At 37.9% G+C, this 72,089-nt stretch overlaps 4 protein-coding genes and 1 pseudogene across 6 annotated transcripts in view; 3 read left to right on the forward strand and 2 right to left on the reverse strand.

Annotated features, from left to right (window-relative positions):
• Positions 1–6: 6 nt before the first annotated feature.
• LOC134204266 (thioredoxin domain-containing protein 11-like) lies at positions 7–14,611 on the reverse strand (the record flags this gene model as incomplete). The annotated part of the gene is made up of 5 exons (XM_062679091.1): positions 13,720–14,611; positions 1,420–1,861; positions 1,158–1,352; positions 172–1,092; positions 7–108 (listed from the first exon to the last, which is right to left on the reverse strand). Coding segments are annotated over exons 1-5 (2,136 nt in total), but the record flags the coding sequence as incomplete, so codon positions are not given.
• Positions 14,612–14,724: 113 nt separating this feature from the next.
• LOC134204269 (INO80 complex subunit C-like) lies at positions 14,725–15,380 on the forward strand. The gene is made up of 3 exons (XM_062679093.1): positions 14,725–14,779; positions 14,828–15,024; positions 15,095–15,380. Exons 2-3 carry the CDS (start codon positions 14,877–14,879, stop codon positions 15,289–15,291), a joined length of 345 nt encoding a protein of 114 aa, XP_062535077.1. The 5' UTR covers positions 14,725–14,779; positions 14,828–14,876; the 3' UTR covers positions 15,292–15,380.
• Positions 15,381–16,055: 675 nt separating this feature from the next.
• Positions 16,056–16,825, reverse strand: LOC134204268 (DNA-directed RNA polymerase II subunit RPB9). The gene is made up of 3 exons (XM_062679092.1): positions 16,662–16,825; positions 16,469–16,597; positions 16,056–16,404 (listed from the first exon to the last, which is right to left on the reverse strand). Exons 1-3 carry the CDS (start codon positions 16,727–16,729, stop codon positions 16,215–16,217), a joined length of 387 nt encoding a protein of 128 aa, XP_062535076.1. The 5' UTR covers positions 16,730–16,825; the 3' UTR covers positions 16,056–16,214.
• Positions 16,826–32,813: 15,988 nt separating this feature from the next.
• On the forward strand, positions 32,814–34,608 carry LOC134204258 (hsp70-binding protein 1-like; annotated as a pseudogene).
• A 15,818-nt stretch (positions 34,609–50,426) lies between these two features.
• The window catches only part of LOC134204263 (ankyrin repeat, PH and SEC7 domain containing protein secG-like), a 29,108-nt gene continuing 7,445 nt past the window's right edge, over positions 50,427–72,089 (forward strand). The window contains exon 1 of one of the 3 annotated variants that reach the window (XM_062679089.1): positions 50,427–50,785. Coding sequence is in view for 2 of the 3 variants with exons in the window: in XM_062679087.1 (XP_062535071.1) it covers positions 66,738–66,753 (16 nt within the window). In the remaining variant the exon portion in view is untranslated. Of the gene's footprint in view, positions 50,786–66,410; positions 66,754–72,089 lie in introns of those variants that run through there. The other 2 variants (XM_062679087.1, XM_062679088.1) reach the window with 2 other exon arrangements.

Raw genomic sequence — 72,089 nt, forward strand, 5'->3', positions numbered from 1 at the left:
ATTATTTGATCGGAAAAACCGTGGATATGTTCGATTGTAGAAGTCATGCACCAGCTTTGCCAAATTTGGAAGATTTACTTCATTCTTTAAAAGATACGTCGATTCATCCTGAGATAAAAAAAAAACTATATGTGTCATTTATATGAATATCAAAAATGAAAAGATTCTTACCTCAGGGTCTACAATAACAGCAATTGACTTATTAGGCATATGCAGGACGTCTACTCCTAATCGCTCAGCAAAAGCGTGGTACAACTCACTGTCCATGCTCAGGAACGTCAATGTTTTGTTAAACGTACAGGACATACCTTTTATCATATCTACATAACCGCTCCCAGGGCCACCTGTCTCAGGAAAAAACACTTCACCTCCATCGAATTCGCTCAATCGTAGGAACTCACACTGTCTTCTCATACTTAGTCTTTTCAGTAACTTAGGCCCTCGATAGTCCTGATCGGCATCAAGCATGGAAGTCACCGGCTTCCCTTCACGAACATCGTGTTTCAATGATCCGTACAATTGGCTTCGTTTTCGCTTAACGCAACTGGCTTCAATATTTCCACACTCATAAAATCTTTCATCACATTTGGCCTGATCTATATCGCAATAACCCATCCCGTCTTTCGGCGCATCTCCAAACTTCGACGAGTTCAACACATTCACAAACGATACGGCGATTGCTGATTTACTGGGAGCTCTACTGCATCCATCCTCTTCCGATTCCTCTTGTTCCTGCGCCGGATGGCGCTTTAACAGAAGTTCACACTCCTGTCTCAACTGACTATATATTTCCGCGCTAACACGTCTCTGCTCGGCTATATATTTTTTCGCCATCTCCTGCACCCAGATGTCACTTTTGCAGTTATAGTACTGCATGCCGAGTTGGCGTAGCATCATATAAGCATCGGAGGACAGCCCGTATAGCGAACGGGGCGTGAAAAAGAACAGCACTGGACCTTGATTGAAGTAAGGCGCAAGGGAAGCAGATTTGGTGGCCCCAGGAGGGGCGATCCACATCGAGACCACCTGAATTTGCTTGTTGATCCAGGTGGTCAGCTCCGGGAGAGTCCACGAATCGTTGCCGTGAAATTCCTACGAAAACAGTTTGAATAAAATCAAAGTAAGGTGGTGTCATGACGCCAACGTTGTTTACTCACTATCGTCTCGTTCCATAAATAAAGTCGAATAGCAGGTACTTCTTCAACCCCAAAAGTACTGGAAGACTCGCCCGTAACAACGCCGAAAGCCACCTCTTGGAAGGGATCTTTCTCCAGCCACTTGAGCGATGTTTGGTAAAACCGATTATATTGCTTTCGATTGCTGTTCACGTCAAGAAATGCGACAACTACCGCCTAGAAGTAACGAAATATTAAAAAAAAATAAGAATTGGAGATGTGGCATTAACATTCTCGCACTTACATCCTTCCCCGTCATGAAACTCATCAGGTCCCCGGGTCCTACCATCCTCTGGATGGGATTGATCAACGATTGCACAAACCGAGAAAGGGCTGCATTGGTCCAAACCTGATGAAACTGTACTGCCATCCCGTTCGGTTGATATGCCATCAGCACCGGCCAGGATTGCACCTTCGAGTACTGCAATCGGCACTCGCCACCTGGCTGCCAACAGTTGATGGCCGCGAAGTGAGCCTCCCGGAAGTAAAGCCTAGCCACGTGCTCGTACACCGACCGCGCATGTTGGCTTTCGGCACACCAAGGTGCATAGTAAAACACGAAGGAGAGCTCCGATTGAGATACACGGGTTTGGGTAGGCCCTAGCGCTCCCGATGGCCAGTCGTTTACGAGGGATCCTTTCGAGAAGAATGGTGCGGGTGGTGGTGCTTTCGATATTCTAGGTGGACTGGAAAAAAAAGTTTTAAACAAAACATGCTCGTGTATAGTGCATAATATTTATTAAATACTAGTCGACGCGTCGGACGTTGTCCTGCATAGTAGACGAAAATGCGCGTTGTTAACTGCTCATGCGAAATTTCCATATGAATCTTAATTTTAGTTTTTCATGATTTACTCAACTTGCATAAGAAAACTCAATTTGCATAAGAAAAATAATAATTTTCGTAGGAAAATATTAGGAGGAATGACGGCTTTGGCAGGTTTTGTTCCATTATTGTCAGGGGGCATATCAAAGAATATTGTGGCCAAATTTCATAAAATTCGGTAGACAAAAACCCCCCTGACAATAATAAAACAAAACCTGCCAAAGCCGTCTTTTCCCCTATATAAACCCGTCGGAAACGGCACGGAAAACTCCGTCGGAACTTCCGGATCGGAAGCGAACACCATCTTTGCAGGGTTGCTGTCGGGCATTCTTGCAACATGCCCTTCCCATCGTACCCTTCCGGCTTACTGGATACTGGGTTCGGCGTAGAGCTGGGTGAGCTCGTGGTTCATTCTTCGTCGCCACACACCGTCTTCTTTGCACACCACCAAAGATGGTCGTAATCACCCATCTCTCGAATACATACGTTATATAATATGTTACGTGAAAAGTATGATGGAAAAAAGGCACATATGTTTTCACGTAGCATTGACGTGTAGATTATTTTGAGTGTAGTTCTTTATTTCTCGTCCTGTAAGGAATCCCACATTAGGTGACCCCGACGCGGACGACGTAATCGTATTCGTAGAAGGGGCTACAACCCATGATTAATTTCTTTTAATAAGCTCCAATTGCGGGGGGCACCGGTTTTGATGATGTATTTACACTTGCTCTACACAGCTGTGCGAAAATAATATGGTCCCCAACATAAAATGAGCGAGAAAAACGTGTTTTATCAAACCCCCTCGGTGGGGGGCGCCTATCCGAATCAGTTTTTTTTTACGTAAACTACGTCTAAGGGGAAGACTCGGATACAGGATGACTGTCAAATTGTTGTTCGAACAACTTCACACACGTTAAAACAAAGCAGCAACCGAAGCGTTTTCTTGGGGGTGGAGTCAATGTTCGTCGAACTGCTTGACTGGTGTGTACGTTGCATAATGTAGTGCATGGTGTATAAAAAGTGATGCAGATAGGGGCATGTTTGTGCAGGCATGAGACGATCAATTGTTATCAATGCCAATGCCCTTGCTAGTAATGCAATCATCACAATGTAATTGCACAAACATATTTATATTAGAAAACGACTTTGGAAAAATGTTGAGCATTTTTTTTTGCAAACTGAAAACTAATAAGGCCGTTACACATATTTATTAAAAATTATGGTCAACGCAAGGTCAAGGTCTACTGGTCTCCGCAAAGTCAAGGGGGAGGGGGTAATCTTATTCTTCTACTGAATTGAGCGGCGTGAAAATTTGAATGCAGAGGTTTTTGGGCCGGGAAGGTTCTTAAGATGGTTCGAGACCCTCTCCTCTTTGAAACCTGGCTCCTATACAAATGAAACAGAAATTTCATCATCACTCGAGATCAAGCAAATGGAATCAAATCTGGCGTGTGGAGGTTTTGGAAGGAAAGATATGTTTCTGTGATGGTTTGCAACGCCCCCCCATTCTGGAAGGGAGGGCTCCCATACAAATGAACCAAAAATTGCTGCATAACTCGAGAACTAATCAGAGAATAAATCAATTTTAGACGAAGCAAAGTTCGTCGGGTTTGCTAGTAAAAAATAAATAATAAAATGGAAAAAAAATAAATAAAAAAAAAACTCGGATTTGTTTAAGAATGTTTTGAAAGTTCTCAAAATTTACCGGAAAATTTTTGTGTTGCCCCTCAAATTTTTATTTTTGAGCAAAACAATCCGAAGGGGGGGGGGAGAAATATTTGAAAAAAATATTTATATCGGCCTAATAATATTTTGCCCAATTAAATGCGCGCCTGAATCAGAAGGATTTAACTTTGATTCAGGAAGTGTGACTGCACTTAAGATATTTTTATAATACGTGGGTGCAATCATGCGGTACTTATTGTACACGACAAAAGCTCGAAGAACGCATACGTTCTTGAAGGGGGCTATATGAGTTACAATAGAGCTATCACCTTCTTGCTCCCTGATTCAAAAGTCTTGCAATGATGTTAATAAAATGGTTGCACGAATATTTTATCTATTTTATCCATAGTGACACTCAGTGTTGGTAGAATCATACTCAAATCTGAATCATCGAGGTTTCATGCACGAGCTAACTCGCCTGCGATTCTGTAGGGGGAGCATCGCATCGCTTCGCTCACTCACCACAAAATGATTTCTCGCGTCAAAACGCAATCGAGGCGTATGTTTTGTTTATATATTCAATTATTAGCCATTGTTTTAGACGAAAAACAGTTAATTCAATGCATTCAACAATGAAGAACACATAAATATCATGCAATGATGCAAATTGCGATTCGAATCATGAGCAAATCTCTGGGCCATGATTCTGGTGGGATTTGACTCACGCATGGTTTGAATCGCCGATGAGATTTGAGATTTTGAGATTTTACCAACACTGGTGACACTGCTAGACAGTTTTCATAGTAAATTTTTTAAACAATTGTCGTATCTAACAATTTTCATATCTTAAGATACGCTAGTTTTGTTCGATACCAGTAACAAAAGTAATCAAATGAATTTTCTAAAAATATTCATGCATGATGGCACTATAATCCTCAATGAACAAAACTGCCTTACGTAGTTTACGTTGGGCGGTTGTGTCTTGTACATAACCCTTCTGATTTTTATTTCATCTTTTCAGAAATCAAGAAGCCTTTTTTTCGATCTTTGAACTAGAATGAAGCATATTCCCCGATTCAAACCAGGCAATTTTTTGATGAACTATTGCCTTTCCATCTCTGAAGACAACATAAACTAACTAGCTGGTGTTGAAAAAAGGACATGGGAATTGAAACTTGGTGAGACAATTCCATTATATACCTGTTTGACAAATTATATTGAAACTATATGACTATATACCATAAAAAAAACCATCAGGGCACCCGATTGAAGCGATTTGGATAGGAAGAGTGGAATTGCCAACTTTCTATTGTTAACATCTCGTGGATAAAGGGCGGGCTCTTCTCCCCATATATTGGGTCAATCTGGGAAACGAGGGCTAGATTATAATATTGTATGTACGAACTTTCTTCTGGAAGGAGATTCTCTATTTATCCCGTGGATTTGCATAAGTGTCTCTGCTTATGGAACCACCCCACCCATTTTTGGCCCTTCATACAGGAGTTTGATGAAATACAAACAATAGTATAATCATGATCAAATCGTTTATCAGATATGGCCAGTGCTATCGGCAGGTGCCTTGCTACAATAGATGGTAGTATCATCATCATCATTATCATACAGCAGGGCATTGATAGCAGAATGGTAATTAAATTCGACTGTACTACGCCTTTGCTCGCAAGGCTCACTGGAGACTGTACATTTTGAATGCACTCCTTAAAATGTTCGAAAAACTTCTTTTGGAAATAAAGAAGAATTTCTGGTGAAGATTCGGAAGAACTTGTCGAAGAAATTCTTTACACAGAAAAAACGAAAATTGGCGTAATTGAATGTTATGCACTTTACTACTGAAAAGTTGTGCATATTCTTGGGAATAAAAGTTGAAAAACTTTCTATGAAAGTGTTGTGCTTGGTTTGAAAGTATTTCACGTCTGTTCTGAATATGAAATTAAAAGTTCTTCCTTTCAGCTTCAAAACTTTAGAACTGTCGAATCGATCGAAGAGATTGAACAAAAATCTTTGCTTAGATCAGATGTCAAAACAAAAATAATAACATTCATCAGTGCTAACACAGTGCCAAAACATCGGGAACAATCGGGAAACGCAATTATAAGGTAAGTCGTCATTTATTTTGAACTGTTTAAAGATTATGTCTAGAAATGCCGTACAAGAGCAGCAGTGACTAATTTCTTTTTCGTCTCGGACAGACAATCTTGCTCCATTCTGTGATTGGGATAACGAAATCAAGCGCCAAACTATTCTGCACCGGACGCCTTACCTGCAGTATATTTTATCAACATATTTGCGGAGTAAATGATGGACAACTGGAACTAAACTCCTAAACATTCATTATTATTAAAGTTTAAATATAAAATAATGTAAAATAAAGGCAAACAATTTAAAGAATCCATAAAGTTTTTATTTTCTTTCTATCATGGTTTGACAATATTAAAAACTTGTAAATGAAACTTACTATTTTTCAATTTAGAAGTATGTGTACTTTCATTTTTCGTAGTTTCGGTTTGACAGTTCTACAATCTATTTTTAAAAGTTCAAACTTTAAATTTCAGATATGGCAGCCCGTTTAGGAATCAAAAGTTAATAAACTTTTATTTTGATAATGCGCGACTCTTTAAGAAAAAGAACAAACGCAACTTTTTCTTTTAAACAAAGGTTTTTTAAATTGATTAGCGTTATTTTTTGTGTGTAGAATGTAAAAAAATATGAAAATATGAACATTTTTTCCACCGAAAATTATATGTATTTCCCACGGGACTGTTTTGAATTTTCAGACAGAATTCACATAGAATTTTTCAGGGAATTTACACTGGAGATTTTTTTTTTCATTAATAATTTGTAGCAAAATTCTCAAGCAAAACTTTTCAGAGAGAATTGTTCAAAAATCATTCTGAATGTCAGCACTTTATCAGGATTGTTTGAAGTAATGTCTAAGTTTTTACAGGAAATTTCTTTACTTGATTTTTCCTGAATATCCACAAGAAATTCTTTTGAAGTTTTTTTCTTAAGATTTTTTCTTGGATTATTGTAAAAACCTGAACTTTTTTTTTTAATTGTAGATGCAGTCCACTGATGCAAAAGTGTCGGCGGCATGATGCTAAAAACCACAAGCGACGGATTTTTTTTTTTAATATTATCTTTCCATTTTTCCTTTCAATTTTTTTTGTGGAAATTGAGACTGAATCGTAACCTGTTTTTTCTTTTATTTTTTTTATGGAAATAGGATCCAAGACTAAAATGGTCAAATAACGCAGATATGCATCGGCGTTGTGAGCGACGCTGCGTTACCGGTTTTTCTCGATGCACACCTTTGTCTCTCCGTAACGCTGGGTAGACACCTTTGCGTGGTGCGTTACGGTGTAAGATTTACCACGGTCACATTGTCAGCTATAAGCAAATCCTGACCCAATGAATACCTTCCCCAATATCAAACTCCGTGGTACTTATGAGGGTGTCGCTGAGTCGGGGGCCTCTCGTTAAGTAAGTACTACATCAACACTTTCTTCCCCTCCCAAGTTACGGTGAAGATGGGCGTGGCCAGGAGTAGTAATCCTCATGCTTTTGTGATTTTTATACTAGATTGAAATCAAGGACCACACCAACCTTGATTTTTGATAGCAATCTAAGTAAGGATTTCAAAAGAAAAACATGAGTATCAGGTATCCAGTCTACGAAGTACACCATAACTATGCTATGCTATGCTTTCTCGATGCACACCTTTGTCTTTTTAACGCTGAGTTGAAAAGACGCTACGTGGGCATCAGGCCTAACATGCGCTTTGCGTTTAATGATTAAATCATGAAATTTTTATGATTTGTAATTTTTACATCGTTACTGTTATTTACCAAAAGTTTTTCGTGTAAAAAAAACCACGTGATTCGAGAGCAACAACCCCCCCCCCCCCCCTATATATGCACACGGGGTTTCTGGACGACCCCTAACTACATACATAGGAATTCCGCAATGCCTCGTTCTACTACCGGCCCTTCCAGCATTCTTTTCGCAATGTTACTTTCACTATCAGTTCGCGGACGCGGGGCTATCAGAATTTAAATTTGGATGACACCATTGGCCGCATAAAAAATCCATCGTCCGGATTGTGAAATTGCAAATCAAATTACAATTGGAACGAATGTCACTTGCGAGCAAAATTTTAAAGCAACCATCCGTGCACACTGCCTTCTCCGTTTCTGTGTTTGCAGTATTTCATCATCGAAAAAAAGATCATTAGAAAATCACTAATATTTCGGGACCCTTAGTACAGACGGCCGGTAATTAAATAAATGTATGCCACAAATAACACAGCTAGCATAGATGGAGGTACAGTTATCGGATAACAGAGAAGCATGGAATTCAACATCTCTGGGACAAGGAATCAATCATCATCCCTCTACGCAGTTGATTCAAAAGTATAAGATTGCTAATATCGCTCTAAATCGCGTGACCAACATCTAGTTTGCCGCACCCTGGCAGTCAAAGTACCGGTACTTAAAGTATCAAACTAATGTGGTGGACAAAACAAAACATTGTCTATAGCATGACACACAATTAACGGTCATTTAAGATATTGATATTAAGATATTAAGATATTGAAGCCAGTATTGGGAAAACATGTTTAATGTTAACAGCGCCATTACTCATTAGCACTCTAGTACTTAGGCTTCTATTATTCTCTGCGCGGAATTACTTTACTAACCATAATTATATCTAATAAGGTGGTTCAAAAAGACGATTTTGTTCCACAACGCTCATCTGATTCTGTATCATGTTCTGAGTGATATCCAAAATATTGAGCTGATTTGGATAAAAACTGAATAAGCACAAACCGTTTCAAGTTTGCATGCAAATTAGTATGGGGATAATTTTTTTTTTTTCATTATACATACTGATTATGGCGCTTCCTCATTAGGCGCAGGTTAAAAGAAAACCTACATAGCTGAAAGAGCCTTCATTCAGTGAAAACCGTATCTTAATTAATCGTTCCAATACTTAGTAATCGACTTTGATCTATACCGAAGTTTTCTGGAGCTAAATGCGTAACTACTCAACAGGCAACAATGCTGCACCTGGCGCGAAATATAGCAGAGACAAATTCAGGCAACTATGTTGCACTGGGGCCCTCCTTCTTCTTCTTCTTCTTCTTCTTCTTATTGGCATTACATCCCCACACTGGGACAGAGCCGCCTCGCAGCTTAGTGTTCATTAAGCACTTCCACAGTTATTAACTGCGAGGTTTCTAAGCCATGTTACCATTTTTGCATTCGTATATCATGAGGCTAACACGATGATACTTTTATGCCCAGGGAAGTCGAGACAATTTCCAATCCGAAAATTGCCTAGACAGGCACCGGGAATCGAACCCAGCCACCCTCAGCATGGTCTTGCTTTGTAGCTGCGCGTCTTACGCACGGCTAAGGAGGGCCCTCCTTAGCTTAGCGGTAAGACGCGCGGCTACAAAGCAAGACCATGCTGAGGTTGGGTTCTGGTTGGGTTCGATTCCCGGTACCGGTGTAGACAATTTTCAGATTGGAAACGGTCTCGACTTCCCTGCACTCTGAAAAATCTTCACGTCATATTTACCTGAAAACAAATGTGGTTCTCATCCACCCTACTTTTCACGTAAGAGTGACCTGAATGACAAGTAACCTGAACAAAATTTAGTTTCCTTGAGTTACGTGATTTATCCGGTGACTCTGACTGGATCTTCCAGTACTTATGACGTGAAGCATGAAAGTAGTTACGTGTTTTATCAGGTGAACCTGACGTGATTTGTACGTACTGGTTACGTGAAATTTTAGTGAAATCTACAAGACAGCAGGTAACCACTACATGTTTTAAAATGTATTGCAATATATAGTGAAATGAACTGAACAGGGACTGCCCATAAAAGGGAAGCTTTTTCGCGTTATTGACAGGGAATGCCGTCATTTTGTCATTGCGCGTTGGAGTTATCACAGAAATACTGTTGAAGAAAAACGATGTAATCGGCGGATGTTGAATTAAATTTATCAGATTTGTTGAGAAATTATGTCAATGAGAATCGCTGAAAATTTGAAACTAGTTGCTTGCTCGAAAATTGCTAATATTGCCGCTGTTAATTAACCAAAAAGTAGTGGAAAAAAAAGTTATGGCCTAGGTCATAAACTTTATATTTACGCGACCGGAAAACTGTAGCTCTAGACTTCCATGCAGCTTCCTTTTCTTTTTCACATAATTTTTCAACGAATCTAATAAATTTTATCCAACCTCCGTTGCTTTTTGTTCAAAGAGGAGAAATGCAGGCACGGAAAATATCCGCCTAGATGCACCTGAAATATCACTTACCTCCGCCCGCGAAGTATCATCATGTTTAGGTTATGTATTATTAATGTTTGAGGTTTTGGCTTTCAGTCTTTTGGGATCAAAAACGGGGTTTTATGTTTTCATCCGACGTTTCGGACACATGTATTGTGCCTTTTTCAAGGAGTTAACTATGATCCGTTTTATTGTCACATTAGCCCTCAGCATAGGACCTATTTGTCACCACAATTCGTTTGCCCTGTCTTGTGTGAGGTAGGGCGGAAAATTTGAATTGACCCGGCTCGCAGAAACTTTTTGGTGCACTTTTCTGTTTGGCGCCACGAGTAAAAGTGACATTTTTGAGTATATTTTTGGCATTTTTTGCATAGTATTTATAACAGCGCTTGTAGTTCGGATCTCGAACTATCAATCCAGCAGTAAACATTCTTGAAAATATTCCTGGAACACCGCTAAATATTCCAAAAGGTCGTTTTGCCCCGGGGGTGCATATTACCCCAGTTACCCCTATGGGGAAATTTATTTTTTCATTATACTGTTAATGATGTTTCCCCATTAAGCGCAGGTTAAAAGAAACCCTACATAGCTAAAAGGAATACTCAACAGTAATTAGTAAAAACCGCGTCTCAATTAATCGTTCCAATAATTAGTAATCGAATTTAATCTATACCGTGGTTTCCTAATTGCATAACTCATCAACAGGCAACATTGCTGCTCGTGGCGCGAAAGATAGCACACACAAATTCAGGCTACTATGTTGCACTGCACATTTCAGTGATGCCCTCAAAGAAGTTTAACGATCATGACTAAAGATTCGCAACTTGTCTTAAAATCGATTACTAATTATTGGGACGATTAATCAACATGCGGTTTTCGTTGGGTGAAAGCTCTTGAGTATCCCTTTTAGCTATGTAGGTTTTCTTTTAACCTGCGCTTAATGGGGAAACGTCGTTAACAGTATAATGAAAAAATAAATTTCCCCATACTAATTTGCATGTAAACTTGCAACGGCTGGTGCTAAACCAGTTTTAATCCAAATGAGCTCAAATTTTCAGAGGACACTCAGAATATGGTAAAGAATCAGATGAGCACTGTGGAGCAAAATCGATTTTTTGAACCACCCTAGTATCCATACGTAAACATACGTGTTTACGTGTGCACGTTTCTGTGATGCGCTCGAAATAGTTCAACGATTATGACTAAAGATTTACAACCTGTAATGAAATCGATTACTAATTATTGGGGCGCCTAATCAAGGTATATTTTCGTTGAGTATTGCTTTTAGCTATATAGGTTTTTTTTATCTGGGCTTAATGGAGAAGCGACATAATGAGTAAAATGAAAAAAATAAATTTCCCCATACTAATTTGCATGCAAACTTAAAACGGCTTGTGCTAGGAACAGTGAATCAATATTCGAGCAACACCTAACAATATAGGGTATGATGGGGCAAGATGGGTCGCCTAAGGCGAACCTTGAATATCACAAAGCAGAAACATTTTAATTCAACTTTTCAACATGGATCTATAAAAATAGGTCATAATCTGTAATCCAAGGGTATGAAATAACAAAAACTCCACTGTTTATTCCAGTAGAAGTCTATTTTGTTGTCAATCAAAATATGGCGGGGTAAGATGGGTCAAACAGCGAGGCAAGATGGGTCACCTTTAAATACTGCGATTAATATTGTTTTTATTCCCAATATTGAATTACACACAGATAGATAGCTTTATTGCCAATGATTATATTGAATAAAAAATAATTTTTAAGCCATGGATGAAGAAATGGCTCTACATTTAAAAATGTCTGCAAATTCTTATGAAAACAAACCGTCTATGTATTGCTTTCTTAAAACAAAAAATAGACATTTTCAATAAACAAATTAACATCATTATGTCAAAAGTAACCTTCAAATGATTAAACCAGCAATGGAAAATATGTTTTGAATACGAACTATGCCCTTCAGTATGTGCTGACCCATCTTGCCCCATTTGTAATGTTAGAATGTCTAATTTTCGATCAAATTTATTTATGTCAACGCAGTTAGTATAACATCACCTACATTACTCATAATACGTTTACTAAGTTACTAAAAATGTTTAAATTTTACATTGCTCGACGAGATTACATGTTTTATAGAAAGTGTGTTTCGCATAAGAAACAATGCTGCAAAATATTTTACCTTACCATACCCTACCAAAATAAAATTTTATCATCAAATCGAGTGATAATAAAGTAGAACCAAATTATTCCTCCTACAAAGTCATAATCACAGAGAAACAGACGTCTCACTTAGAACTAAATGCAATCAAAATCATCGTCACGAAAACATTGTCGCCCAATGCTAAACTCCCGATGTGTGGCCAAGCGGCAACCAGATGGCGGTAGTGTGCAAACGTCAAACACAAGCAAAATCGATGAAAGCGCCATCGGTGGCCGATTGACCACCTATAAAAAGTTAACGGTTTATAAAAAGGTGTACGATGAAAGATATGTTGAGTGAGACGTCTGTTTCTCTGTGTCATAATCTCCACATTAAAATGTACCCGATGCTCAAAAACGGCCCTGACCCAACTTACCCCGTGACCCATCTTGCCCCGTCTAACCCTACTCTTTATCATCAACAGAGTTTGTCAGAACCCGAACATAATATGACAAGAATGATTTGCCTTGCATGCTCTGATAGTTCCGAGAATACGACGCTAATTTTGTAATCATTGTTCGATTCTCGAATATTTCCGTATAAGCAGAAACTATGATAGCATGAAACCAAAATTTGCTCTGGAAATAATGCAAAATAACGGGATGAAAAGTTAGCAACAAGATTGTCTTCAGAAAAATATATTAAGCTCTTTTAGTGGAATGTATTAAACCGCCTAAGACGAATTAAGTACTGTCCATTTAATTCCACCAGTTAATTTTCGTTATCTTTGCAGATACGTATTTCGACCACACAGTTGTGGTCGAAATACGTATCTGCAAAGATAACGAAAATTAACTGGTGGAATTAAATGGACAGTACTTAATTCGTCTTAGAAGATTGTCTTCTTTTTTGTTGCTGACAAAAAATTCGGATCTTTGTCAATATTTTCTCAGACAAAAACAAATCTTTGTCGTTGGTTCTCTTTTGTCGCTTGTTTCGTATGCGCATTCCAGAAAAAATGATTCCCTGGCTAGGAATATTAGTTTAAATCCAAATGAGCTCAAATTTTCCAAGGATACCTACTCACAATGTATATCAGATTTAGATAAGCGTTGTGGAGAAAAAATGATTTTATGAACCACTCTAAATCTAATTATAATATAAAATACATAAATATATCCTAGAATTGTATCATTTGACTCGTTTCAGCAAATTCAATTTATTTCCACTAATATTTCCTTTCTTGTCAACTCTATCCGACACTTGTGGTACTGCATAAGCCCAGCGCCTGCATGTGGTTGAAAGCCATGTTAACGGTGAAGACTAGCTAGGTCTTCACCTAACTTAAGTGTAGATGGGAGGACGGTGTCGGCCCGGGTGAAGACTGATAAATTACAATTACAATTAAACCCTAGAGAAACGTTTTTAATAATGGATAGATGAACCTCTAAAAGTACGGCAATCATTTGCTAAGCTAACTTGATCAATACTGCAGCCTGCAGCGCAGTTAAAGAATGGTGCTCGAAAATTAATCGTATTGTGAAAAAGAATGTCAGGAAGAAAAATATATATAAAACCTGGGTCAAAACTCACCTGTTCTGAATGGACGCATATGTGGTCAGTATCAAGGCCAGGATGCACAACGCCTCCCGTCCGTAGATTATTATCATGCTGATCCGACTATACCTCCTTGTGTGATTATTGCTGCTGCCGTTCTGAGGATCCTCACTGGTTTCCTGTCCCGTATAGTGATAATTTAGTGCCAGTTCGCTCGCAGATTCTGGCTCGTGTTCCACGTCGTCGTTTGCATTGTTTTGCTTCTTGCTTTCGTCATCAACACCAATAGCACCAAGTCTGGTCAACAACGGCGTTCCGCTTGACTGCTCTTCAGCTCCCAATGCATGGCTCGGGGATGATTCTGAGGTAACCGGTTTTTCCCACGGTGCAAGACTGGAACTGATCCGACGACGGGAAGCGCGCTGTACTTCGTCTGCTTTCTTCAAGGAGCCGTGGCTGCTGCTGGTATCTTCGGCTGTTTGCTGCTCCCAGGCTGGTGTTAGTGCAGTCATAAGGAACCGCTATTTTCATTCGTCGTCTTTGGCTCTGTTTTTGCTGTCGCTGCTTACGAGGGTGCTCAACCGAGAAACAACACGTCATTACCATCAGCCCGTCCCGACGTCGTCTTGGTCGTCGTCGTCGTCTTTCAAAACACGGCCAGCAGAAGCCAGTGAAAAGGAAGGGAAACCAATCAAAACAGCATATTTTTGGGGATTTTTCGTTCCGCGTATCGCTCGACCTGGTTATCACGGAATGCTTATCACTTTCGTTTTATTCGACATTCAAAGCTCTCGCTATTAATGCACACAATCACTTCTCAATTACGGCTTTAATTCAATTAATAATCTCCGAAAAAACTATGAAAATGAAGAACGGATAAAAATTTTGACGTTTCATTTACTCCATCGTTTCACGGCACGCAGATGTGTTCGTTCTTCGTTCAGCAGTTGTGTCAGAGGGAGTTATTTGACAATCAGCTGATCGAACCGGTTCACATAAAATCAAATTGGATTTTTCATACTTTGTGACAGCCCTGATCAATAAAAGCATAAACAATATTCTGCGTTTACGAAAAGTACCGTTGTTCATTGAATTTTTCATATATTACGGTGTATTTAACGTATTTATAAGACTTACTGTTTTATTCATATAATTTTTGCACTTAAAAGTTACAGTTTTGTTAAGTAGTAATTATGAGTGAAGTAAAAATGCCAATTTTCAAACGAATGAATCTGGCTCAAACGAATCCTATCGCGGGGAACAAGAAGCGAACCTGGAAGTCCCTGAAGCAGATCACAGCCTACGAGAGGACGCTCCCGTGGAAAGAAACTGATGTGACATGTGCGTATTGTTAAAAGAAATAATATTGGGCATAATTGTCTAATTCCTATCATTTTGTTTTATAATGAAGATTCCTCCATCAACGCGCCACCATCGTTCGTCCCTGCCAAAAAGTATTCAGACATTTCCGGTTTGATTGCGCCCTACACCGACCCGCAAACCAAACTACACTACAACAACGCGGAAGAGTTTCAGACTGTTCGGAGTCTGCCAATGGATTTGACCGCGGGATATCTGGCACTGCGGGGTGCGAGCAGTATTGTTTGAAGATGCTTTGCTGGATTTAAACCCATCATTAAAAACTACTTACATACCTAATTTATACTAATGCAATAAAAAATAAGTTCAACTAAAAACAGATGTCTTTTTATTACTTGACCTGATACATAGTGTTTGCATTAACAAGCATTTGTGTTCAATTAAAAAAACAAGCCTATAATTACTTTTTCAATTTAACAGAAATAATAATTGTAAACCACAATAAACAGCGTATCTCAAATACATGGACATGAAATTAATACCCGAGCATCTAACAACTATGTTAATTACAGTTGTTTTTTTTATTTGAATTTGATCAAATCATACGGTTGCAGTACAAAGTTTTGTCTCTAAATTTCGCAGTTTTATGATACGCTAGGGTCGTTTTTTACGCGGTTGGATTTTATCAATTTCTCGCTATATCTTAATTTCCAGAGCTTTTTAAATATCTCCTCTTTCAATAAAACTAAAGGCCAGGAATAATCAAAAACAAACCACGTAAATCGCGAACTCAGTGTGGCGTCTCTACAGGCGACTCTTTTTGCTTTTTGTATTCATACAGCGGTGTATTGAACTCAAATTGCAAATACCATTATAGCTGTTGAGTGAAACTATTTCCGACTCTTAATCGTCGAACCCTTACGCGCGAGTTTACTACTTTGCGATTTCAATGAAAAGAAAACGAAAATTAACTATCATATGCGATCAGGACCTTTCTTAAACTGATCTATTGTTGACAAGGCTTTCTCATAAACAACATGAAATCATACGAATTTGGAAGTGCCCATCAGCTCATCGTAACCATGTTATTACATTTTTGTATCATGATACAAAATCAAATATTAATATTAAGTGAAGTCATTATCAAATCTCGTTCACCAAATGGAATCACCCTTCGTCCAAAACTCTTTCGTTCGTCAATTTCGCCCAGTTTACTCGGTCCAGCGGTGGCAACATCCCGGATTGGTACACACATAATACAATCTCATTTCCTCTTCGGCTCGCCGTGTCTGTGCCTGGAAAAATACCGCTTCCCGGTGGGTGCACTTGGGACAGGCATGTTCTTCCGTTCGGGGCAGCGTCGGGTCCGATATCACGTCCGGCACGATGTGGGTCAGCTCGCTGGAAAGAAAGCGTTCCACGGTTGAGGTTATGATTCTTTACGGGAAGCAGCATTTACACTTACTCGATCTCGTGCATAATTTTGTTCACGTAGATACAGTTGGAGTCGGCTTCCTGCTTGTAGTCACAATTCCGGCAGGCATAGAGCAGCACCTTGTTTTCTTTGTCTTCTTTCGGGTACAACATGTTGTTACTTTGAATGAAGTAGAATTGGAACTTGAAAGTTACCGAAATTGCAATGGATTTTTTCCACTTACCATTCCTGACAGAAACGGATGCCCACAAATCCGGGCCCGTCGTCATGAGTTGCGGCATCGAAAGTCATTTTCGATGGTATTTGATGCGAAACTTTGCTTTGATCCGCAGATGCTTCCGAAGTCCAACCAAGCAACACGAGTTGTTTACGCTTATTGATGGTTTTTGTTTTTTTAGCAGGAGCATAAAACTTTAGGTAAGCATAAATTAAGGCTGGCACTTGAAAAGTGCGTAAGCCGTTAATATACTTTATCAAATAAAGTGATAAAATTGAATTGCATTTTGAAAACAAAAATGAATAAATCACTTAATTTTCTATATTTATTTATTCAAAATTAATCATCAGACAAATCATGTATGAAATAGACAAATAAATGAATTTAAATTCTGGTGTTATTTTAGCATGAGCCTTCTTGGAAATATCACTATCTTTACGCATGCAGGGCTGTACAAAACAAAAAAAACAAACGGTTTTATTCAGATACAGTTACACTATAATACAGATGACACACTTGTGGTACACCGAAAACAGAATTCAATCTCTATATATCTGGTAAAAGGATTCTCTTCGTCGACTTCCCCTCTTTTAAATAAAAGTGACAAGCAGTGGATTTCATCGCGGTTTATCACCTCAGAATGCAAGTTTTCATTGTTTTCTTTCGTTCTGAGGAGGAAAACCGCAACGAAATCATCTGCTTGTCACTTTAATTTAAAAGAGGGAAAGTCGGCGAAGAGAATTCTCTCTTGCGACATTCGCCCTTATTCCAGATAGAGCTTGAATTGACCTTTCCCGTCAAAAATGTTTATTCACTCAATCGATTCTTTGGCTTATTGTCGCGTTTATCCTTTTCTAGAATGCTGCGGCGGTCTTACACTCGCACGCTCGACTGCGAAGGTAAACGTCAAGATAGCCGCCGTGTTAAAAGATAGGCAGAATTGTCCCGCTCAAAACAAAACCACGTGCTTTTCGCGAAATGGCAGCAGTGTTCGATTGAGAGGCAACCGGCGTCACTGAGTACGTGGAGTGTGTTTATCATGGCAAGTGCATATGCTCAATGGTTACTTGGGTGGTTTACAGTTCGGAAAACGTGTCCCGGGATTTGGTCTCTCATGTAATTTAAATGGGAGCGGGATTTGCGTTTACCGTGACAGGAGCAGAAGCCTACACGAAAAATGTTTTTTCCTGAAGTGTAAACCCAATCGCGGGAAAAGTGTACGGTTAAAAATTCCATGTGTAGAGATGCAAATCACGCGGGGAAACAATTTCGTTTGAATTGATTCCGCACGGGCCATGTGTAAGCTATGACGGAAATTCATTATGGGAAGAATTTAGTAAAGTGATAGTAAGCAATGAGCAATGAGCAGTGAGAATAAGATGTAAGAAGTGTAAAATTAGGAGTGAGAGTTGAGTAGTGAGAAATGAGTAGTGTAATGAGTAGTGAGAATGAGGCGCGAGAAGTGAAGAGTATGAAGTGAGTTATGAAGAGTGAGAAAAGAAAAGCGAAAAGTTACCAATGAGAAATGAGAAGTGAAGAATGATAAGTGAAAAAATGAGTTGTGAGAAGTGAAATGAATAGTGAGAAGTGGGAATTGAGAATGAGAAGTAAGAAGAGTAAAGTGAGAAATGAGTACTAAGAAGTGAGAAGTGAAAAGTGAGCAGTGATAATTGAGAAATAGTGCATAGTGAGACTCGCTCAAACTCATTCTCACTCACTCGCTCTAAGTCATTCTCACTCACTCGCTCTAACTCATTCTCACTCACTCGCTTCAACTAATTCTCACTCACTTTCTCTCAATCATTCACTCACTCAATCTCACTCATACACACGCTCAGGGTGGCAACTGAACCGGGAAAACCGGGAAAACCGGGAATTAACCGGGAATCAGATAGAACCGGGAAAAACCGGGAAATAACCGGGAATTTAATTTTTAGTTTTGTTTCGAAAGATTAAATAAAAGTTATAATCAACTAATTAACTTCTTGTCTGATTAAAAAAAAATCCGATAATTTTATACATTTTATTTAAATTTTGGGATTCATGAAATGCTGTTTGAATGAGTTTTGTTATCAAATTGTTATAGTTTTTTTTTTTAGAATGTACATTTTTAAAAGGAACAGTTGACCCGGCAGACGTTGTCCTGCATAGTAGGGGAGAATGTGCGTTCCGAACTGCCCATGCAAAGTTTGCATAGGAATCACAATTTTAGTTTTTCACGATTTGCTCAACTTTACTCGTCATTTTCGCATTAGGAAATATCATATAAACCCGTCGGAAACTATAACGAATGTTTCTGCTGAAGAAATGAAAAAAATCCATCTAGCCGTTTTTGAGTTATGCGGATACGAACACAGACCATTTCATTTTTATATATAAGATTTTTATGAGCTCAGGAATCCCAAATTTTCCGTGGTTTCTCAACACTTGAATAATTTATTCGTTTCCAGCATAACAACACAGAAATTCCTTGAAAATCATAGGTTCTAGAAATCACGTCCTAACTCAAGAATTATGTTTACATACATTTATCAATCTTTTAAAAAGTCGGTTTTTCTGGAAAATTTTGCCCTCAGTATTGAGGATTATGAGTTTGAGTCCCATCGAAGAAAAGTGGTTACCTCCAATACACTTTTCAAATCAAAATCTCCCACATAATGTACATATTTACATCGGAGATTTTCAGAGAACTGTAAATAAATAAAAACTAATCTGAAGTGCCAGAGATTTCAGAAATTTCAGGAATAAATTTTTCAGTTCAAATATTGAAGAAATCTTAATCGATAATCCTTTTGCTTCTAAGATCCTTCTACGTATCCCAGATTTCTTTTCAAAATACAAAAACATAAGCTCTTAAATCTTAAGGGTCCCTCCTTAGCCGTGAGGTAAGACGCGCGGCTACAAAGCAAGACCATGCTGAGGGTGGCTGGGTTCGATTCTCGGTGCCGGTCCAGGCAATTTTCGGATCGGAAATTATCTCGACTTCCCTGGGCATAAGAGTATCATCGTGTTAGCCTCATGATATACGAATGCAAAAATGGTAACCTGGCTTAGAAACCTCGCAGTTAACAACCGTGGAAGTGCTTAAGGAATACTAAGCTGTGAGGCGGCTCTGTCCCAGTGTGGGGAAGTAATGCCAATAAGAAGAAGAATAATAATAAGAAGAAGAAGAAGCTCTTAAATCTGCTTAGTGTTATATGTTTCTTAGTTAAAACTTCTGAATTGTTTCTATTTAATAAAACACACTTGCCGTCTATAAATCTGATTAATAATTTAAGAAAATTAGATCAGCATTACAGAATTTCCAAAATATCAAAAATTATTCTAAAGCCAAGATATTAAACTGGAGTCTTAGAAATATATCTGAATTTAAGATTTTTTTCGAACACTGGTGGTCTGTAAAACCATTAGCGAAACTCCATTTCTTATAAAATGCTTTCCCTAAAAACATCAAGCATTTTAAAATCTGCTTTGAAATTCTCAGAGAAATCTGACAAAAATATTTCTTGAGCTGTCTCGTTTTTGAATAATGATTCGTTTTTGATTAATGAACGTTTTGAAATCATTTAATTTTTCTTAAATCAATCCTATCTCAAGTTCCTAAGGCATGTTATTTTTTTAACTTGATAAGGCGTTATTTTGAGCAAGTTCATAACAACGGAATACGAATGCCTTGAGCTCATATTGAATAGAAGTGCTTTTCGCTATGAAAACATCTCTTATCTTTAACTTCCTTTTTCGGTAGATGTTATTATTTTTCTGAAGAACACTTTAATGTTTTTCAAGAAAAATATTTTGCTTGAAAAATCTTTGATATATTGATCACAATTTGGATCAAAATTATATAATGAGCTCGTTTATTTTTCAAATAAGAATTTACAATGGAAAATAAGTGATAGCAATGCTTCTATCACTTACCAGAGATTCGTTTTAATTAACGTGTTGCCAATGGTATAGAAAAGAAAAAACGAATGCAGAAATAGCTTTGATTCACTTCTAACAGTGACTGCTAGAATGGTCAAGATGAAGGTACTTATAGGATGAAGATGGAAACGATCTGGAATTAAACCCATGGCGTATAGAGCAGGAACGAGCGGTTGTCTTATAACTGCCAAGCCTGTTACTGAAAAAAGCCTCACAGCGGAATTTGCTTGACGGGCGGTTTATTAACACATTACCATAGATATTGTTTTCTTTGATTTATTTGGGATGTATTATTATACAATTCCACAGATTTTGATGGTGAATTTAAGTCACATAAAACGATCGAAAAAATGTCGCGTAAAACAAGGATGGTTGTTCCACAGATTGATTTGTCAAAGGTATACAACACCTCATTCCTCAACACCTTTTCTCGATACACTTGCCGGAAAAGTTCAATAATTTGAACCAGGAAAAAACCGGGAATTCCAAAATGGAAATTGAGTGGCCACCCTGACACACATTCTCACTCACTCGCTCAATCTCACTCACATACTCACATTCACTAACTCTGGCTCACTCACTTATTCACTCTCACTCAGTCACTCACTAGCTCTTTCTCACTCACTCACTCTCTCTCATTCACGTACTTTCACACGCTCATTTTCACTCACTCACTCAACCTTACACACTCATTCTCACTTACTCACGAATTCTCACTCACTCACTTTCACTCAATCACTCGTTCACTCACTCACTCACTTTGACTTACTCACCCACTTTCACTTACTAATTTTCACTCATTCGCTCTATCTTACTCATTATCTCCCTTTCTCTCACTATATCTCCCTCTTCTCGTTATATTTCCAACTCTTGTATAAAGAAATCCGAACCAAAACCCCGAAGTGTAAACTCAAGCACGGGCGAGGATACGCAGATTCTCAAATCCCGAAGCAAAATCCTGAAGTGTAAACCCAATCACGGAAAATGTTTCGACAGTGGAGACTTATCGGCGGAAAATTTTCCCTGACAAAACCCAGAGCAAAATCCCGTAACAAATCCCGCGGAAACGTTTTCCAACCTGTAAACCAGCCTTTAAGGTCAACTTTACCAAAGAACCCATATTTTTTGACGCCTCTAACTATTTTTAAAATCGAAAACAAAAATCCAAAAAGTGCGCTGCACGTGTGAACCGATGTTCGTTCAAAATCGGGCCTGTTATAGGGCACTGCACGGAAACATCTCTTTCTCTTTCGTTCCTCATAACTTTTGACGTTTACTGGCCTTGTTGTTTTCTAATTTTTGACGTAGGACTTACGTCTCTCTTTACTATACCGGGTGTCATTTCAAAATATTCAAATCGACCGCGTTACGCTGTGTTGAAAGATTTTAAACGTTGATAGCATTCGTCTCAGTGGACGAATTTCTGCGGTAAGCCCCTCAATCGACAGATTTCAAGTATGCCTTCCGAGTCCATGCTTGATAAGACCCGAAAAACTTGTTTCAATAGGCATGAAATTGTTTTCAATGAAAAACATTGAGATCAAGGGAACCTATAAATATGGGTACCGCATAATTCTTGCATCATTCCATTACCACGTTCCGATTGGTGCAGACACTAGCGAATGAGCAGCCGCTGGGTCTGCAGAGAAGCCATAAAATAGCGCAACGCGATTTTTTACTTTCATTATGACCGGGACAAGCGAAGCAACCGCATCATCGATTAAACAGCACTCACACCTTTTAGCAGGGAATGAAGTCAAAGAAAGCCACCATCATCAGCCGAAACCTAGCCAGTACAGCAGCAGTCCACCCTACAGACCCGACAAAGCAGCAATGCTGAGCAGATACCGGCAGCAGCAGCAGAGTCGAGCCGAGACCGGCCGGCATCGGTGATGAGCCGAGACAGGCTGAAGAAAAGCCACATGATGCAGCATGTATGTCCAAAAAACAAACGGTTCTTCAGAGAGCCAATGATACAGATCAATATCAAAGCTTTCAATTCCCTTCAGGATAGAAATTGCAGGGTTGTTACGGAGATCCTGAAATATTTTCCGCGCCAGATCCGCGCCGACTAAAATCAAATACACGCCATTTCCACGCGGAAAATCCATTCTGCGCCAAATCCGCGCGACCCAAAACTAAATTCTAAGCAAATACACGTTAAATATCAATGCATTGATCAATGCAATATTGACATTGATAAAAAACATGTAGAAAAACATTGTTTGATACTGACCGCACACAAAGCGAACGTGACTGAATGATCGTCCCATGTTATGAATTCTAAATCTTATCACCCGAAATCCCATGTCCGGGTGTTTCCTTCCTTCTACTACTAACAATGTTGTCTCAGAAAAGAACACCCTACTTCCCACCTGAACTGCAATTCTAAGCTCGCTTGCTCGGCTTATTGGCCTGTATCAAGCGAAAAGTCCCGTTAAGAAATAGACGCCAGCAGCGAGCAACAAGCGTAAAAAAGAAGAAGCCCTTCTCGAACACGTTGATGATGATGACGCTTTGGCTGACAAAGAAGCGGGATACAAGACACTAGCTGATTGGCCCACCAATTGGAAAGCAGAGAAGATTCAAAATTAAGTAGTATAAAAGTAAAGTGCATTCGCTCGCAGAGCATTCAGTCTTTTTTATACCATCACTAGAATTTCGCGGTTATTTGAAAAGATCGTTTTTTTACTTTTTGCACTTAGCCGAAGCAAACAGCCATTTTCAAGGCTCTAAGAGTTAAAAATAATGTTCTCCTTCAGTCGCTATCGCACGGATTAGAAGGCCCTTCAGTGGAAGGGTTGAGATACAGTCTTCATCCCCTGCTGAGCCAACTTGGGGTTTATTTCAGGCAGTCCTTCAGTGGGAAGGATGCCACTGTCGAGGCTAATATTTCGTGACCGGACAGATACTCCCTGATTTTTTTTTTGGATGATTTTTGTTCGAGGTAGATTTGATTTCTGTGTCGGTTTGATGAGAAGATTTTGCCAAGGAATGGTATGCAACGCCGATTATTTATCCAATATAGTTGATGTGAGACATTTGGACATATTATGTATCTTAAAGGCATGGTCAAGTCAAGTCCTACGTCCACTTAGCGGTTATGTCACAGACATTACCCACTGTTCGTTTTTTTGCAGCGAGAAAGAAACAAAGCAGTCCGTGCAGTGCCCTATAGGGCACTGCACGGACACTACTAAAAATCCACACATATTTATTGGCAAAAATCCATAGATTTAACTTATGATGTATTTCAGCGCACACATAACCATTCTCCACGCGAACTACTAATAAAATATATATCCAAATAAACTTTATGTGTGGTCTCGAATTAGCAATTATTTAATTTATGTGTGGTTCTATATCGATTGTATTAGGGTGGAGCTATTGCAAAAATTTATAACGGCGACACATATATCTTATATACATATTTATGGCAGTGGACGAATCTCTTTCCCTTTCGTTCTCCATAAATTTTGACGTTTACTGGCCTTGTTGTTTTCTAATTTATTTGCAGTGAAAAAGAGACAAAGCAGTCCGTGCAGTGCCCTATAGGGTGCTGATTGGTTGAAAATGACAATCGATTACTACGATTGGCGCCGGCGTGTTTTTCGTAGGGCAGCATGTTGTTATTTCGGCCGTGTTGCTGGTTTGTAAAGTTGATATTAATCAATATACGTGAATGTTTGAGCTCGTGTTTTTTTGGCGCCAAATATTGAACTACAAACTCCATATAAATTATACTCAAGGGTTGCAAAAGTTAAAAACTGTTGATTTCAAGCATTATCATTCACTTTTCTGTCATTTTCGATATCAAAGTCATTACAGTGAACGTTCGCTAGTTGGTTTTTTTTTCTAGTTGGGGCGCTTTTTAGTTGGGAGTTCGCTAATTGGGGGCGATTCAAATATGACGTCCACTACTTTTTGGGATTTATAGACCCCCTCCCCCCCCTCTGTCACGCTTTTGTGCATACCTAGTACATGTACTGTCACAAAATCTTAGACCCCCTCCCCCCTAAAACCTGTGACATCATTTTTGAACGACCCCTTGGGTCGAAACCCATTTGAAAAGCAGCTAAACGTCAGAAAGTGATGTCAAAAACGCGTTGACGTTTTGTTTCCGTGTTTGGCGGAATCGAAATCGGAAAATTTTCCTTTGTTCAATGCAAAAAGTAAACGACATTGACGCTTGTCAAAACACCCCAATTAACGAATGGCATTCGCTAGTTGGGGTGAGGTCGTGCCCCAATTAGCGAACGATCACTGTATTACATTAGCGAAAATGTCTCTCTGGTAGTCTTTCGCTTCTCTTACATAAATAAATTTTCAATTTTATTTTTTATTGATCATTTCCAACAATACTAAACAAAGATTCACGGAAGTCCAAACCCTTCGTTCAACTATTTTTTTTGTAATAAACATAGATTCCTCTGTTTACGGATTAAATTTGTCATTAATGCTTTCAACAGCTACTTTTTACGTTGCAATAATTGTATACGTTGATTATTGCTTTTTGCATTGAACCTTTTCGTTTCGTCACTGAAATCATTGACACTTGTCTCTTCATCGACTGTTTTCGCGATATTTCTTCACTCGATTTCATCACGCGATTTTTATTCACTCATACATCTATAATCCTGTCAAAATGTGCATTTGATAATTAAATTTTCAGCTAAAAGCTCTATTTTTTGACACCGGTGCACTCACACAACCAATCGACATCAGTTGTCAAAAAATCAGGAGTACCAACTTGAAGACTATCTCCTTGTCGCCGAGTCTGGCGCGGAGTGCTCGGCGCGGAAACCCAAAGGTGAGAATAAAATTTTGGGGCTTATGCGCAATATTTTTTTGATTACACTAACCACTTCAGAATTTGTGAAGACATTTTGTGCAGTTTATTTTGATTTTTGACACATAACCGTATACGAATCAGAAGTACCAAGCTGGTACAAGTGTGTTACCCGAAGCTGGTACAACAAACCGTATGTACTACATGCAGTCTTCCCAAACGAACATCAAACAAGCTGAGTACAGCTGTCCGTATACTCCATTTGTACCCTTGCTTCGTGTTTATACGTATACGCACGAAATGTATACTTGTACCCGAACTTGCGTTCGAGTTTCATTTTGTATTACCAATGTACTGTACATCTGTACAGTACACATGTACACTCTGGCTGTAAAATTTGCTGTTGAATAGCGTTCCAGAAGCTTCTCAAACAAAGCAAATGTAGACAGAGAACAAATTCATAGATGTGCGGATATAAGCAAATTTATTATATATCAATATTTTCATGAGGTTTTGTACTTTAGAAGGCTCAGTAAAATGGCCACCAAAAGTGTTCACGCAAAAATTAAGTTTATATCTTTCAAGTGTTATGCCCCTATTTTGTTGCAAAGTCAAAGTCAACCGCTTGTTGCGTGTTTAGTTAAGTCTGAGGACAATTCTGAGAGGACAATGTTGTAGTTATTCGGAATGGTTCAGCTCTACATTCCTAGGTTATAGTCTGTACAGATTACGAGTATAGTCATTTGATATCATTTTAAAATAAAATATGTGATCTTTGATATCATTAAGTCAAAGAGCTGGTAGTCTGTGGAGGCTATTGCGTAATATGTTATGTATGGTATTTTCCAAAACGAAGTCGGTTTTCGACAAAAAAAATGCTGTGCATCCATGGGGGCTGTGGATGAATTACGTGACGCTATATAGGGAGGAAGGGGATAGCCTCAAGGGTTACGATTCAGACAAAAGAATTAAATTGTCAATACATTGTAAAGTTGATATTAATCAATATACGTGAATGTTTGAGCTCGTGTCAAATATTGAACTACAAACTCCATATAAATTATACACAAGGGTTGCAAAAGTTAAAAACTGTTGATTTCAAGCATTATCATTCACTTTTCTGTCATTTTCGATAACAAAGTCATTACAGTGAACGTTCGCTAGTTGGTTTTTTTTCTAGTTGGGGCGCTTTTTAGTTGGGAGTTCGCTAATTGGGGGCGATTCAAATATGACGTCCACTACTTTTTGGGATTTATAGACCCCCTCCCCCCCCTCTGTCACGCTTTTGTGTATACCTAGTACATGTACTGTCACAAAATCTTAGACCCCCTCCCCCCTAAAACCTGTGACATCATTTTTGAACGACCCCTTGGGTCGAAACCCATTTGAAAAGCAGCTAAACGTCAGAAAGTGATGTCAAAAACGCGTTGACGTTTTGTTTCCGTGTTTGGCGGAATCGATATTTTCTGGCGCGTAAAATTTTCCTTTGTTCAATGCAAAAAGTATAAACGACATTGACGCTCGTCAAAACGCCCCAATTAACGAATGGCATTCGCTAGTTGGGGTGAGGTCGTGCCCCAATTAGCGAACGATCACTGTATTACATTAGCGAAAATGTCTCTCTGGTAGTCTTTCGCTTCTCTTACATAAATAAATTTTCAATTTTATTTTTTATTGATTATTTTCAACAATACTAAACAAAGATTCACGGAAGTCCAAACCTTCGTTCAACTCTTTTTTTCTTGTAATAAACATAGATTCCTCTTTTTACGGATTAAATGTGTCATTAATGTTTTCAACAGCCACTTTTTACGTTGCAATAATTGTATATGTTGATTATTGCTTTTTGCATTGAAACTTTTCGTTTCGTCGAAATCATTGACAATTGTCTTCATCGACTGTTTTCGCGATATTTCTTCACTCGATTTTTATTCACTCATACATCTATATTACTGTCAAAATGTGCATTTGATAATTAAATTTTCAGCTAAAAGCTCTATTTTTTGACACCGGTGCACTCACACAACCAATCGACATCAGTTGTCAAAAAATCAGGAGTACCAACTTGAAGACTATCTCCTTGTCGCCGAGTCTGGCGCGGAGTGCTCGGCGCGGAAACCCAAAGGTGAGAATAAAATTTTGGGGCTTATGCGCAATATTTTTTTGATTACACTAACCACTTCAGAATTTGTGAAGACATTTTGTGCAGTTTATTTTGATTTTTGACACATAACCGTATACGAATCAGAAGTACCAAGCTGGTACAAGTGTGTTACCCGAAGCTGGTACAACAAACCGTATGTACTACATGCAGTCTTCCCAAACGAACATCAAACAAGCTGAGTACAGCTGTCCGTATACTCCATTTGTACCCTTGCTTCGTGTTTATACGTATACGCACGAAATGTATACTTGTACCCGAACTTGCGTTCGAGTTTCATTTTGTACCAATGTACTGTACATCTGTACAGTACACATGTACACTCTGGCTGTAAAATTTGCTGTTGAATAGCGTTCCAGAAGCTTCTCAAACAAAGCAAATGTAGACAGAGAACAAATTCATAGATGTGCGGATATAAGCAAATTTATTATATATCAATATTTTCATGAGGTTTTGTACTTTAGAAGGCTCAGTAAAATGGCCACCAAAAGTGTTCACGCAAAAATTAAGTTTATATCTTTCAAGTGTTATGCCCCTATTTTGTTGCAAAGTCAAAGTCAACCGCTTGTTGCGTGTTTAGTTAAGTCTGAGGACAATTCTGAGAGGACAATGTTGTAGTTATTCGGAATGGTTCAGCTCTACATTCCTAGGTTATAGTCTGTACAGATTACGAGTATAGTCATTTGATATCATTTTAAAATAAAATATGTGATCTTTGATATCATTAAGTCAAAGAGCTGGTAGTCTGTGGAGGCTATTGCGTAATATGTTATGTATGGTATTTTCCAAAACGAAGTCGGTTTTCGACAAAAAAATGCTGTGCATCCATGGGGGCTGTGGATGAATTACGTGACGCTATATAGGGAGGAAGGGGATAGCCTCAAGGGTTACGATTCAGACAAAAGAATTAAATTGTCAATACATAATGTGCTCCAAAGAAGAGGACTGGATTCGCCCAATTTTATGTTACGTAATTTGTGAGCGGTCCCATAGTGCAACACGAAATGCTCTCTCCCGATGGAGCATTTCTAAAAGCGTGACAATACACAATTTAGTTTTATTTATTAGGAATAGATTAACAGAGAGTCGAGAAATTGTTCCACTGATCTATGAGTATACATAGTATTTATAATTATGCGCTTTCTATTCCTTCCCTGTTGAATGTACACGCAGTTTTGGGTTTGAATTTTGGTATGGGTTATGATATCATGAAAACAGTTTATTAATACTTATTTTTTATTTATTTTTATTCAAATTTTTTAAAATATCGAACACTTTTGAATTATTATCAGCACAGTTTGAGTATAGTTTTGCTTTAATTTAATTTTCCGACAATGGAATGAAACAGTGAAATTTTTGGGTTCCTTGGATCGTTTTCGCGTTATTAAATTGCTCGCTGAGCTCTGAAGCCTTTATTTCGTACTCTTCAGTAGTAGTAAAACAAAATGATAATTTGGTTAAATCTTTTTCTTTTCTACGATTTGCCCAATCAAAAAGTTCTTTCGCAGTTTTAATTGGATGCTCACGTTCTTTGGCTAAACTTGCTCTTGTGGCCATGCGCTTTATTGTTCCTCCAATAGCATCACAAGGACCTTTTCCCATGTGATGTAGCAAAAATGCCATTCTGCATCAATTCCGTACATTGATTTAAATTGACATAGGCTCGAAAAATTCTTACGATTTTTGTACTGCGACGCTGCTCCATCAGACATGAAATATATCTTTTGACTTCTTTATGCTTATCAACGCGTAAAAAGTTAATCATTTTTCAATGAACAAGTTTACGGATACTGAATCGTGTCTTAAATCTTCGGAAATTATAATAAAACTTAAGTGTTCAATTTGCGTACTTCCATTAAAATAAATAACGAATGGATGAATTGTAGCTTGTTGTACGTTCCAGTGATGGGACTGCACTTCATCTTGCAATACAAAGCTGTAATTTTCAGAAAAATCACAAATGACTAAAATTCACCATTTTGTAATGTATTTTTCGTATTTTTAAAAAGCTGGATTGTTCTGTTTTAATGAAATCGTGAGGGATTAAACTTTCTAATTTCAAGCAAAAATATGACACAAACTCATCTACAGGTTTTACAATAGTTTCTATGTCACACCTATCCGTGGTCACCCATTGCTCAAATGATAACTGATCAATATATTTTTCTTCAAACTCAGCGAATAAAGTATTTTCCAATGATGAAGAATCTGGACAATCCGAACAAGATCGTAGATAGCAATTTGATGTTGTATTTTCACACAAAAGACTACCAGTTAATATTTTAATATCCTTTGTTAAATTGATTCTTTTCAAACTATGTAAAATAAGATTAATATTCTCATGGGTTGTGCACACACACATTATGTGTTCCTGAATTGGAAAGAAGCTTAAATTGCCTTGGCCGAAGGCTTGCAAATGAGGAAAACCTATTTTAATATTATCGTGAATTTCCTTGAAGCGTGTGTACGCTTCTTTCAAAGTCGTCATCATTAATCGTTTTTGGATTGCTTGACGCTTTCCATCTTTTTACTGATACATAATCTTTTGACCAGGCATAGCTCGACTTACTTCATCATCTTCAAAATATTGAACTACTATTTCTTTTGTCTCCTCTGTTTATTCAGTACTAGACCTAGTATTTTTTGGTTAAAAGACAGTTATTCTTCAATTGTTTTGCCTCTTTTACTGTATTTCTATTGGTTTTGAACTCATCAATGGCATCCTGAATAGACCACGAACTTGGCAGCATCGACAAAATCAATAATTTTTCTTTCCTTGTCGTGGCTGCATTCGAGAACCTTTCCTTCATATTTATAATTACCTCATCGTAGTCTGTATTTTCCACATCATCAGGTCCTAATTTGAAGAGGTTTCTTCGTACAGCTTCGTTTATTTCACGGTATTTTTCTCCGGGTAATAAACGTAGTCCATCTTACTCCATTTAATCGGAGTCACTTTTATCCCAGCTATGCCCTCGTTAAAGCGTTCGATGTTGACTTTTTGGATACACTCATCTTCCGATTGATTTGTTGAAACAGATTTCGCTGATGGTACGGTGGCAAGGCTCTCAGCACTTAATACTTCTGGCAATTCCTCAGTTGCTGTCGTTTGTATTCAATGTGGACATTGGAGCATAACCAGTCGCTTTCAGTTTATCTATGGTGCTTTCGGTGAGATTTCGTAACTCTTTTGAACACTTTTTTCCATCAAACGGCCTACAACAGTTGAGAAAGCGGCTACTCATGTTGTTCGTAATATTTCAATAAACAAAATCACTTTTAAGTTTTTACTGACTAGTTTGGTGTCATTTGCTTGACTGAAGAAAAAAATTACTATAAGATCTTTAACAACCTTAGTAGTAGTAATTTTTTGCTTTTCGTGAGCATTGTCATGGTATGTACCTATCATGCATTTGTTGTTGTTGAAGATACCCGTTTCCTCCCGATCATAAAGTCTATTCTCTAAGAGGTATATTTTTGCAGGTAAACTATAGACGTACACGTGTATATAAATCTTTGATTTTGCAGCTTTTGTCTTAAAAATAACATTTCTGATATGTTTCTATCAACGTTATTATCAACAGGTTTCAACACTATTAAAAGAATTTTTCGCCAGTCACGTGCAATGAAAATTATGACACTATCAATACTTTTGATCACAACACTGGATCGTGTCTAAGTTTCTTATAGATGCTATGAATAATTAAATCAAAATATCATGAAAACAACTTGTTTAAATCACGTCCCTTAACAATAAAATCTGCATCAAACTGCAATTCTCGAAATAACTTACACAGAAAAAATTTTTGTTTACCTAATGTGTAAATTGTGAAATGTTTGAAATGTCATAACTTTTTTGTTTATTTGTTTACCATCATTAAATTTTTATGGTAGATGGCTAATATAATGGGCCGTTTTCCCTAAAAAAATTACGTTCGAAAAAAGATAGGGTTTTGAGATATTTGAGTTTTTGTGACAAAAATGATATTTTTAAAGGCAAAAAAAATTTTTTTTTACTGTGCACATTTTCTTAAGAATCACCATTTAGTTGTCTAACTTTGCTGAAAAAATCATAACAATCGAACATTCCGTTTTTGCTGTGCAGCTTTTTAAATATTTTTGAACCATTTTCACATACACCCTTTTGAAAAGTTTCAAATATTTTCGAAATGGTCGCTCAGGATCGACTGACATGCCCCCGTGGAATGCCTCTTCTGTAAACTTAATTATTGTTTACGTGATGTTGGAAGCCCATGTCAGTTGGTTACCAACGTCGTGAAAAAGTTTTGCATCATTAGAAAATTATTCGAAAAAAAAGTCTTCCAGATCCACCCATCACTGTGCATCTTCATTTCAGCGTGCACAGTTTTCGAATTTCATTTTGTTCATTCTCTTTGTCTCTTGCCGGTCGACTCTCGGACCTGAAAGCAAGTTTGTATCTGGGTACTGCGGATAGAGCCGCTTTTTTGCTCTCAAGCGAGTAGAGGGATGTTTTGAAATCAATTCCATAAGCAAAATTATTTTGCAGTTGCTTGTCTGTCAAAAATTTCCCGCTCTTCGAATTTCTCTTTCCACGCTGCATGAGGGCGCACAAACGCGCGAGACTCTACATGACTTTACGATGGTTTACATACATTCCTGCTCCAATCAGCTGTGGTTTCTCGTGAAAATTAGTAACGAGTGCTTTTTAATTGCATTCCTACTAATTTTCCACTCGAAATATAATGTGAAAATATTTGTTACAAAGAATAAAAAACTCAATCTAAGTTTATTTTTATTTTTTTTTTCTCAAATAATAACAATACTTCTCAATATAGGATCTGAACCGAACATAACCACAATCTTCAATGTTTGGCTCCGGCACAATAAATAAGTTTGGCTTCAGTTTGACAACCAAATCGATTCTATTCGCACCACCCAGGTTTGTACATGTGTTTTGTACTTAAGTACAAGTTCGTTTAGGTAGGTACTGGGTATCCCTTTGTACTCGAGTACGTCAATAATCCATGTTCAGTGTTCAACACAAGTTGATGAAAATGTACTTGTGTTGAACATCACACATGTTCGTGGGAAGACTGACTACATGGTAAATATTTGTACCATGGTACTTGTACCACCAGTGTGTCTTTAGTATTATTTACAGGGTTGAGCAAAATTTAATAAACCGGTTCGCTTCAGGTACGTTTACACTTGAACCATTGTCTTCCAATTAGGGTCTCGCCGACATTTCTCACCAACACGAACGCAGGTTTGTGGTTGCAAACAATCCCATTTGATTTTGCCGTGACAGCTGCTCGTGGTTGCAAACAAACCGAGTAAAAGTGTGAGTGAAACGTGCGTGTACGTACACGATCGCTGAAAGCCTAATTGGATTTATGTTTTCCTTCAGGACGATTCGAGAGAGTTCTCGTTCAGCGCAAATATTGTCAATGTTTGTTTATAACTTTTCAAACAGTCAAAAATAGTGCATAGTAACTTCTACACACGAGGTGAGGAGCTTTGAATAATTACTGATTTTTGTGGAAACTAAAACGCGTGCCTATTGCCCAAATAAGGAATAAACTTAGGGAAGCCTGACTACAACTAATAGACAATGGCCAGCGGAGGAGACCATCCAGATCAACCAAGGCAACCCCGTAATTTACAGGTATTTAATAATAGAATAATAGTGTCAAGTTCTTTCTACTTCAAGTTATAATGTTATCAGGGTTTGCTAAAATTCGCCATGGAAGCAACTCAAGCGGAGGATGCTCCTCACGACTCACATTTCGAGCCGATGGACGAGGAGAGGCGTCGTTTTCTGGAGGAAGCCCTAAAATCTCTCACCATGGACGTAGTCAAAGAAATCGAAAAAGCCATGAAAACGCTGATGGATCCGGATAGGGTTGAAGAAGATAAAGCGGATGCCATTGAGATAATCATCGATTTCGTACAGGATATTGATGCTGCTAATGGTAAATATTTTTTCTCTGTTTATATACAATAACCTAGGTATGGGGTATGTTTCAAAACATTGTTTTATGTTTAAAGATTTCTACAAAGTGGGAGGATTCGTCATCATTCAGCCAGGTCTCAAATCCACCAATTCCGACGTCCGCTGCGGAACGCTTCGGTTGATTGCAGAGCTGGCTCAAAATAACCCCTTCTGCCAGGAACAACTACTGCAAGCTAACAATCTCCTACAAGTGGTTGAACTGCTGTCAGATGAATCTCTGGTCGAGCCTCCGGTGGCCACTCAAGCCACGCATGCCATTCCCTGTATGGTGCGGCATCATGAGCCGTCACTGGCAGCTTTCATCGACATGGGAGGTTTAGAGTGCATTCTCGGGTGCATCCAAACCGACAACGAGAAGCTGCGCATCAAGTCGTCGTTTCTTATGTCTAACCTTTGCACGGAACATACGGCCGTGCGGGACGAGTTTATCAAACTAAATGCTGTGGAGCGAGTGGTAGCGGCGGTCAGACCTTCCAAAGAATTTGAGCCGAAGCTTGAAACTGCGTTGTCAAGTTTGAATGTACTGACGAGAGCGATGAAGGCGTTCAGAGGTGCCAGGATTCTAGTTTAAAGTTGAAAGAAAAGTTAGAGCTGGTGCTCAAGTTGAACAACGGAAAAGATGAGTGCTTGGTATGTTTACTTAATGTTCACAGCTCGAATCCATTTTAATTTTCTTAATATTTTTTCTAGGAACAGATCGAATATGCCAAAACGTTGTTAAACCGATGTTTTACTGATGATAGCACTGGAACTGATCGATAGCCCAATAAAACAGACTAAGGCATATTGTTCAGCAGTTTATTATGTCGAGTCCATGACAGCCTAAGGGGAGGTGTGGGTAAACTAGAATGGGGTTCTGTTTGAGCTAAATCGTTACAAATTTGGCACTCTATCGAGTTAATTATTGATTGTTTCAAATTATAAGTACGACGTGTTCACATAATGAAAACTATTCTATTTATCAATGATTTAATCAATCCAATCAAAGTTAATTGCCCATATTCCGGGACAATAATTTACAATGTTCTGAAAACTCATATGTAAATATGTACATTATGTGGAAGATGTTTATTTGAAAAATGTATTGGAGGTCACCACTTTCCCTTCGATTGGACTCAAACTGAGGGTCGTGGGTTTGAGTCCCATCGAAGGGAAAGTGGTTACCTTCATATAGGGTTAGGCGGGGTAAGATGGGTCACGGGGTAAGATGGGCCAGGGCCGTTTTTGAGCATCGTGTACATTTTAATGTGGAGATTATGACTTTGTAGGAGGAATAATTTGGTTCTACTTTATTATCACTCGATTTGATGATAAAATTTTATTTTGATAGAGTATGGCAAAGTAAAATATTTTCCAGCATTGTTTCTTATGCGAAACAAACTTTTTATAAAACGTGTAATATCGTGGAGCAATGTAAAATTTAAACATTTTTAGTAACATAGTGAACGTATTATAAGTAATGTAGGTGATGTTATACTAACTGCGTTGAAATAAATAAATTTGATCGAAAATTAGACATTCTAACATGAACTTGCAAATGGGGCAAGATGGGTCAGCACATACTGAAGGGCATAGTTCGAATTCAAAACATATTTTCCATTGCTGGTTTAATCATTTTAAGATTACTTTTGACATAATGATGTTAATTTGTTTATTGAAAATGTCTATTTTTTGTTTTTAAGAAAGCAATACTTAGACGGCTTGTTTTCATGAGAGTTTGCAGACATTTTTAAATGTAGAGCAATTTCTTCATCCAAGGCTTAAAAATTATTTTTTATTCAATATAATCATTGGCAATAAAGCTTTCTATCTGTGTGTAATTCAATATTGGGAATAAAAACAATATTAATTGCAGTATTTAAAGGTGACCCATCTTGCCCCGCTGTTTGACCCATCTTACCCCGCCATTTTTTGATTAACAGAAAAATAGACTTCTACTTTAATGACTCGAAATGGAATAAAAAATGGAGTTTTTGTTAGTTTATACCCTTGGCTTACAGATTATGAGCTATTTTTATAGATCCATGTTCTTCTTCTTCTTCTTATTGGCATTACATCCCTACACTGGGACAGAGCCGCCTCGCAGCTTAGTGTTCATTAAGCACTTCCACAGTTATTAACTGCGAGGTTTCTAAGCCAGGTTACCATTTTTGCATTTGTATATCATGAGGCTAACACGATGATACTTTTATCACCGACGAACCGACGTGTCACCCCATGCAAAATAATTCAAATTTGCTGCCCACGACGCCATGATGAAAAATCATTGAACTCTACCGCCACCCCCATAATGGTTCGCGAAGTTTTCGTAGCTCAGCCACCAACCTACGTGTATTAACATTGTAGCGGAGTTGTGTCTTAGCTCATTTGACAGGAGCGATCGCCCGCAAAAGCGAATGACCGTTGAAAAGTGTGGGACAATCAGAGAGCGCCACACATTGGAACAACTCAGAAAAAAGACGGTCAAAACCTCATTGTGGCGTTTAATACAGATTTAGATCCATGATTTGTTCATAGAATGTGTTCAAAAAGCTGCTCGACAAAATCTAGACCGTGAAATCCACTATTATGGTTCAATGCGATACCCGAGCAAAAAAATTTTTTTTCCACATTTTTTTTTGTTCGGGTTTTTGACAATGTTTTAGAATATTGTGTTTTGAGAAATTTTACTGAAGATACTGTATGTTTTTCTCTTAATTTTAAGTGTTGAATCGTTGTTTTTCGATATTGCAGTCTTAAATTAATATAAAAATCGATTTTCAATATTTCGAAACTAAATATACAACGTTTTGACCCGTTTTGTATCTCAAAACATTGAATAGCCCTGACATGCGCTAATCTGAAGATAATATGGCCTTTTGTATTGACATTTCTATCAAATGGAACACATTTATCGGACAAATAGGTCAATTTCATGAAAAAATGTCACCCTTATTGGCACATTTTGGCAGCTAGATTTACGTTATTCAGAAAGCTTAATTTATATAGAAGAAGCCAGTGGCTAAAGCTCAGTTGGGTCTGATGAGGCTCATTGATTTTTGTTCCAATTCTTAAAGAGCTATTTTCGTAAAAAAATAGGTTTTGTTTCACCTGTATCCAGTTTGTACTAAAAATAGTACTAAAAAATGCTATAGCTCCCGCTCACAAATAGCATTCTCCTCCCTCGAAGATCTGGAAGATAGAAATATGCTCTCAAACATGATAAGTAAAATATAAGCATACTGATTTTTTTGTTTCAATTTAATTTGCCTTTAATTGATTATTAAGCAGTTATTTCCGCATTATCGATTAACGGTAAGTTGCAAGTATCGTAACCTGGGTGCTGCGGATAGAGCCGCTTTTCTGCTCTCAAGCGAGTTGCGGGATATTTTGAAATCAATCGCATAAGCAAAATTATTTTGCAGTTACGCGGCTGTCAAACATTTCCCGCTCTTCGAATTTCTCTTCCCATGCTGCATGAAGGCGCACAAATGCGCGAGGCTCTACATGACTTTACGATTGGTACATACGTTCCTGCTCCAATCAGCTGCTGAATCCGAATCTTAAGCTGTGAAATCTCGTAACTAGTGCTTTTTAGTTGTATTCCTTAAATTTCCACTCGAAATATAATGTGAATATATTTGTTACAAAGAATGCAACACTAAGTTTATTTTTATTTTTCCTTAAATTATTACAATACTTCTCAATATAAGATCTAAAACGAACATAACCACATTCTTCAATGTTTGGCTCCGACACAATAGAAATTTTTGGCTTCAGTTTGACAACCAAATCGTTTCTATCCGCACCACCCAGATCGTAACCAATAAGGTATTATACGGGTACAGTACCGATTTTTGACCATATCTCCATATTCGAGCATTTATTAAAAATATTTGTTTTGGAGATGTTTAGCTCTCATAAAGATACACTCATTATTTAGCCAAATTTACTTCTAAAATCAATCGATTTTGTTTGAAAACAATGTTTTTCAAAAGTTGGCTAAATTAGGCACTGAATTATAAGCAAAGGGTACGCTCACCATACTTATAGAAATAATAAATAGATCCACAATAAGACCGATGAAATGAGTATATAATGAGAAAGAGTAATATTTATCGAAAACTATACTATAAAAATTGGAACAAAAATCAGTGAGCCTCATCAGACCCAACTGAGCTTTAGCCATTGGCTTCTTTTATACAAAATCAGCTTTTAGAATAACGGAAATCTAGCTGCCAAAATGTGCCTATAAGGCTGATATTTAATCAAGAAAATAGCCTATTTTTTCAATAAAACCGTTCTATTTGACTGAAATTCCAATCAGAAAGATTATATTATCTGAAAACGATCGTATATTAGTGCCATTTTTTATTTTGTGATATAAAACGTGTTGATATGTTGTATATTTACTTTAAAAATACTGAAAATCGATTTTTATATGAGTTTTGGACTGCAGTATCGAAAAACAACGATTCAACCTTTAAAATTAGGAAGAAAACCTATAGTATCTTTAGCAAAATTTTTAAAAACACAATATTCTAAAACATTGTCAAAAACCCGAACAAAAAAAAATTCTAGAAAATTTTTCTTTTGCTCGGGTATCGCATTAAAACATAATAGTGGATTTCACGCTCTAGATTTTGTCGGGCAGCTTTTTGAACACATTCCATGAAAAAATCATGGATCTAAATCTGTATTAAACACCACAATGAGGTTTTGACCGTCTTTTTTCTGAGTTGTTCCAATGTGCGCCAGTGACACGTCGGTTCGTCGGTGCTTTTATGCCCAGGGAAGTCGAGACAATTTCCAATCCGAAAATTGCCTAGACCGGCACCGGGAATCGAACCCAGCCACCCTCAGCATGATCTTGCTTTGTAGCCGCGCGTCTTACCGCACGGCTAAGGAGGGCCCAATAGATCCATGTTGAAAAGTTGAATTAAAATGTTTCTGTTTTGAGATATTTAGGGTTCGCCTTAGGCGACCCATCTTGCCCCATCATACCCTACAATTTTTTTTCAAATCAATATCTTTCACATAATGTAAACCTCCCATGTTAGGCGACTCTTAATCCTGGAGATGACTTTGTTCTTAATACTGTTGGCAATACCAAGTCGACATATATTCGACATAAGATTTATATCCTATCGATCATAATTACTGCTTAATCTCCTCAAATTATTATTGTAGACAGGCTATAGTTATATGAAAGCATTGGTAAATATAAAAGATATTTTAGTTACTAGATAAATATTGTCGCTGTCGTCGCTGTCCGAAACATCTTTTGCTGGCGAGGATAGGGGAGCTAAATGTCAAAGAAGGAAAATCCATACGATTTGACAGGTATGTACCACACATGTTTCGGACAGCAGAACAAAGGGAACCGAAGCGACAATCTTTATCTAGTAACTAAAATATCTTTTGTAAATATCAATTTGTGTTGAAAAATGAGTAATTTAGGCTTCAATCCTTAAATTATGGAATCACAAAATTTAAGAAAATTCGAATTTAAACTACACCATCTTCAAATCAATATTACAAGAACAAGTTAGCATGAGCATGATTGACCGCCCATGGTTGCTACTCCGTTATTGCCAGGTCAGCTGTAATTACACAGAGAACCAACAGATGATGTTTGGGACTTAATTTACCTCTGCGATTTACCCATTCGCACAATGCAGAACAAAACATTTTGGTGATAGTTCTGAGCAGGGTAGAAATATTTCACAGTCAATGCAGTGAAAAACATGGATCTCAGTATAATCTGCAGTTGCCTTCATCGCCGCCGTGGTGAGTGCGACTGAGTGCAGCTGAAAAATCATTTCCAACACCGACCTTTCAATTTCGCATTCAGCCACTCACAAGTCGCTCTGACAGGCTGCTCAGTTCGCGCCTTGCCGTATGACTGTGAGTGGCCCATTTAAACGCGTGGTGATTTTTTTCAATTTGCTGGCTGAATGTGTACATTTTGAGAAAATATATATAGCTCTTTTAGTGGAATGTATTCAACCGTCTAAGACGAATTAAGTACTGTCCATTTAATTCCACCAGTTAATGGTTAACTGGTGGAATTAAATGGACAGTACTTAATTCGTCTTAGACGGGTGTACATTTTGCTGTGGTAAATTTCATCTTCGCAGCGCAGTGGGTGATGTGAGTTCTGTTGTTTACTTTTCTGCCTCTCCGGGAATGTAAGGTTGATTTTAAAGCAGGAAGAAAATAAAAACATGATATAAAAAAACATCACCTTCATCCAGTGCTGCAGAATATTTACAACCCTGATTCTGAGCGCTATGTGCACATAAGCCATTTAACGAAAAACTTTAATAAATACAAACCAAGTTAAAAAAATGTGTATATAATGGTTAATATTTTCGTGTGGATTCATCAATCGGATTATAGAGAAGGAAATGAAATAAGACAGCAAATCAGATACCAATGATGTTTGAGAACATTGCTTTGAATAGCATTATTAATTGTTTAATGTATGTTTGTATTTATACCGAATATTGAACATTACTGTAGAGATCAGTATAATAATATAAAATAAAAATTGGAATAATAATATAGATTCATTAATATTTCCATGTCAATCAACTAATAACTAATAATGAAAAGTATTTTGATTTTTTTTTCTGATTTTGATGCAGGATTGATGTTCTAGGGCCTGGTAAGCTCTATCCATGATTGCATGACCAAGATCCATGAGTGATATGCGTGAGTGATAGAATGTATAGACTATGAGATGCGGAGAAGATTTTTGATACTTTTCTAAATTCTGATGCAGGATAGATGTTCTAGGGCCTGGTAAACTCTATCCATGACTGCATGACCAATAGCAGTGAGTGATTTGCGTACAGAGTTAGAACTTATAGACTGCTAGATGTGGAGAAGATTTTTGATATTTTGCTTGATTTTGATGCAGGATAGATGTTCTTGCGCCTGGTAAACTCTATCCATGATTGCATGATCAATATCAGTGAGTGATATGCGTGAGTGATAGAACTTATAGACTATGAGATGTGGAGAAGATTTTTGATATTTTTCTGATTTTGATGCAGGTTATAGGGCCTGGTAAGCTCTATCCATGATTGCATGACCAAGATCAATGAGCGATATGTGTACAGAGTTAGAACTTAGAGACTATGAGACATGAAGAAGATTTTTGATATTTTTATGATTTTGATGCAGGATTGACGTTCTAGGGCCTGGTAAGCTCTATCCATGATTGCATGACCAAGATCAATGAATGATATGCGTGAGTGATAGAATTTATAGACTATGAGATGTGGAGAAGATTTTTGATATTTTTCTAGATTCTGATGCAGGATAGATGTTCTAGGGCCTGTAGCAGCTGTAGAGATCAGTACAGTAATATAAAAAAAAATAGATTGGAAAAACAAAACAGAAATTCAGATTATTCAGTTATTAGTTAATTGAAATGGAAATAATAATGAAAAAGCGTGATATGCGCGAAAAGAAATAGTTTAATAATTCTGTCTATATTATTATGTTTGAAAAGTTAGTAGAGTATTACTCCAAGAGAGAGCCCAGAGAAACAAAGGTATTTGAGCGGAGCGAGAAATTCGCTTGACTTGATCATAGAGGTAGAAGAAGGTAGCTCAGTTTTGTGACGATAGTTATGGAGAACGGGTGTGGAAAGTGTAAAAAAAAGAGAATTGAAAAAAAATATAAAAATATATTTCTCCTAAATGGTGTTTTTAGTGTTGTTAGTGAAGAAAAGAAAAAATGAAATCCGACAATTATTCCAATTTTTATTTTATATTATCATACTGATCTCTACATCCTTCCCCTCTTCTACTCTCAATCACTAAACCGTCTTAATATACACTGCAAATAAAGTTCACGTAGCATCTACCTGAAAACACACGTAAATATTTTCCACCTGTCTTTGCAGGTGAATTCTACGTGAATCTGAATCTCGATTTTGCTTTACCTGATTCACGTAGAATTTAAGTGAATTTCACGTAGCTTCCACTGGATATATCGGTGATAGCTACATGATTTTCTCGTAGAGTTTACCTGATTTTAATATATGTTTTACTGGTATCTTTAGTAAATATAAAATGTTTTTCCTTGTTTTGAGTTTATTTTCTGCTTTGAAAATATGGCTCCAGGAGCCATTATGCATTGTAATTAAAACGCAATCATTCATTCCTATAAATATAACTGTTTATTACCGCTATCACTTTATTGAATTATTGTTACTGTTGGCAAAATGAAACCGGATTGCAGCCAAAGTAGTGATAGCATTGTTCCTGCGGGGTTGGGAAAGGGATCGTTGAATCCTTGAACATCTGAAAATATGGTTTTTCTCTGCCTGGTTTGGGTAGGATGGATCAGTTCCTTGATTGATGCAGGCTGGTTCCACTGACGAACATCGGGGTTAATATTGCAGCATCAAAGTTCCGGAACTACCGATACCGTCAGCTGCAGCTGAGGTTACAACATCCATTTGAGTAACTTTTCGAATTCGGTCGATATGGAAACGGATGTTTCGACAGGCTGCAATAGTAATGTGGAAAACATAATTTCGAAAATGAACGAAAGTTTTTCAATTTAACAAGGATTATGATGAAACCTACCTTGTAAAAACGTGAATAGCTGGCGGCATCTTGAACCGTTTATTTTTGTCTGATTTAGCCATTTTGACCATGAAAAATACACTCACTTTATTCACCGTGAACTGTCATAAAATTTCCCCAACATTCACGTAGCTTCTACCTGACAATCCGGTGGACTTTATTTCCTTACCCGTAAATTTTACGTTTATCACATAGAAGGTATAAATTTAATGTTTGTAAAGGTTTACCTGAATTTTCAGGTAAAATGTACGTGCATAGTTGGTTGAGTGTAGAGTAGAGTGGGGCAAGAGTGCGCGTGGGGTAAGAGTACGTTTTCGATTTTTGAAGCTATAAAAAAAGATAAACTAGCAGCACTGCATCAGTTTGACAGGTATTCTGGCCAACCATTATCATGTGTAATTGTAAACGATTTGAATAAACAACAAGGAAGATATGGAGTTAGATAACTTTTTGGTCATTTTGCTAAAAATAATTGGATTTCCGCAACTAGTATTTCATTACCATATATACGTTCAATCAGGTGAACATTATACCATTTCGATAACCTATTGTATAGAGTACTTTATGGTACAGAACACCAATCCGGTTGGTTTTCCAAGAAGTCAAAACCATTACTTGAATAATTTTTGGGACCGTGGGGTAAAAGTACGCAGGAACCGGTGGGGCAAGAGTACGCATATGAATCTTCAAGTTATGATGTCAAACCCGTATCTCCGGCCGAAATAAGACTTCTTTCAAAGCGTAAAGATTAACAACTAAGAAAAAAGGGACAGAATTCGAAATTATCACAAGTTTTTAGGATAAGTTGAAGTAGTTCGGTGTTAGAAAGGACTTAGTGAACAAAGCACTGAAGCGACATAATGAAATTGTATTAGGACTTGTTGTACACCTAAACGTAGTACGAAAACACAACTTCATCTTAATAATAATTTCTTCTAATTAAAAGAAACATTCATAAATTACGCAACGTTTAGCTGGAAGGGGTTGCGAGATGTGTGACGATCCATATAATTTTTAGAGGATTCATACAAATAGTGTAAGAAAGGAGGGGGAGGGGTGATGAAATAGCCAAAATTTACGTTACGTGATTGGTGGACTTTCTTTAAGGAAAATGCCTTTGTATACGCCACGCGAAACCTGTATATATTTTTACCTCTGTAGTTTTTTGTATATATAAAAAACAATGGTTTTTCGTATGAAAGTGCACATTTTTAGGACCCCCTCCCCCTTTAAGAGTTACGTAATCTTTAAACATTCCCTAATATATGCTCATTAAACATCAATTAAATGTTATTAACTCTTATTTGTGTTAATATATACTTAAAGCACATGATTGGAAAAATGCGTACTCTTACCCCACCCGATGCGCACTTTCACCCCACCGGTGGGGTAAGAGTGCGTTTTTCACTTGTCTTGCAATAAAGGTTCTACTAAAACGAATCTCAATAATTCCAATATTTTTTTCACTGGTTAACATAAAGGAAGAGTATATGAATCATCGACACTGATTTGATATGCAGAAGCTTGCTTCATAAGGGCCATATGATTGATTGAAAACTAAGTGCGTACTCTTGCCCCACTCTACTCTACATATAGTATCAACATTAAATTCATTATAGTATTCCATGATATGGCTGGCAAAATTTGAAGCTCTGGAAAGATGATATTAGTTAATATTCAATTGAACACATTAATGATTTGAATCAATAATTACCCAGGAAATTAAACAAGAACAACAATTTAATAATGGATAAGGCTTACCACGTCCCAGAACAACAATCCTGCACCAAAATCAGAAAAAAAAATATGGAAAATCTTCTCCGGATCTCAAAGTCTATAAATTGGACTCTGTACGCATATCACTCATTGATCTTGGTCATGCAATCATGGATAGAGCTTACCAGGCCCTAGAACATCAATCCTGCATCAAAATCAGAAAAATATCAAAAATCTTCACTACATCTCATAGTCTCTAAGTTCTAACACTGTACACATATCGCTCATTGATCTTGGTCATGCAATCATGGATAGAGCTTACCAGGCCCTATAACCTGCATCAAAATCAGAAAAATATCAAAAATCTTCTTCACATCTCATAGTCTATAAGTTCTATCACTCACGCATATCACTCACTGATATTGATCATGCAATCATGGATAGAGTTTACCAGGCGCTAGAACATCTATATCCTGCATCAAAATCAAGCAAAATATCAAAAATCTTTTCCACATCTAGCAGTCTATAAGTTCTAACTCTGTACGCAAATCACTCACTGCTATTGGTCATGCAGTCATGGATAGAGTTGTGAAAAGATGTAGAGATCAGTATAATAATATAAAATAAAAATTGGAATAATAATATAGATTCATTAGTATTTCCATGTCAATCAACTAATAACTGGAAATATTCTAGAAATCTATATTATTATTCCAATTTTTATTTTATATTATTATACTGATCTCTACAATTACCACTTGGATTCTCAGTTTTTTTCCCACAAATACAGCTTTTGTGTAAATAGATGAACATATACTCATAGCATGATAAAGTGGACTAGAGCATGAGTAGGAGTTTGGAATTGGGACAGGTTTGTAGTTGGTGGTCGTTATGGTGAACGATATGCCAAACTTCACATGTGTGAGTAAAACTTTATAAGACTCCTTACTGGTTCATCCATCACGAGGATAAACAATCAATCGCTCTAAGTGAGCGATAATTCATTTGAATTTAAGGTGAAGCGCCCACGTCATTATTTTATTATCAAAACTGGCTTGAAATTGCAGGAAGGGAAATATACGATCCTATTTATAAAGTAGGAAAAGTAACAACTTAATGAAAAGTTAGATTTTAACACAAGTAGAGCAGTTTAAAAAGAATAGCATTAAATCAATTCAATTCAATTTGTGTGGCCAATATAAAGTTGAAATTGGTGATCCTAATAAATAAATAGATGTCTCTGGATTCAAATACTCGAAAAACTACGTACCTTGTTGTAAAATCTGATGCTAAATTAATCTCAGATACAAACCACACAAAGAACCTATCGATTTCATTTAATCATCTTCATTAAGCTGTTTGGTGCCTGTGCCGCTTCGTATCACGCAACCCATAGAGTACCGCGTCCCATATGAAAATCTCCTTCCAGGCCGGGTCGTTGTGAACGTTATAAAACTTTATAAATGTCCAACTGCCTGGAACCGTCGTAGACCACCATATCTGTTTTTCGCCGTTTAATTTCCAACATACAGGGTACAGTTTGCATACCGTGCACTTATGTTCACGTCACGTAAAATAAGGGTACTTACAAATTCTAATCAAAATTTTGGAATAACTTTAATAACCTTTTAATAACCAGCCCACCGTAGTCTGCCGTGTTGAATAAGCCTAATAATATTCAGCCCTTTATACACCTGGTACAATTCGTGATTCATGCGGCGCCGCCAGATACCGTTCTCCTGTTTACCGCCGAGTATTTTCCGCAGCACCTTATGCTCAAACACTCCGAAAGCTCTCCGATCAGCCTCCTTTAACGTCCATGTTTCATGGCTGTATAAAGCCACCGGAAGAATCAGAGTAGTATACAGCGCGAGTTTTGTTTTCGTTTGCAGACTACGAGACTTAAGCTGGTTACGAAGTCCGCAATAAGCCCGATTTGCAGCTGCAATACGCCTTTTCACCTCGCGGGTAACATCATTATCGCACGTCACTAATGTTCCAAGATACACAAATTCTTCTACCACTTCAAACTTTTCACCATCCAGCACCATTTCGCTACCACCACCACTAATGAACCCACGTTGATTTCCAGCGACCATATACTTCGTTTTGCTGGTATTGATCGTGAGTCTAATCCTCGCTGTCTCCCTCTTAAAAGGCACAAAAGCCTCTTCCACGGCACGGCGATCAATCCCGATAATATCGATATCATCCGCAAATCCCAGGAGCATATGCGATTTTGTGATAATGGTACCGCTTATTTGCACACCAGCTCTCCTAATCGCTCCTTCGAGCGCTATATTGAACAGTATATTCGAGAGTGCATCGCCCTGCTTTAATGCATCTAAGGTAACAAATGACGTCGATATCTCATCCGCAACCCTTACACTTGATTTCGATCCGCCCAACGTTATAAGAATCAGCCGTATCAGTTTTGCCGGAAAACCATGTTCAAGCATTATTTGCCATAATTCATTCCGTTTCACTGAATCGTACGCCGCCTTGAAATCAATAAACAGATGATGTGTCTGCAAGTTGTTTTCCCGGAATTTATCAAGGATTCGTCTCAGGGTAAACATTTGATCCATCGTTGATCGGCCCTCACGAAAACCTGCTTGGTATTCGCCGACGAAGGACTCTTCAAGCGGTCTCAATCTGTTGAACAGAATACGGGACATAATTTTATACGCCGAATTAAGGAGGGTTATTCCTCGGTAATTGGCGCACTCCAGTCTGTGCCCTTTTTTTAAATAGAGGGCAAATGAGACCGTCCAACCAGCTAGCAGGCATTGCTTCGTCTTCCCATATTTTCGACAGAACTAGGGGAACTGTTCCGTTTTCAATCTCACTGTACATATATTCATCTCATCGCGAAACAAAGAAATACGGCACCAATTTCGTTCCTTCTTTTTGCTAACATGCATGCTCACTGCTGAAAAAAATCACAAAAATAATAAACAAATCAAATACCTTTTCGTTGCTTTGTTTTTCGTAGGACCAATATCGGAGCTATGAGATGAAGTCCAGGAGCAGTAACCCTACATAAAGCTGCTCACTGCCATGTTTGAGAAGTTCAGCCGGGAGCTGGCCCTTCCCCGCAGCCTTATTGTTTTTCAGCTCTTTAACAGCTTTTTCAGATTCAATTGCATTAGACACGTGAAAAATCCATGGAAATAAAGAGATTTTACTTATTTTTTTGTTGCAGGTCGATAATGAATAACTAATATTGAATTGTAATGGGGTAATATTCGGGTTCGTTTATATGTGATATAAACGATTTTACGAGTGATTTTGTGTGTTGGCCCATTATTCCCCATGGATGCATTTTGCACAATTCTCCCCTATAATGAAAAATATCATCTGGCAGCTGTTGAACAATGTTATTCCCAAATAAGACACTCAGATCTGTTAGCCACCATTCTTTGACAGCTAGAACGGCCTTGAACCTTCTTATGCTTTATAGAAAGCGAATCGATTCTACAAAGAATCGCGAAATCTCATGATGTTCGTATATAGGTATATAAGGACATTGGCAGCGGAACAACAAAGCGGAAGCAATATTTTGTTCCGACTAGATCAGAGGTTCCCAAAGTTTTGGATATGCGACCCACCTAGCAGAATCCCATATTGCTTGCGACCCACCAGGTACCAAATGCATTGATTTTGTGAAATTAGATAAAAATGAGTTCGCGTTAGATTGGGCAAATTATAATAAATTGCCTTATATTTCATCATTGTATTTGTCAAAAATTCGTCAATTTTTTGGATTGGGTGTGGATTGGATTTGGATGTAATTTGAATTGAATTTGGGTTGGATTTGGATTGGATTTGAAATTTATTCAGATTGATTTTGAATTGGATTTCGATTTGATTAGGGTTGGGTTTAGATTGAATTTGAATTAGATTTGGATTGGATTTGAATTAGATTTGGATTGGATTTTAAATAGATTTGTATTTGATTTAGATCGGTGAATTAAGAATAGTTTTTCGCGTCCGGAAGGAGAAACAGTTTTTAAGCTGACATAGTGATTGCACACCGCCGAAAATCGCCGGAAAAATCGTTTCTGTGGTCGTCGTTGCTGGTGTCCTGCTGAATTGCGCAGCTGGTTGATGGAGAAGAATCAAACGGACACTTGAATTTGGTGAGAAAGTTCCAATTGTTTCCTTTAACCCTCTAAGACCCAAATGTCCGTATCCGCTCAAAACCATTTTGTACTTCCTTTACTAACCACAAATATTCCACTCATCAAAGTGATACGAATTTGAATACTAAAAAATAAAAATAAAACCACATCACGAAAGAAACATTTCATAAAAATTGCTATGATATTTTAATTAAGCTTCAATTTACTTCGAAATAGTACACATTGATTGACTTCAATGTCAACAAAATGAATTATGAATTATAATTATTTGAATACTAAAACATCAGACAAAAGGCGATCTTGGGAATTAGAAAGTTAATTGTATTATATTTTTGATACCTCATTTGTATTATATTTTTACCTCATATATTGCAAACTAAATACGTACAGGGCATCGTTTGCTACTATTGCCGCGGATATTGTGGGAGTCCCAGGTATCCGGTTCACGCTTTAGTTGGCAGCGGTGGCTCTTCTCGACCTTCTACTCCCTGAGTAGTCAGTACGAATAAGGGCGTCCTTGTGATGTTTTGCTGTACCTGTTATGGGTTAGCTAGTGCATCCCCATCCCCTAAACTCCATGAAGACACCCTTCTTGCTTCAGCAGTGATTCCTTTTTACAGCACTAGTCTTCATAACGAAAAGGGCACCATTACGGAGCATGAGATGTGATCAAATTATTCGTAGTACTACTTGATCAACACCCCCAGCTGGGTGAGGGATAGAGGATGACATACACACACACATTTGTATTTGATTTAGATCGGATTTGAAATGGCTTAGGATTTGTTTTGGATTGGGTTCGGGGTTTACATTTGGATTGTATAGGACTTCTTTCTACTTGCCCAAATATCGTATAACAAAAAAAAAGGCCGTTGACCTCGTCAGGTTTGTTGTTCTTTAATCATCCAATCATTAGTTAGATCTTAATTCAAAATATGGAATAGATTTGTGGGATAAAATAGTAACAAAATTATGAATTAAGATTTGTCTTTCGCGACCCACCACTGAACAGCCCACGACCCCCCTGGGGGTCGCGACCCACAGTTTGGGAACCTCTGGACTAGATCATTGCACCGTTGTAACGCTCGCCATCAGCTGTTGCGCTTTGCTCACTGATGTCGATAATAATCTTTATAGATGGATACGGGGATCATAGAGGAAATATCAAGCTATATAGAAATTCAAACGATGCAGTGAGGCTGTGTTCAAGGTGTGGAAAATTTGCTACAGTTTCAGAAAATCTGGGTAAACAAGAGCAGAATGGGGTCGAAGTCTGATCAGTGGGTAGCCGCATTGATCGCGCGGCGTAACAAACCGTTGTGAAAGTCATCAGGTTGAAAACACAGATCTCGAACACCTTCCGACGCAAAAGCCTAGATAGAGGTAGAAAAATTGCGATCACACGACGGGGATTGCTGTATTGAAATGTTGAGGATGAGCGGTTCCGCATTTTTCCGGCTTGCGAAAAAAATGAATTTTGGGCACGCTTATGGGACGTTGCATCTGAAATTGTACCACATTGTACGTTGAGCTTGAGCTTCGGTCGGACTCGGTGCCTAAATTCAAACAAACTTGATCTGAACGGATTTTATATTTTCTCCGTACTGTTTTGGCCAACTTTGATGCTACACGTGACTTTTAATAGAAATGCGTCAAATAGGGTAAATCGAGGTATTCTCGGCAGGAGTTCTATCCCTGGCACAGGTTCGAACATTATTTTCCCAAATTTAACCGTTAGCCTGTGCGAAATGAAATGATGCAGTCGGCTGAAACTAAAACACACCTAGTCTAATGCCAGTGGGTTTACATTTTGTGACGCTTTTCGTTTATTATATTCTTCTGCGTGTTTTCATCAGGTGATATCTGTGATGTTTTCTGGGAAGCACCATCCATTTCGAAGGGACATGTGACGACATATAATTTTTTGGCACATTTCATACATAACGAATATAGAAAGGTAATCATCCCAAATTTTCCTTTCGTTGTACCCAACCAGGAATATAAACAACCAACGACCTAAGACGTGTTGGTACAGGTGAATTTCGGACAGATCTTCATCAATATTCTCACATTTGAACCTGTGCTGAAAGTAGCCAGTCGCAGTTCCGCGAAATTTACGACGCTACGCAAACTACTAAGCTTAGTGCGACGACAGACTACGCCGCGAGACAAGAAAGAAAAAGCGCCAATACTATCGAGCGCAGTGAGGGAAAACGCGGAAAATAGCGTCCCATGGCTGTCTGCTCGATGCGAATGTTTTTTGTTTTATTTACTTTGGCAACGCCGAACTGGGGCTTATTAATTTACGTATTTTCCTTTCTACTCTTTATGGGACTGCTCGATATACTGTACTGATGCTTATGGTGTTGGGGTAGGGATTTTCCGTCTTTTCTTTGCGAATGAGTCCAAACCGGAGATGGGATGGCACAAGGATCCAACCCAAACGCAGTCAACATCGATCCTCCGAAGAGGAAAGCAGTTGAAGTAGCAACTACCTTAAATTTAAACTATTCATTTGTCCATTACGAGTGATACAGAGAAAGACATTTACGGGTGGATAGATTTCCACAGCGGAAACAGTGCGGAGCAAGAAGTGGAAGCAAGATAATTGCACTGCGGAATAGCATTTTCTGAAAGTGTGGGACTCTTTGTTCTAAACTATCAAGCGTGCATTTAGAAAAGTGATTTTTGTGTGATTATATTGTCCAATAAGTCGTAAATTAGCTGTGCTATTGTGACTTGAAATCTGTGGAAACAAACTGTGATACAAACGGAGTTGGACTGTTTGCAACTTTCCGCTGGAGAAAAAGTTTCAGTAAGTGAATTTATTTTCAATAATCATAGTCAAATAACTGCCGTGACGTATGTATTAAAACATGTAAATCAAAATAAATATCGACTAGTTCTTAGGTTGACTAACGCTACATAAAAAGACAAAACCAATCGTCCTGTTACGATGGAAATTATGAAATATAAAACCTGTCTAGCTGTTATGTCGTTGAAAAGTCAATACAAACAATTGCGTTTTGGAAATACGACTTTTCCAAATTTCAAAAGAAAAGAAAACCCCACCCAAAATAGATTGATATGTACCTATCTATTGGAAATGTTTCTAAAATATATGTTTATTATTCCTGTTCGGGTGTGCATGTGTTACTTTTGGGCATGGCAATTTTATCTATACTTTCGCAAACATACTTTTATCAGATAGTGCCTTTAAACCCGTTTCTCGTGCGTTACAAAATATGAAACCCATATTAATCCACCTAGTGGCGATGGTGCGTTTCTCGTGAAGATGTAGAGAGTCGACTGTAGTTCGTAAGATCTATAGTGAACCATAAATCCATCTAGAGTGCGGCGTCGTAAAAACAATGACAGATCGGATAAAATTAAGCTCTGGACTATTGTTTGCTATTTTGGAGGAATGGTACAATCTCAAAGAACCTCACAAGAATGGAGACTTTAAATTATGCCCAAGCCCAACGTACATTATGCCTAACAAAACAGTCTTAACATACTTAACATACTATGCTATATGAGATTGTACAAATCGTGGGTGGTTATACAATGCTCAGTTGAGCAATCTATTGTATATTGTGGCAAATTATTACTCGGGATTGGTACCTTTTTATATACAGTAGCAGCTGTATACCTGACCTCGTTCATCCAAACACGGAATGAAGGGAAGGAATGTTAGTTCAACATCTACTAGTGAAGATGCAGGGAACCCATATAGATAGACTAATAAATGTCTCGGGCAAATTTGTGTTAGTGTCAATAATTTAGAACGTTTGTCAATAGTTATGCTATGTATGCTGAAAAAATATTAAAATATATTCATTAAATTACTTACGAACCGTCCAAAGCAGAACAAAGAAACCTCAGATCTAACAAATGTTCCGCATCGTTCAATCGCACAGTTATACTAACGCGAACGGTGCGCTTTTCTTGCGCATGCTGTTGATCGTTTTGTAGAATTTCCATGCGTCGTTGCTGGCAAAGCTTTCCTCTGCCTACGCGAGTATACTTTTTTGACATCCCAGCCAACACAAGATCGTATATAATGCAGCATAAGATGCTAAAATTAAGGTGATTTACTTACATATTGTATGGAAAAGCACCTGTATGGCATTCACTTTAGTATTATGATTCCAGTTGAAAATCGAATTTCGAAGTTACGAAAATCGATTTTATTCGCGTTTAACTTATAGCGCATCATTGCGCAACTGGTGTTCACAACCAGATGCGCTATACAGCGTACCAGATGCACAGTAATGAACTTGCGACTAATAGGAGAAAAATTGATTGTCGTGATATCAAAAATTCGGTTTTGAGCTGCACATATAATATCTTAAGTGATATCATATGCGATCTTGTGTTGGTTGGGATGTCGAAAAAGTACTCTCGGAGACAGAGGCAGCAGTGGAGCCACCAACGCTAGACGAAGTGAGAAAGGCTGTTCGAGGGCTATAGAACAATAAGGCCACGGGAAAGGACGGAATCCTGTACGAGCTTCTAAGAATTGGGAGTGACCGGCTGAATGAAAAAAAAAAATCCACCAAGTGAATGCAATGATTTGGAAGGGATAAGAATAATGCCTTCGAGCAACAACAATTCAACTTGCGGACTCATCATCTGTTTGTAGATTTCAAGGCGGCGTACGACTTAGTGAAACGGAACGAACTGTGGCATATAATGCTAGAACGTAGCTTTCCGGCAAAGCTTATTAGGCTGATTTGGGCGACGCTGGATGGATCCAAATCGAGCGTCAGAATATCTGGTACGACATCCGATTCGTTCGAAACGATAGATGGATTGGAGCGTGCTCTCTAATCTCCTATCCAGCTTTCCACGCTCGGTAATGGCGGCTTGTTGGTGCGTAAAAATCAATCGTTCACTGTACTGTTTGACACTAGCTGGAGGAAAGCCCACTGGCGTTCCTGGGTGAGGGGAAAAAGGCCTTTTCGCCTGTGAGTTTTCCTCCAGCTAGTGTCAAACAGTACAGTGACCGATTGATTTTTACACATCGACAAGCCGCCATTACCGAGCGTGGAAAGCTGGATTCAACATAGTTCTGGAAGGTGTAATTCGAATATCTGGTGTGAAAATAAAACATCAGATCGCAAAGCATCGGAAGAGTATTTCATGTCTTTTAGACGGGCGACTGGAAAATAGGACTGATCATAAACCCTGTGGATACTAACCCGGGCGGAAGCCATGAACAGAATAACAAAACATGATATGGACTTGATCTCCTCATGATATTTTAGTGCAAAATATTGATATTGTCGCCTGATCTTTTATCTCTTATATCAATCATGTTCATATCTCATTTTGCTATCTTATCAATATTTGATATCATTGAGCTATTTTCCTCTACTCGGGAAGTACCTGGTGGCTGACAGAGAACCAGGCTTCCAAACGGTGTTGGTCTCAAGGTGGAAATGGTTACATGTGATAATGACGTTAACCGCAAAGCGCAAGGTGGAAAGATGTGTTGTGGCTGCAAGTAAGGACTTTCTGCAGTTTGCGTAGCCAGCTAAAGCTCACAGCTTACAGACACGGACAAAACCAGCTCTATACACATCGTCGATTCGTTCAGTCGGCCTGTGCGGCCATGAAGTATGAACGTTAATACATGCAGACTATCGAGTTTTCGGAGTGCTTAAGTGGAAAGTACTACGCTCAATACTTGATGGCGTGGTGGAAAATGGCATGAATAACGAGTTGTACAAAGTGTACAAAAATGCAGACATAGGCAGGTTGATAAAACACGGCAGATAACAGTTTAATATATCCCAAATAACAATCAAAGTTATAACTATTAGAGTTTTATGGCGTACTTCATAGACTAATCTCTAAACCTCCCATGCAGACTTCACAGTTCTTACATGTTCTGTAGACCGCTATACAACCATGTCACGGCCAGTTGGCCCAGTTTTAGGCAATCAAAAAAATCTGATGTGCGTTCCAGTTCCGGACCAACGATGTTATAATACACTTCAAGTCTCACATAAAACATGCTGCATAAAACCTCCTCCAGACTTGGTGGTTTTGAGCTATCAACGCTCATATTGATTATTTTTTTTATTTTTTTTATACTGGTAAACAATGTTTTTCTTCATGCAATTGCATGGATTTTTTTTTGTAAAATATCGTTTATTTATCAATAGTATAATTATATTAATAGTATTACATTTATATTTACAAATTTTCTAAATAAAATTTTACAGCATTTGGATCGATAGTATTATTAACAGAATTAATATACTTGATGTAGTTTATAAACAATTTCATTGTTTTCATCTTCTTCTGAGGGCGAAGTGTGCCATGGCTGGAGATGGACGTGTTTTTCGATCCGTCATATTTTTTCTGATTTTTACAACCTAGATTCTCACCTATGGTTTTCAAAATTTTACCGCTAATGCTTTCAAAGTTTGAAGAAAAATTTGTTCTTTTACCGATTCTTGCTAAAATCAGTCTTGCTCTCAAATCAAACCGAACATCTACCGGAGTTCTCCTGACGCAACAGCAGATATCCATCCGAAAGTGGAACAGTACGAACACGATCTTTGTTGAAGCTACTCCCGCGTACAATTCATTTTCTCGCTACATGGAATGGAAGCCCAACTAAACTTTTCGGTGATTATTCGTCAAGTACTGATGCAGCTCCCTGGTGCTGAGGCAGATCAAACAAGCTCCATCACACGCGCCAGCAGTTCTTAGCTATTACCAAGTTTCGCCTGGCGCCTGACCTGTTTCTGAGTGCAATCACCATTTACTAAACATGGAGCCAGCTGCTTATGTCAGAGACATAATCCAGAGAAAGTTCTGAAAGCTGTTGAAGTACATATCAAGCGGTTCTGAAGCGTTTTGCGAAGATGACTTCCCAGTATCTAAGGTGATAAACAAACTTCCTTAGTCGATTGATATCCATCCGTCAAACAAGGACCATCCAACTTGCCATCCAACGGATCTTTGGTGAGCCCTTTCTGATTTATTTTATTATTGTTCGTTTTATATTCCTGGACAAATGTATGGTACGAAGTAACTTGTACCTATTGAGGGCTTTTATCCTGAGTTTAAAAAAGATAATTAGATATTTTTAGTATATCCAATTGAGCAATAGGAAAAAGCACTGATAAATTTTATGTAGGCTCAGATTGTTTGGCCTCATGTGTTTATTGTAGGGAGTGATTAATAGGTTAAATCGTGAATTTTATGATTTGAATAATTTAAGTTTGTGATTTTGGGTTCATATTTTTATATACTCAAAGTGGTTCCAGAGTAGCGGAACTGATTTAGAATTCGAATACTTTTCTATATTGCAAGTCTATTAGTTATCTTAATTTTCTTCACCTCATGTTAATTTATAATCACGGATGTCAGGGTTATAATCATGCTAATATAAGGCCACAGGTCGGAAAGATATTGGTAAAAAATTGATCTGAACGTGATCTTGCCTACCGAGTAAGAAATGGATAATTCCGTCTTGTGTTTAAGTTTTTAATATCATATTGACATTCAATTTAAGCCATCGATATTGTTAAAAAAATTATATAAAAGCGAAGCTATCAGCGAATCACTTAGTCTATAATAACTATAATCAAGAACCTGTTCTACAGAGACGAGTCTGTCGAAGGCTGCAAGTGTCTTTAATAAAGACAACAACAATAATACTAATAAACCTCTAAAAATCAGATGATAATATGCTAAAACTGTTGTACATAAAAATATTCATACAAGTTAATAAAATAGAAGTTGCATAGGTCACATCACTTTCCATTGCGAATCGCGATCTATGTAACTGAATAAATCGTAAAGAGTGCAAGTGTGTTCGTATTTTGTGCTGGACGCAGTACGGTCGCGCGGTTATCAAATTATCTGATTCTGCTGTGTGGGTGAGTAAATTGGAAAGTGAAACAATCAGTTCAGTTCAGATTTGTTCGTGTTTTCTATTGGACGTAGAAAGATTGAGATCGCATCCAGACGTGTTTTCTTCAGTAATCAGAACGATCGGCCGGTCATCGAAATTTTGTTCTGCTTTGTGCGGCAAGCAGAACGATCGGCCGGTAACCGAGATTTTGTTCTGTTTCATGCGTGTATGTAATTTAATTAGAAAGTAAAAGTTTAAATCGTGTCTAGACATGTTTTCTTCAGTAAGCAGAACGATCGGCCGGTCATCATAGTTTTATTCTGCTTTATACGGTAAGCAGAAAGATCAGCCGATCACCGAAATTTTGTTCTGCTTTGTGCGGCCTTTAAATAAAAAAAAGTATTGTTTTCATCGATCAAACTACACGCTATACGCGGCATATCGTTTACCAAAACGAACCCGGCTATACACTCTCCCCCATATATCCAACATCACAGTGATATCTCGTGGATGTGCAGATGGCTCGTCGAATTCTATCAAAGCGAGTATCACGTCAACAATGTGCTACCTATTCCCTAATTGACCTGCATTCGGAAGCGGCCGGCGCTGAAGATGATGTTAGTCCCAAACTTCATCTGTTGGTTCTCTGTGTAATTACAGCTGACCTGGCAATAACGGAGTAGCAACCGTGGGCGGTCAATCATGCTCATGCTCATGCTCAATTTCATTGTTTTCATCTTCTTCTCTCTTGTGGTATTTACTTTTGTGAATAACAAATCAGAGAAACTAAAATTTCGACCAGTCAAAGTTTTACTAATTAGCACTCTCCAAGCCCCTGCCCTAGTAGCACAGTTTGGATCGATTTGGTTGCAGCAACTCCAATGTGACTGGATTTGGTCGCATATGAGTCACAGTGACTGATATGTGACAAGTGTGCTACTCGGGTGATACTCGTATACATTTAGAGAAGCGATGCTCTAAGTCTTCATCGACAGAACCACAGTTGAGACATATTGCTGCATCTGCTAACTGCATGGTGTACATCAATGCACGGTGCACTACTTTTTGATTAATTAGCATGTAATAAAGATGTCTCTCTCTATATATCTGATTTTTGGCGATCTATTTGTGCTCAAAGGTATGCCATGATGTTTTTCTCTGATAAAACCATGAAAAATAATAGTTTGAATCAATGCGCTTAGTTTATTAACATAATTTAGTATTTTAACATGTTTAACGACAAATAACGTGTTGAACTACTTCTGAAGCAATTTTAGCTTTGATTACTTTAATAATGCATTGGTATATAAGTGTTATCAGGGTGATAGACTTCACCCACTGAATAGTAAAAAAAGTATATGTAAAACATTTCAATTAGGAAAATCATTATTTTTTGTAATCAGCGTCATTTTTTTTGGAATAAAACTTGAAATGGATAAAATATGTCCCTATAAAACCGTTACTCCTGACCTGGCCATATCATAGCATTTCGAACAGCTAGAAGTTTTATCTTGGCTTTCTACAAACCATTTTATGACTAGCAAGCTTTATGTTGGTCTAAACTCAAAGCTTGATGTTTTTCATTGCAAAAAATGACAAACATTTTCTTCCCTTTGGAATAGGATGCGAGTACTTCCAGAACTGCCGTAATCTGACAAAGTGACGTATGCGCCAAATAACAACATGCATGTTTTCTATTTTTCTGTTAAAGAGCTCGATGAGTACACAGAAAAAAATCCATGGTAACGGTTACTATTTTGTAGACTACGCCATGTTTTTAAAACAACCACAAATTTTCAGTTAAATTAACCACGCATTCAGACAAATTCACCACTGATTCAGTTCCTGCAACAACATTCCACCAGGACCACAGTTGATTTTTACTGCGCGCATGGTAAAATCAAACGGGTTTGTTGTCTGCTGAAAATCGTCAGTGCGTATTCTTAAATTAACCCTCGGAATGGTAGTTTCGACCGCAACATTTTTTTGCGTGTACTACTCGTTAACACCATTTTTGGAAAATGGCGTATACGTCACTTGATGTCAAAAATGATTTTATTTGCTGATTTTCAGCAACTTTGACAAATATCTCAGCGAAAAACATGTTTGCTGAAGCTCGGCTGTGCGAATCTCGGTAAAAGTTGAACAAATTGTTGAGATACCGGTAAAAAAATTAAGTGTGTATGCAGGTCTTTTTCAGAAGTAAAGGTTATATGTGGGTTTTAACAATACTCTACAAAGCTTGACAGCTTATGTACAGGGGTTAGACAAAAAGGTTGAGATAGGCAAAATTTTGTTAAAATTCGAATCATCATAACTTTGCGTAGAAAAATCCGATTTTGATAAAACCGGGACCATCGGACGCGGAAACTCTTCTAGTATATTGTCCCCGTGCAGAACCTCAGATAGTCCCTTGGCCACCGAAGATGTTCCAGATTTCCCGAAGGTATGTTCAAAATGCACTTTTTGTACTGCTTGTCATTTTATGTGACGTTTACTCTCATCATGTTTTATTTTTTCTCCATAAACTAGAACTAATATGCCGACCAATGCTGGCTGTAGATCGAGAATCCATAAAAACTACGCTGAGATATGACCACTTCCGTAAAAACGGTTCCGGGAATATGATGAAATGATAACAAATCGGAATAATGCAAATATGGGTATTTATTTTCATGGCTTTGCGAGACGATGATTACAGAAACATTCCCAGGGTGATAGTATCCACTGCCACCCTTATAAAACATGCATATATGGGTGTCCAAATTCATCTTTTTCCAAGACGATAAATATAAAAACTATATTAAAGATACATTTTGAAGACCGTCAAACTCACTGGCCAATTTGTAACAGGTTCCGGGTGTTCTGCAAAAGTGACATTTGTTCAGGGTGTATGGCCAATTCCGTACCGTTTTCACGGAAATGGCCATATCTCTGTGTATACCTGACGGATTTTCGATCTGCAGCCAGCATTGATCAGCATATTAGTTCTAGTTTCTGGGGAAAGCATAAAACATGATGAAAGTAAACGTCAAATAAAATGACAAGCAGAAGAAAAAATGCATTTTTGACATGGCCTCAGAAAACCCGGAATATCACCGGTGGCCAAGAACCAATATGAGGTTTTGACAGGAGGACAATCTGCGTCCAATGGTCTCAATTTTATCGAAATCGGATTATTCTACGTAAAGTTATGCTGATTTGAACTTCGACAACATTTTGCATATCTCAACCTTTTTGTCTAACCCCTGTAAGTCTTGTCCAAAACCAACATTCGCTGGTTTTATGCTAGTTCATTTTATGGTTCTACAGAGGAATATTAGAGCATTACCCAAGTAACAATTTCCATGCTTCTTGGATTTATTTAATTGTTTTATTGTCGATCTTATTGCCATCAATAAACCTCTCATAAACATGCTGAAAAAGATTTGAACGTCAACCGCCTATTGACCTTATGAGCGGATCTACCAAAAACCAAAGTTTTTGGTCGTAATGTGGTCGAATGAGTAACCTTAATAAGAATATTTGCATTGCAAACAGTTTATAAAGGTGTTTAATGCAACATTTTTCTACTCGAAATTTATGATGTCCATATTGAAAATGGAGAAGCATTTTCAAGTCAATGAAATTTATCATTGACATTCATGATTATACAATATTTTCACCGCGTAAAACAATTTTTGCCTTTCTCGTATACCAGGTATACGTAAAGACTATATGTTCGCTCCAAAAATGAACTTTTTATAGGAGGCCCGGAGACCCATAGTGTTATATACCAATCAACTCAGCTCGACGAATTGAGGTGATGTCTGTGTGTGTGTGCGCACCAAAAGAGCAAAAAGTTTAGCTCACTTTTTTGCACTTACCCTCAACCAATTTACTCGCAACAGGTTGCATTCGACGCAGTATACTGCCCCATTATTTCCTATTGAAAATTGGACGGATCGGACAATGGGCTTGGTAGTTATGGCCAAAATACTTTTTCTCAAAAAAAAGCGCGTAAAAAAATCTAGCTTACTTTTAATGCACTTACCCTAAACCGATTTCCTCGCAACAGGTTGCAATCGACGCAGAATCTTGTCTAATTATTTCCTATTGAAAATTGACCGGATCGGACGATGGACTCAGAAATAATGCATAAAATCTCGCCCAAAATACTATTTTTTTTACCGCACGAGGAAGGCATCATCACCGCTAGGTGGATTAATCTGGGTTTTTGGTCATCGATTTGCATTAAAAATATGTTAGGGAGAAATATCAATATATTCAAGGGAGATTAGGGATATTGCTGTTACAATTATTTTAATTTAATTCCCAAAACTACATTATTTTGAGAGCGCGTGGTGTTCAATCTTATTTTTGCCTTTCTCGTACAACAAAGTCGTACCGAAAGGCTATCATTTCACTCCAAAATCGAACTTTTTATAGAAGTCTCGGAGACCCATGATGTTATATACCAATCGACGCAGCTCGTCGAACTGAACAAATGTCTGTCAGTCCGTGTGTATGTGCGTGTGTGTGCACACGAAATCCGAAAAACATTAGCCACTTTTTTATATAGTAATTCTTAACCGATTTTCTCGCAACAAGTTGCATTCGACAGGGGACAAAGCCTTGTTAATCACTATTGAATTTAATAACGATCGACCATTGCGTTTGATAGTTATTAAGAAAATGGAATTGAACTATATAAGCGCCATATAAGGTTGGTGTCTTGGCTAAATGCGAGAAAGGCAGTATCACCACTCGGTGAATTAAGTTGGGTTTTTTCCTAGCATTCACCGTGAAATTGAGCGCGCACCTTATTTTGATGGGAGCACATGGTAAAACAATTCTAAAAAATATTATTTAGTAGTCATCGTCATAATTATTTTCATGTTGATTATGTTGTTATTATTTTTCTGCAAAGTTTTCTTTTTTTTCAAGCAAACGTTTTTGACAGCTTCCGCAGTCAATTTCCCTTTTTTGCAAATGATTTATAAATGATTTCTAAATACTCTTATAACAGGTTTATGGTGGTTATCTAAAGAGGGTCACTTGGCCATATCTTACACTTATAGTGGTCATCAGAAGGTTGTCGTGTAATATTTGGTTTTATTGTTAGATCTTATAATAAATTGATCTTGAAAATCATCACTAGAGCGGAATAAAACTTGGAATGTTACTCGAAACCGAGGTTCTATATTGGAGGTCAAAATACGGTTCTCTAGTACTCTTGCGGATCTAATTTAATGACAACTGTATAAAACCAAAATAGAACCTTAAGCTTTTGGGCATGATATTATAAAAACTCTGTTAAGAAAATTATTTTGAGCTTTTTAGTGGAATGTCTTCACTTGTCATACGACGAGTTTGTACAATCCCATTGAATTCCACCACTTAATTGTATTTTGACAGATACGTATTTCGACCTCAACAGTAAGGCCGTCTTCAGTGTAAAGTAAGTTAAGTAGTAAAGTAGTAAAGAGACTATAAAGGTGTTCGGCCGTACGACACACTATTTTTTGTACACACATACACGCTCACATGCACACATATAGCCTAAAGAGATTTTTGGATTTGGGCAAAGCTTCTTAGTTGTCGACCAAGTGTGACTAAGAAGGACGGCAGGGCTGTATGACCCAAGTATACCAAAATAAACTATTTTTTCATGCGATGTGAAAATGGGATTTTAGGGGAACAAATCAATACTTCCAATACGAAACTGGGACCAGTCTGGGTGCTGTTATGGCGAATCCGCACCAGCGGGAGCGCAGAATGTTGGCTTAGTTGAGTCAAGTACGAGACACTGAAGACGGTCTTACTGTTAAGGTCGAAATACGTATCTGTCAAGATACAATTAAGTGGTGGAATTCAATGGGGTTGTACAAACTCGTCTTATGACAAATAAAAACTCTGTAAAACTAACATACACGGTTAGAAAAAAGTACTTAATATTAGGTACTTTTCACTCAAATCGGGGGTTTAGTGTTGGAACCCAAAATTAAGTAGTTTTCTATTGAATTTAGGTAAAAACCAAAAGTTAAATTTTACTCAACTTTTGGATTCTCACACTTTACTGCCCTTGTTGAGTGGTCTTGCTCTTCATTTTATGACAACAAAGGGAAGATGGAGGGAGATGCAAGAGAAAAAAAAGTACCTAAAATTAGGTACTTTTTTCTAACCGTGTAAGTCTTCGAAGCAATACAATTGTAACTTGGGGTCAAATATTAAATATCAGAAACAATCAATCGTCAACATAGGGGGAATGACGGCTTTGGCAGGTTTTGTTCTATTATTGGCAGGGGTTTTTTTATGACTGACTATGCTCAAATTTGGTCTAAACATTCTTTGCATATCAAAGATATTGAGGCCAAGTTTCATAAAATTTGGTCGACAAAAACCCCTCGAACTATAATAGAACAAAACCTTCCAAAGCCGTCTTTTCCCCTATTTACAAGTCCTGATTTGAATCTTGACAGATAAAAACCTCGGATGGAGATAAACCTAAACAAACACCTGTATTGGTTTTTGAGTAGTAGCACTTCAAAAGTGTTATTCTCGATACAGTCCATATACAAACATTTAAACATACAATTGTATATGTACTAGTCTACGTCGGTTGGCGAAATTAAATTCAAAATTTAATTCAATCTATCGCGTCATTGTATGCCGAGTGAGGCAATGTGGCACGATAACATGCAATCTGATTGTTTATTGGCATGAACGATCATATGAAGTAACTTAGACTGTACCCTTTTAGTGCAGATTTAACATATTAAATCTAATTTTTGTCATTGCAAAAAATAGTGCGTGCAACTCGTTGCAAAATTCAAAGTTTTCAGCACTTGTAGCATATTTTCGTACATCTCGTGCTGAAAAAATAATCTTTTTGCAACTAGTTGCACAAACGAGTATTGCAATATTGTCTTATTATGTTCACTGAAATCCAGGAAATATTTACCTAATATTATTTTTCTAATATTTATGAAACCTTTAAATCAAAATTGAATCCTATGAAATGTATAATATGAGAAAAATCGAAACGACCGTTTCAAAGTGAGCGCTCGAAATAGGAAGTCTAACTGTACACACTTCCTTTTCCTCTAATGATATTGTTTACCACATTTACATATAATATCAAGTAATACGTAGTTGAATCCAGATAGTTGAAAGCCGCTTTATTCATAAAAGATCAGAAAGCGTGATATCATTTCTTTGTGTAGGTCATATTATTGGTAAACAAATAATGGTGTATTAGATTTGATCTTCCGTGCCATTTATCACGAGTCTTTCGTCTAATAAATAGATAGTAATAGATGAAGGAATTTTCTCGTGGCATTCTTTCTCATATTATGAAAACGTATTTAAAAGGATGGATTTATTTTCTCTCAAAATCTCAATGGTTCAGTATCAAAGGGTTGCTTCTTTCCGATATTGCAATATCGATATCAGAGTCTCTAAAGCTTTCTTGTTTTTTTTAACCTTTTTTTGAGACATTCTTGTTCATACAGGGAAGAATTTTCCCAGGAAATTCGTTAGCCGAATCACGTGGTTTCCATTTGATCAAAAAGCTAATGTTAATGAAAAATACAAAGTATGTATTGCTTAAATACTTTGTAATTTTACATTAACATTAGCTTTTTGATCGAATGGAAACCACGTGGTTCAGCTGCAATGCATATATTGTAACAACTACACACTCCCACAAGCATAGCACAGAATGGAAGCGGATGGTATCTTATCTCATACTAACTTAGCTGCCAAGGCAGCTGTCAATAAATCAACTGCAACAAGTAAAATTTCACGAAAATGATCAGAGCAGGTAATACTTTCCACCATATTGTCTAACACCGTCTCAGTTTTGGTGTCTAATTTTAGCTGTAGTCCATTCACTTATTGACCTTAATTGTGGGACTTGCATACGCTTCCTTCATCCAGTGCTAAAACAGTTTTTGGAAACACAAATAAAGGAAATAAATAACAAAAACAATGACCGTGTTTCTTGAAGTGCGATGTCCTGCACGAACATAATTTCGGTGAACTAATTGGGAATATTGCGTTTCGGGCATGTGTAATTAGTATCACCGTATCGTCATGTGTGCGCTTGCTTGCCATCATCATCATGTGACCCCGATTTATAAAGCAAAAATGTTTACCAACTTTGTCGACTTTATTACGCCCAATTGTCACAACTAATACGTTGTATTGCACTCATGAACTGTACATTCAAAAACATTTTTGATTATTCACAATCGTAATTCCGTCGTTCGATTCGCTGTTTGGATAACAATATTGCGAAGTTGATTGCGAACTGCGCACCGGTATTCTCGGAATACCTCTTTACGCAAATGGGGAGCTTTGGAAAAATTGGCAACCAATTTTTCTAGGAAATGGGAAAGTTGTTACATATTTGCTGACGACAAGCTGTCTGTCTTAGTCGTTGATTGTGCAGTGCTTAAAATATGCTTTGATGTTTTTTTTCGTTTACTAGTATTACGCTCTGCCACTGGGTAATGGCCGACACACATCTCCGTGTGCATTAAGTATTTACTCTTCAGTATCGAATCTCGAAGAAATACTCATGTTTTGAAGTGTTTTAACAACCCCAGATAAAAGTTTTGAATGATTTTAAATATGGAAGATCAGTTTGAGATCCTGTTGAATGAAGTTGAAATTTCTTTTTATACCTAGTGAGTCTTTGGAATGTGAGTAATGTTAAAAACATGAATAAAAAATTTGAGCAATTCTCGCTTAACTTTTCAAAAGGACCTAAGTAACATTTTTTTCATGAATTAATTTGAATACTGCAATCAATAGCTTTCATGTTGTTCTGTTGATTGCGCTATTCAAATTAATTCGTGAAAAAAATGTTACTTAGGTCCTTTTGAAAAGTTAAGCGAGAATTATTCAACACAAAAATCCGATCCTAGTTCGGACAAAGAATTGATCGCATTGCTCTACGCCTTTGCTTTCTAGGCTTTCTGGTTGTACTGTCGGATGTGTTTATTTAATAAAACTATGTTTTATGCAGTGATATGCTGATTATAGTCATTGATTTTTGTATCATGGCACAATAATATTTTAGGTATTGTATACGTTGTAACAAGTTCTGTACAAAACGTGTTTGTACATACATAAATCACTGCATGAGAAACGAATTTGTTTGCCAACAAAGGAATTATTGCTTGTAGAGAAAATGACGCGTTCGCAGTTGTGGGTAAACGACTTTTGCCGGCCGATTAAATTTAGAACCGCTACATAAGTAACGTAACACATATGACGATGGTGAACAGTAAGGGATGAGGAAACCCAGTTCTATCTTTTGCGCGAAATTAAATACAAACATACAAAACGGTCAGATGTTTGCAATCCGCAGGGGAAGAGGCTCCATTACGCCCCTCGGAAGTAAAACGTGATTTTATGTAACAAAACTAGCTACGCATTAATGCAGGATGATTATAAAATGAATAATTAACAAATGAATAATCAACAAAATTCAATTCATTTGGATGAAACATTTCAATGCAGGTTAATAACCCGATGATAATCTATAATGTACCACGCGCCTCCGCGTACTGCCAATATAATACCGAATAGAGAAAAGCGAATAAGTAGGGGAACTATTCCGTTTTCCATCTCACTGAACATATACTCATCATAAAGTGCCGAGCCGTTCCCCTACGTTGGTTCCAAATATATTACTCTTTTACAATATCAAAATTGACATTGGGATGTTGGGACTTCTTTCAATTCTGAAATTGTGTTTTCCTGTTCTGTTTGTAAAGTGCCGCAAGAGAAAGAATATTCATGATTGAAAGATGATAGATGCACTTGAATAGCAGCGTATTATTGTTAAGGTTTGTTGGACTATTAGAACAGGCTTTGCTAGAACATAATTTATATTCAAGTTATTGTCTTTTCTAATATATCAAAACAATAATCAGCTAAACATAAAGGATTTTTTAGAAAAATAAAAATTAAATGGGATGGAAGAAAAATAATCATGAGACCAGAGTCCGCGTCCCATATACAATTATGTAAATATCATTTGTACAAGTATTTCTTACAAGTCAAACAATTTTCAGTTAGTTTTATGTGAAACAAACTGAAAAATACAGACGTATCTATCCAAATATCAACTCATGATAAAAAAAAACCTAATTAATAACTTACAACCAACGCCCCTATGGGTTTTGTGAAACCTAACATAGAGGAGTTCGTTGGTCAAGAAAGATGTATAGAATTATAAGAACGACGAGCTTGAAATTAAACCAAGACCTTCTAAGTCCCGAGGTCAAAAGCAATTAAAAAGTCACCCTGAAAACTAAAAAGCAAATGAATACAAAAAATGCAAAGGTGTGGCCCTATCCTTCAGAAGATTCAGTGAAAATAATAAAATGTGTCTTTCGTCGTTTATTTTAACAATAGAAAATCCTTATCAAATCCATAAGCCGTGAGATCAATCCTTCACTACTAATTAAAGAATTTTGAGTGAAATACACGAGATCGCGTCCCATTCGGATATCGCATCTCTCGTTGACGACCAAAGCAAAGCCGATTATCTCTTTATTTTTCGTACTCCCACCCAACAGTTGTTGGTGTATGCTCCTTCTGGGAGGGTGCATGCTGATTTTCTCACTTCGTTAACCCAACAATAGTGGATACCATATATCGCCTACGTCCAGTTACAAAGTTCAGTGAATTTCATTAGAACGCAATACGCCAAAAGGAAAATCCTTTGTTTAATCACAAAAAAGCGGTGCACGTGTTTCATTGCCGCGTCGCGGGACGATCGCTGGCACGATCTTCATCTGTTTTCCATCTGCCAGCAGCAGTGCCAGCGCCCGATTAAGTGTGTTTTCCCGTACAAGTTTGTGGAACCAGCCAGCAGCAGTAGCAGCGGTAGTTCATGATGGATGAAAGAGGTCAGTTGAGGAGCGATCATTTGCTTCGCAAATAGACTAATCGATCTTCAAAGGAAAACTTCTTACTTCGCCGCACGAGCTACGTAACAAAGGGGAAAAAGGGTATTAGATAATGTTCTGCGAAATTTTGCCACGTTCGAACGACGTCATGTTGTGCAATTTCGTCGTGAATCGTTGTCTCCGACGGGGACTTTCATTTTCAATCTAAATGAGCGATACAAGAGACGGTATAAAAATATATCCGCCTGTGTTAATGTATTCGAATTTTCACGCAACGCAGGCCCAATGACAGAACACGGGTTGGGAAAACTCATGATGAAACTGTTTTGAATTGTAAGGGTTTGTGTGATCATGAATTATGTTTGGTTTGCATTTAGGAAGCAAAGCGTGATTGATGTTTATTGTACGGAAATATTGTCTCATATTTGACTTACAATACTTATTGTTTGTTGTCTAGACAGCTCGGAACACTTCCGATGCATGATGCTATAATATATCTAATAGCATTCTCCCGGGTTTTTCATCACTTAAAAAATCCTTATTACTAGCATAATGTGCTACGGCAATGAACTTGAGAGCTGAAGTTGCGTAGGATATCAGATTTCTGCTCAGACGTCCAGGAACCAGAATACGAAATGGACTCTCCCTTGAAATAGGAAGGGTGCATTCGTGTCGGAAGCAGTTGCATTTTTTAAATCTTTTTTTGCGTAAATTTTGAAATAGTTTCAGTTTTGCACTTGTCGTAGATTTCTCTAAAGGAGCACCTCGGGAGAGAAGGAGGCTGGAACAGCGATCCTCACGTCCATCCTGGAGACCTTCCTCAAGCAAAATTGAAAATCAATACAGAATAAGTTAACAAGCAATATTTAGAGCTAACCACTTTAAAAGCATTGAGATTAAGATTAATTTGTTTATTTATAATTCATCTGACATTCAAAAGTCTTAATGAATATTATGAATATTGTTTCAAATGAGGTTTTTTTTCAAACGATTCACAAACTGGGATGTGGAAACTGCAAAGCAAAAGCAGCTTCAACCGATGAAAGCAAACGAATCTTTGTGCAATTGGGCAGGTTATAACTAAATGCAGTACGATACAGGACATTAATCGTAGTAGGAGTAATCATCTTCCACGATGGGGAATCCCAATTGGTAGGATTGTAAAACAAGGAGTCGTATAGGATTATCCGGAAATCTGCTTTTCTCCGGAGGTTAGTTGTAGTAGCAAGAAAAGGGATCCAAGGTAGGTATGATTGATAACAGATGGCTCTCTACAAAATACTGTCTCAGAACGTGTACTACGTTCTGAAAACGACTATTTAAAGGAAAACTGCTCGCTAGAAAGAAGACGGAATGATGTATGTGAAGCGTACTGAAGCGATAGCATCCCGAATGCTGGTTGGTTAGCTTCACTGGAGGTCTGGTACTTATTGGAACGACATAGGACATGTTTAGCTGTGTAGAGGATCCCACAGATATAGCAAATTGTGTGGATGGGATTTCCTCCAAAACTATGACAGAGCCGAGTATGCCAAGTCCGCAATCGGGAGGTAGCTTGTTATCAGGTATCAGAACGTCGGCTCCAGGGGCACGTTCACCTCAATTCGGGAGATTTGTGCCATCGCCTTCACAGCCTTTCTCATCACGCACCTGACGGAAAAGGAAGTGAACAAAAAGGAAAGGAATATGGATGGGAGAAAAATGGGAAGTTTGGGAAAGGTACCCTTGAAGAGGGCATACAACGTATACAACACGTACAAAAGCTCATAGCTCCTTACCACAACGGGTTATGAACAACAGAATACTTTGAAGGTTCAGGTTTCTGTAGTCAATTTCACTTAGTAAGTGTTTACCAAATATTTGGAAACGCAGTTGCGCATAAACTGGGCAGTTACATATAAGATGATAAGAAGTTCCATAATCGGATTCACAACCATCACAGACAAAGGATTCAACACGTTGAATATTTGCCATGTGATAGTTGAGTCGGCAGTGACCTGTCAAGGCCTTGACTAAGACACTGCAATTCTGTTTAGACAGATTAGCTAAATAGTTAGCTACTACCGGAGATGGCTCTCGGATATACAATTTTGTTTGTCGACATGAATCCAAACTACTCCAATACTGTTTGTGCTGAGTGGAAGCCCAAGAGCTAATCAAACGCTTCACCCAACACTTAGATATTGGAATAGCTGGCTCAGGACCAAAAACATCTTGTGACGTCCAGTGCGAGCTAACTCATCAGCCAATTCGTTTCCAGCTATGGAAGAATGGCCAGGTACCCATATAAGGTGCAATGTATTAACTGAATTCAGTTCCTCTATTTGAGTTCGACATGCGATTACTAACTTCGACCTTGAGTTGGCCGAAGCGAGGGCTTTGATAGCTGCTTGACTATCTGAACAGAAGTATATTACTTTGCCCATTATGTGTTTCTGCAGTGCGGATTGCACTCCACACATAATGGCAAATATTTCCGCTTGAAAGACAGTGCAGTGTCTACCCAGTGAGTGGGACTGTTCCAATCTTAGCTCACGCGAGTAGACACCTGCACCCGCTCAATGCTGTCCGACATATTTCTCTCCAAATAGCTAGATGTCCACTCCCGCGAGGGGAATTGTGTTGAAAATGTCTTATAAGGAAAACTACTAGCGAGTGTGAGATCACTTGGAGCGAGGACTGTTCTGTCCCAATCAACCATGAGTTGTAACAACGAAGTGTGTGTAGAACTGCGGTTTACAGGATTCTCTTCCATGAAACCGAGAACCCATAATCGGTAAGTACAAGAAAGTGCTTCTTGTTTGAGATGTATGTGTAGTGGGACAACGTCGAGAAGAGCCTCGAGAGCAGCCGTGGGAGTCGAAGAGAACGCACCAGTCATTGCCATTAGGCACATCCCTTGAAGATGACCTAATTTAGACTGAATTGTCCTCACTTCACCCTTTTGCCACCACACAAGACATCCATAAGCCAAAATTGGTCGTACAACTGTTGTGTAAATCCATTTGATATATTTAGGTTTAAGACCCCAAAGGCCATATTGGCGACACCAACTTTCGACTGCCTGAAGAGCATTTTGCATCAGGTCGAATAAAGTAGTAATACACAAACCGGCTATTAATATTAGATAGTCGTCGGCAAATCCATAGGTAGGAAAACCGCCATTATTGAGTAATCTTAATAGCGTATCTGCAACGAGATTCCACAAAAGTGGAGATAATACTCCCCCTTGAGGGCATCCGCAGACACTTAATTTCCTAATCGCTGCTTGACGTAATGTCGAGTAGAGATGTCGGTTTTTAAGCATCTGGTGAATCCATTTGGTAATTATATTAGGTAGCCCATGACAACGTGCGGCTTCCAATATTGCATCGAAAGACACGTTGTCAAAAGCACCCTCAATATCTAAAAACGCACCCAAGCATGATTGCTTTTGAGCAAATGCTTTTTCGATGTCGTAGACAACCTTGTGTAGAAGAGTCACGGTGGACTTTCCAGATTGGTAAGCATGTTGATTAACATGAAGAGGCATGTTTGCCAAACAGTCATCACGAATGTGATGATCGATAATGCTTATAATGCTTAGAACCATTTCAGAAGAAATGAGGTCAGACTGATGGGTCTAAAACTCTTTGCTTCTTCATACGAAAAACGTCCTCCTTTTGGGATAGACTTTACAGTGACATCCCGCCAGGATATGGAAATATACCCAGTAGCAAAACTGCATACGAAAAGTTTTTTCAAAACATGTTTTATATACTCAAAACCCCCTGAAAAAGAACGGGACAGATACCATCTCCCTTGGAGATTTGTAAGGAGCAAAACTGTTAAGACATTGAATCGATTCTGTAGTTATGATTCTACGAGCCTGAGCCCAAGACCCATAGCTACAGGAAAAGACATCAGGAAAATCCGAAGATGTTATATCGACACATCCAGGGAAGTGCGTATCAAATAAGTGCTCTAACGATTTATCATCAAAAGAAGTGTAGCCGCCATTTGGCTTGCGAATTTTGCCAACTTGGAAATACTTGGATCTCACAAGAATTTTATTCAATCGACTGGCTTCACTCAAATTGGAAACATTTGCACAAAGGTTTTTTCAGCCGGATTGCTCAGCAGGTCGTAGAGCTTTCTTGTAAGCTTTGCGAGCCAACTTAAAAGAATCCGTCCCTGCTGAATGGCTTATGCTCCAACTCCTTCTACACTGCTTCCTGAGCTTAGCCAAATCGGAATTCCACCACGGGGTTCCTCTTGAGGTTTTTACAGAACGCATAGGGCAAGCTTCTTCAAAAGCTTCCACGATATGCAACGTTGTAGTATCAACGGCATCATCCAAGTCGGTAGGAGTTTCAATGGATGGTAGATATCCATGAAATTTTGTCGAGAGCAACTCTGTATAGAGATCCCAGTTGGTTGAACGGGGATTTCTAAAACGCAAGGTCTGCGAAGAAACATTCAACTGATCAAAATAGATGTAGCGATGGTCAGATATGGATTCCTCATCTGACACATGCCAATTCGTCAACTCGTGACTGATTCTATTGGAGCAGAGAGTTATGTCTAATACTTCTGCTCTATTAGATACCATAAAGGTTGGGCGATTGCCTATGTTAAGTAAACCAAGTTCGGTACTACTTAAGTATTCCATCAAGCTGGAGCCTCTCAGATTGATATCCGAGCTACCCCAGATGATGTGATGAGTATTAGCATCACTGCCGACAATTAGCGGAAGGCCTTTTGAAGTGCAATATATGACAACTCGTTTGAAAGCATCCGTAGGAGATGGTTCATCATGTGGTAAATAAACCGAACAATAGACGTATTTCCTGACGTCCCAGATGCATAAATTGTGACAGCACATACATCTCTGGTTGTTAGTTCTGAGAAAAGTATAGCAACGAAAGCGTTGTTAACAAGTACACACGCAAGCAGCATTTATCGAGAGTTTGCCATTTCATTAATGAAAGCAGCAAAAACCAGGTGCACTAGGTTACCAAGGTGGAAAGTACCCTTGCGAAAATAGGGTTCCTGTACCAAAGCCACTTTGGGATTTGCCATTTTGCATAAGTCTACAAAGATTAATCGTTGCTGTTCTTTTGTGCTGAAGATTGATTTGAGCTATCCTAACTGTAGCCATTGCGAATTACGATAATACACTCCACAACTTCAACATTTATGTGAACAGCAACGATGAAACCAAGTCGGTATCGTATCAAGAACGTCAAAGACGAAACACAGAGTACACTGTGAAAAACGCATAAAGCGAATCCATATAGGTGACAATTAGATAAAAACTAAATAAAACATACTCATAATCCCACCGTTATTTAACC

This window comes from Armigeres subalbatus, unplaced genomic scaffold, assembly GCF_024139115.2.
Source record: "Armigeres subalbatus isolate Guangzhou_Male unplaced genomic scaffold, GZ_Asu_2 Contig491, whole genome shotgun sequence".
Classification (NCBI taxonomy): Eukaryota; Metazoa; Arthropoda; class Insecta; order Diptera; family Culicidae; genus Armigeres; species Armigeres subalbatus.

What these genes read in the sequence shown, in the direction of transcription:
- LOC134204269 (XM_062679093.1), top strand. Translation starts at nt 14,877, where the DNA reads ATGAGTGAAGTAAAAATGCCAATTTTCAAACGAATGAATCTGGCTCAA. An exon ending in GAAAGAAACTGATGTGACAT is followed by an intron (nt 15,025 to 15,094) that starts GTGCGTATTGTT and finishes TTTATAATGAAG; the next exon opens with ATTCCTCCATCAACGCGCCA.
- LOC134204268 (XM_062679092.1), bottom strand. Translation starts at nt 16,729, where the DNA reads ATGACTTTCGATGCCGCAACTCATGACGACGGGCCCGGATTTGTGGGC. An exon ending in ATCCGTTTCTGTCAGGAATG is followed by an intron (nt 16,598 to 16,661) that starts GTAAGTGGAAAA and finishes CTTCATTCAAAG; the next exon opens with TAACAACATGTTGTACCCGA. An exon ending in AAAATTATGCACGAGATCGA is followed by an intron (nt 16,405 to 16,468) that starts GTAAGTGTAAAT and finishes CTTTCTTTCCAG; the next exon opens with CGAGCTGACCCACATCGTGC.